Genomic DNA, 65,170 nt, shown 5'->3' on the forward strand with positions numbered 1-65,170 from the left:
GGAACAAGGAGACCAATAGTTCCTTTTGTCCCCCACGAAATTGAGCGCGCAAAACGCAGTGACCTAAGGTAGGTTGCCAAGTTAGCTTCCGTCCACTGTGCTTGCTTATGTAAAATTTGTTAAAGACCTCCAATAACCTGACCATATCTTCGGGCATATTGACGTCCATTAACGGGTAATTGGGCCAGTTCCCCATCGTTAGTATATTTACAGTCATATCAACAGGTACGTAGTTTTCAGAGTAATGAACTGTGGCAGTCACTAGGTGCTGTTTAAAGGCAACGTTAATATCTTTACTTAATTCCATATCCTTAAACATTCCCTCCAGTTTCGACGTGAATCCGCCGCCGCACTCCTGCTTCAGTTTACTTAACATACTCTTTTCGGCGTCCACACTGGCCGATTTACCGACCAACAATCTTTTCGCTAAATCTTTTTTGTAAAAAGCCTCAAAGACGTCTTTACCGTGGATGAAACGGAACAGGACCATTATTTTGTCCAAGAGCCGCTCCAGTTCTTCTTCAGTCGCTTCTTTATTTCCAGCCCTCAGTTTGGAATCCACGAATTTAGCTTAAAACATTAAAAAACTATTAGAAAAAGCACTCCACATGTTTTGCTACAACCATACGGTGTAGTATAAAGAACAGAAGTACAATAATCATATAACATTTTAATCGGTAAATATACTCTAACTTGGGTATTTGGTTTCTATTTACTTTCAGCGACACATGCCGATTTTGTCAACTATCCTTATTCATTATTATTTATTATTATTATTAGTCTTTGGGAAAGACAGGCACAATAATTTGAATATCCTTATTCAATTTATTGTTTTTTATGAAATGACAGTCAAGTCAAAGTTACTGACCAGTGGCGTGGAAAATTTACTCCGAGGGGGTAACTACTCTAGTGAAAACGTACACGTATTTCTAGAAATCTGGAAATCACTTGCGATTTTTAAGCGATTTCGTTGATTTCTCGAAAACCACTTGGGATTTCTGGTTGATTTCCACGATTTCCTGGAAATCACTTGCGATTTCCCTATATTATGCAATGATTTCTATAATTTCTTTAAAGTTACATAGGATTTGTGGCGTGTGGTGGTGTTGTAAGGTAAAAAAATGCAAGGCAAATACGAACCTATAGTGGTATCATATTTGTAGATACGTATTGCGTCGTCACTATGTACCTTTTTGGTCTGCAAATGAAATCACACCTAGATTGCGTTGCATTTTAAAGTTCAGTTTGCAGATAATGAATAGCTAATAACTAATAATAAAAGTATTTAATTAACCAGCCTTTTCTTAAGTGCTCACAAAATAATAAGAATAATATTAATATTATATTTAGTAAATTTGCACAATAATACCATTTGCTAAAATCTTTGAAAGCATAGTATAAATATCTACCATCATCTGTTTTGGAATCGAATGTTAATGTATCGCAATATTAGATCTGATAAGCACTCTATCGTGATCTTGACTTCACATCGACAAAACAAGTAAAGAAGCCCTTTCTAATGATGTTGGTTGTTCTCTATCCAATAATATTATTAAAACACAACAAGAGAAGATACAAAGATATAAAGATTCCGCTATAGAAATTAAACGAGTATCTTAACCAAGTTTTGATAATACCAATAGTAATATTAGCAACTGGTATAATATTTCTAAAAACCTCTATGGCTATGGCTCTATGGCTCTATGGCTATCTCAATTTACCTGACGGACTAATTGCAAAAAGCAGTTTACTTGAAACTTAATCTAGCCAGGAAATTCCTATCCTTGGGATAGAATGAAGTTTGATTTCATGAATAGAAATACCCCTAAAAATGCACGATAAATAAAATAAAAGTAAAATAATAATGACATTTTATTTAGCGTCCAAGGTATAACAAAAATATAGACATAAAACCTCGCATAAAACGTATTATTTATGTCTAGGACGTATGTGAAGTATTGCTAAATATTTACGGCGCTACTTTTAATTTTTTTAAATATTTTTTCTATTTTCTGTTTCTCATATCTTGTTAGGGTAAATGGACCACTACCTTTTAAGTCCACAGGTCCATAGAATATGTAGGATCTTTCTACATTTTGGATGTCCTCAACTTTGGGCCATATGTATGAGTCAAGATCGTGTTTTAGAAATTTCATCTTGTAGACCCGTTCACATGCGGTGTTTAATTTCCTGATTTCGATTACTCGACCTATGTACCATGTATCATGTATCAAGGACAATTTCCCAGTTTCAGTTTTGGTGTGGTAAGAACATGATACTAAGCCTCGTACTAAGCAGACCGATTTGATAATTTTTTTGAATTTGTGAGGAATATTTTTGTTTATGGAAACATCACCTTTTTTAAATGTCTATTCAACTTGTTGAATCCAGATCTGCACATAATTCTACATAAGATTTTTTGGTTTTGATAACACTTTTTGGTTTTGAGGAAACATTCGCTCGGCTCCGGCGAGTTTGCCGCCTCGCCTCACTCTGTTTCGTAACAATTCGTAGCTCGGCTTCGCCTCGCACTGTTCACTGTTCAGCAAATATAATTTTTCAGTTTCAGTTTTGGTGTGGTAAGAAAATGCTATTAAGCAGACTGAATGGATATTTTTTTGAATTTGTGAAGAATATTGTTTACGAAAACATCACCTATACAAAGTGATTTTTTTTAAAATGTCTATTCAATTTGTTGAATCCAGATCTGCACATAATTGCACATAAGATTTAAATTTCGTTATCACTTTTTGGTTTTGATGAGACATACGCTCGGCTGTCATGATAATAAATTTATAACTGTCTTAAGACGAATTAATTTATAACGATAATTATTATTTATCACTTACAATTTATAACAATAACTCAAAAATATCGAAGTTGGAAATGTCGTATAATGCAATCCAATTTGCTTATATAATAAAGTCGAGTGTTCGCGAGCGGTTACGAACATTCCAGAACAAAATACGTCATATTTCCGGGATTGTGTCACATCCGCCTCCGTTCTGTATCGCCGATTACTAATCTTTCATGGCGCTTCGATATCTATAGAAATTTTTGGAATGTTCGCTGCAATATGAATACATTTATTTCCATTGAAATTATCTGTCAAATAAGTTAACTGAAATCTGTAAGAAAGTCCCTAACTAATATTTGACCGCCAATTAACCAACTTCTAGACCTATAGGAATGTGAAAAAGTCTTCATTTTTCTGCACTACCTCTAAGTCTAACTTGAGAGTAACACATAGAAAAACCACAGGATCAAATCGCATCAAACATGTTGTCAAATAACTATTTCATGGAACGCATTCAGAATTTTGTTTCCATAATGTCACTTCTGTTGCCGTTAAGGCCGATAGGAAGGTTCAATCTAGATCAAAGTAACTGGAGAACCTTGAATTTGCGCGCGTTTTTCTCAGCTAACACAGACCTAAAAAATGGTTCAACACCAAATGAATTACGATTTACGACTGACGATTCCAGTAACTCTCGCAGTAACTCCATGAGTAACTTGAGCCACGACGAAAGTTGGCGAAGATTTCCGGCAGAGTATTTTTGAACTGATTTCCGATGATTTCCACAAGATTTCTTAGCAGATTTCTGCGATTTCATAACTGATTTCCACGATTCCTTAACTGATTTACACAATTTCGAAGTGATTTCTGCGATTTCTTACGCGATTTCGAAGTGATTTCCGCGATTTCAGAAGTGATTTCTGCGATTTCCACAGTAAAACGTACATGTATTTCCAGAGTGGTTACCCCCTCGATTTACTCGTTATAATAAATTGTACCTATGAAGAGGCATTGTTTATATATCTTCAATGGTGGAGGTAAAAAATGCATGAATGTATACGTCATATATATGAAACAAACAAATCGAAGCAAACGCTAAAACTCTAAAATTTTATGTTTGCTGAAGTTCACAGACAGATGGTCAGAAAGTCGAAAATCATAAATAAGCTGAGTCGCTGTTAATAAAAAAAAACTTGAACAAATATAGCGCTTTGGAGAATATGCTCTAACCCCCCCCCCCCTCACCTCACCAGATTTATGCGTCAAAAGCCAAATCAAACGTGTACTAAAAAATGTGGCACTTCTCCAAATCTTATTTATTATCCCCCACAATGCTTCCCCTGCAGAAGCTCTTAAGTTATTATACTACTCCTGTATTTACTTGACGAATTAGGAAAACTGCAGGAAAACCTAATTCTGAGTAGTCGACAGAATGCTCAAAACTAACCTAAGGACATTCTTATCTCAATCAGAGATGAAAAATTCTTACCGCAGCCCAGGTTCCAAAACCCAACCTCTGGCTATGTATCCCAACGCTCTACCACTGACTCTGCCTAATGCCTAATATGAATTACTTTGTTTTCGATATAATCTTAGTTGACAAATCGAGATGTGTCAATATCTGGAAGTACCTGTGAATAGGTACATGGGAATTTATCAATAAGGATACTCTAGAAACCTCGGCCACAACTTTCTACCCAAAAAAAAAAGGGTCAGAATGTCAGCAACCGTTTCTTTACGTATTATAAACTTACCGATTACTTCTGCAGGTTTGTTCGCTCTTTGATTAATAAAATGTTCGAAGGCCTCTTTTAAAGAGTTATTAAACTTTTCGTTTTTATTAAAACAGGTCGTGACGACGTTATCCATCATATCTTTGAAATCGAGTAACTCTTGCACCATTGTCTTATCTTTCTCGGGATCTATCACAATTGTACGGCCAAACTTTTTTATGTAAGCGTTAAACGCGACACAAAGCTCGGCGTGTCCGTGTTTTATACGTCCGAACAACGAATATAACAAGGTGAGATCGTGAAGGCGGTTCTCTTCCAACAAACCGTCCAAACCTTTTTGAAGTATGTTACTGACGTGCTCGGTTAGAAGCTGTTTCTCTACCGTATGGATTAGTCTTGGTTTTGTGCTGTTGTCTAAATAATGTAGGATACGTTCATTTTCTTCGATGAGGCGCTTTTCGACGTGGTTCAAGTATTGAGGTACCTCAACTTCTTGCATTAACCTCATACCTTCAGCTGCATATAAACGTTCAGTCGCAACCAAAAACTTTTCTTCAAAAGCTTTCAGGTAAATTTGAAGGTCGGTTAACATCCGCAACAGAGATTTCAACAAGGTACGATCGACAGCGTCACCTTGCCGCTCCTTTTCGATGAGCATCAACAAACCTTCCACTATTCTAGTTTGCACTAAAGTATTGGCCATTATATATTGACGAAATAAGTCCAAACCCATATCCCAGATTGACGGAATGTGAGGGTTCTGCAAAACATACGTGCGATCTAGATATAAAAATATACTGCGAATCATAATCATTTGACGACAATGCGCTTGCCACGTTTCGTTCATTTTCTTTAAAAACAAAAACCTATCCATATTCTCGGCGAGAAACTGCTCGATCGATCGGCGAACATGTCCCTCCGTAATTTTTCTGAGATTATTGTAGATCATGTATCCCATCTTATGATTGCACATATTTTCAACCGCCTGGTACAGGATTTCCAACGAGTACTCATTTCGGGTGGCATTTTGAATCGCTAGAACTGCTTCTTCTAACTTAAGCCAAGTTTGTTCTCGATAGTCGTCTGGAAGTTTGGGTTCGCTTTTTAAATTTTTTATAATGATTTTCTTGGCAGAGGTTGGTTTGAGATTAAGAATGAGGGAACTTCCATCGATAACGTTAGAGGAAATGTCGGAAAAGTTACTGGACTTTTTGTTTTTGTCGTTGGAATTGTCACTCATGTTTTCATCTACCTCTACAATATCTTTTTTACGTTTTGAAGGTGGTGAGTACTCTGAAGATCTTCTAACGTTTAAGGGACTGATGTCCTCCAAATTCCTATTGTGTTTGGACATATAGGCTCATCACACTACACGACTGTTGAAAGTAAATGTATTTCAAAACCGAAATTTAAACTAAACGGCACTTACACATTTTTTTTAAACCCGTAACAACGAATAATGGCTGTAGTTTCATTTGCTTTTGCGACGTCAATTGCAACTGTCAAATTGATGCATGCACTGCTGTGGCTCAGCTACAAACGTGAAGTACCAATAGGTGTCTAAAAACCTCACTGCATCGTACCAGGGGCGTCTCCATAGTAGTACTGCAGAAACCCAGAAGTACCAGAATAAATCTTCAATTTATCCATTGAGCGTTAATTGGATTAATTACAGAAGGGGGTTATTAAAGTTTTTGGATCACTATTATAAATTCAATCACTGATTTTTTGTTTTTCTAAAATATGTATATTTTTATAATTGAGTATTATCACTATTAGCCTTAAAGAGTTAAACGGCAGCCGCATTTTCAACTAACATAAAGTTATGATTGGTGAGCTCAGGCCACCCATATTTCAAAAGCCCTAGCTACAAATGGATTTGTAAGCACGGAATCCATCAGATAGTAGTAGCATCCATGCTGATGCAGTTGATGGTACTGAAATGGATGAGTTTTCTCTAGTTTCCTTGCAGCACCCTCCTGCGCCGCTTCTTCTTTTGGTCCTGTGCTCCAGCCGCTGGTGCGATGCTTTTTATATGCTCGTGGTCGGAGTTGTCCATTCTGTGGTTTCCATTTGCAGCTGCAAGAGCAATGCTGACGTTCTGACGGTGCCTCCAGCTACCCTGATACTATTGGTTGGTCTCGCTTGAGAATGGTGTAGTTGAGATGTTGTTTTGAAATAAGTTAACAGCAGTGTAATTTTTGTAATACGTCGAATTTTTCCTCGTCTCATTATGTTTACAGGATTCACAAGCCATCCTTTTGGTAGCCCCTCCATGCTTCAAAAATTACAAGTGTTTTTCAAAAATTTGCTGTTACACGATTCCTCTGTGAGGGCTGTCATTTTTAAAGTGTCATTTATGTCCTTGTTTGGTTTTGTTTATAGGATCCACATTTTAAAAATGCACATAAAAGTATTATAGTATAGTAAGTCGAGTTGAGTAGATTTACGTTTTATATATTGTAACGGAACCATTAACCATGGTTTCCATAGGGCACATGAACATGTTCTACATGTCTCTTACAATATCATAAAATTATATCTAAGAAAATAAATACATCTCTCAAGCAGAGCTGGGCAGTATTCGTTTTTGTAAATACTTTTTAGTATTCAAATCCTTTAAAGTATTCAAATACTTTGTAATTAAATACTTTTATGGAAGCAGTATTTGTATTTGTAACTCAAATACTTTCACAAATAATTAGTATTCGAATACTTCCGCATAGTATTTGATACTTAATTTTGGTGCGTAGAATCCAAAACAATTCGTACTTTTTCGATCAGACTTCTCAATCAAAAGTTATAGACTAGAAACCAATTTCGAAAGAAAATTCAAAGGGCTGTAACTTTTGAACTAGTAGCCCAATCTTGGAACTGTTTGAAATTATGGATTCTACAGGCCACATTCTATAAGAAAATTTTTTTTTCCGGGTCGATCTGAGACAATTTTTTTTCGGGGCTCAAAAAAAGGCAGTGTATAACCTTCCTTTTTTACCAAAAATCGACTGCACCAAAATTTCTCGGGAAAAAACTTTTTCTTATTAATTTTGGTGCGTAGAATCCAAAACAATTCGTATTTTTCCGATTAGAATTCTCCTCGGAATTCTCAATCAAAAGTTATGGACTAGAAACCAATTTGGAAAGAAAATTCAAAGGGCTGTAACTTTTGAACTAGTAACCCAATCTTGGAACTGTTTGAAATTATGGATTCTACAGGCCACATTCTATAAGAAAATTTTTTTTCCGGATCAATCTGTGACAATTTTTTTTTCGGGCCTCAAAAAAAGGCTGTGTATAACCTTCCTTTTTAACCAAAAATCGACTACACTAAAATTTCTCGGGAAAACACTTTTTCTTATTAATTTTGGTGCGTAGAATCCAAAACAATTCGTACTTTTTCGATTAGACTTCTCAAGCTGCCAGCACTGGTAGAAGGTCTCGAGCCTACTCCCGAAATGCGATCCATAAAGAGCTTCCAAATGAAGACTACCGTTCCAAATGCATCAACCCGCACATTTTACTAGTAAACGTGCGCAACCTGAACCATGATAAAATTAATCTTTTAAATGTAGAGAATTCACAACACCGTGATTTAAAATTCATGTGTTCAACCGAATCTGGAAATAACCCAGATTTACTAAATTTAGCTGATATCCATAATTTTAAATTAATTGCATTTTATTGTAGGTTGAGCGTCGAGCGTGGCGGCGTGGCGATGTGGGCAAAAAACAATCTAGATGCTAAACGTATAAATCTGGAGAAATTTTGTATAGACAAGCATTTTGAAATTTGCGGGGCTCGGTGGAAACCAGGTAAACGTAGTAGTATTATAGTATTAAATTGTTATAGATCACCCTCTGGTGACTACGATACATTTCTGATCCGGTTGCAGCAGGTTTTGCAGTTTGTCTTCACCCCTGGAGTTCAGATAATTCTATGTGGGGACTTTAACGCTAACAGTTTGCCTTCAATCCACGGAAACAGTAAATTTAATGACTTAAATGATCTTGTAACCAGCTTTAATTTGAAAGCGACGGTTAGTGACCCAACACGAGTAACACATTCCTCTACCTCAATTATTGATAATATTTTTACAAACGTCCCTAAATTTATTTGTAGAGTAGTAGAGAACAATATAGCAGACCACAATACGGTCCTTTTAGAAATTAAGGATATGATTAACACCACTCTCCGTGAATTTACATTCAAACGGCGATATGGAAGCGTTAGTATATCAAATTTTAAACAGAATCTAGCGGCTCAAAACTGGTCTCTCTTGTATGATTGCAGTGATATCAATGAAGCCTACCAACGATTTTACATCACTTTCAAACAACTATTCGATGAATATTTTCCCATCAAGAAATACTGTCGCCGTACCGACACAACCTCGTGGATAAACAGGGAAGTAAGAATATCTAGTGCTAGATCAAAAGATCTACACAAGTTATTTAAACCCTACCCAGAACTACATGCCTCATATAATAGGGCGAAAAAGAGACACGTCACTCTAGTCAGAGAAACCAAAAAATCATACTACCAACGAAAAATTTTTGAAAGATGACAACCCCACAAAAACGTGCTGGAATGTGATTTCAGAATTCAGACGAAAAGACAGCGGTCGGGCAGATATTAACATTCACATCGACGGATCCATATGCTATGGCCCTCTAAGAACTGCCAATTACCTTAATAGGCACTTCTTACTGGCTCCTGCCACAATAAAAAACCAAATAGGTAACCGTGCGAAACGCTGTAATACCCCACAACAACAAAGCGAAGTGTCGACACAATCGCACTCATTATTTCTTCATCCAGTAACAGAAGGCGAACTCCTCCCATTAATAAAGCGTTGTCTAAAAAGCAAACTCTCGAGCGGCTATGATGACATCCCCACATTTATTATAAAGGAAATTTTACCCGAGATAGCTAGCCCCTTGGCGTACTTGATCAACTTATCATTCTCATAAGGAGAATTTCCGAAAGCATTGAAGGTCGGTAAGGTACTACCCATTCACAAAAAAAATAGCACTACCGACCCGGATAACTATAGACCTATAACTATATCATCCGGGTTCTGCAAAATTTTTGAATATTGTTATTTAAATCGTCTAAATAACTATATAATCAAGCATAATATCCTGACACCTAATCAACATGGTTTTCGATCATGTAGATCAACAAATTCTGCAATCTGGAAGTTCTACGAGAATGTTATCTCAGATGTCGAAAAAGGAGAGTGTCCAGTTGCAATATTTTGTGACTTGAGTAAAGCCTTCGATTGTGTAAACATTGAGATCCTTTGCAACAAACTTGATACGTACGGTATACGAGGCGTGGCTTTGAGGTGGTTACGTTCTTTTCTTTCTGAAAGAATCCAATACGTCGCTTTGCAATATCACAAAGACGGGATAAAGTGTAACATAAACTCAAACCATGTCCGTATGAATATGGGAGTACCCCAGGGCTCAATTTTGGGTCCTGTCCTCTTTCTACTCTACATCAATGACATAGAGCGAGCCTACTCTACAGCTAAATTCACCCTATATGCTCATATGCTGACGATACGTCACTCCAACTCTCGGATAAGTCACAAACGGTCCTTGAAAATAAATGCTGCGAACTTCTGCAAAGCCTCTCCAATTGGTTTTCTCACAATGACTTGTACTTTAATGTAGCCAAGACCCAAGTCGTCAGATTTCATCATCCAAAAAAGCACGTACAACAGCTAAGCTTATCACTTAATAACTTGCCTCTCTTACAAACTAACAAGGTCAAGTTTTTAGGGGTAACAATTGACGAACACCTGAACTGGAAAGCACACTGTACCGAATTAGTAAATTGCATTCTACAATATTTCTAATTAAAAATCTGAAACATGTGCTAACGCTACCACAAATAATAAACCTCTATCACAGCGAAATATCCTCACGCTTGAGATACGGAATTTGTTATTGGGGTCATTCATCGTTCGCTAGTAAGGTATTAGTTGCCCAAAAAAAGATTGTAAGACAAATTGCTGGCGTTAGTTGTACAACGTCATGTAGAATAATTTTTAAAACTTTTCAAATATTAACATTACCAAGTATGCTAATATATGAACTTAGTACCTATGTCTTCGCAAACAAGAATGATCACACCTTAAAATCGGATATACACAACCACAACACCAGGACAAAAGACAACCTGTATCTCCCGAAAGCAACATTAAAAGTATCGCAACACTCTCCTGCGTTCCTGGGTCCACAAATATATAATACTCTACCGCAATATATAAAGAGTTCTTGTAACCTGCAGCAATTTAAATGTCAACTTAAAAGTTACTTAAATGAAAATTGTTTTTACTCCATCGCCGAATGTTTCAAATTTTGTAATGAAAAGTAGTATGTTGAATTGTCTGTTTTATGTATCTATTGTTTGTCATAGTTTATTGTCTCATTAATTGTTTGTCATATACCTATACTTGACGCTTCCTATACAATATCGATAATTGTCAAAAGGAATTATAAATAAATCTAATCTAATCTAATCAAAAGTTATGGAGTAGAAACCAATTTCGAAAGAAAATTCAAAGGGCTGTAACTTTTGAACTAGTAGCCCAATCTTGGAACTGTTTGAAATTATGGATTCTACAGGCCACAGTCTATAAGAAAATTTTTTTCCGGGTCGATCTGAGACAATTTTTTTTCCGCCCTCAAAAAAAGGCAGTGTTTAACCTTCTTTAAGACCATGTGTACCAATTCTCAACGCGATCGCACGTTTCTAAACCAACTATTATGCACACGGACAAACGGATGGTCAAAAATGGATCTGTTCCAAAATCGCTAGGATTAATTTCAGAAAGGCGTACGTATCATGTGCACGACGCTTTAAAAACTGGTACACGTATTCTTGAGGATATAACTGGTATAAGAAAGGTCCTGGTAGGTGCCTCCTATATAATAATATAATAATAATAATACGCTTTTACTCCCCTTAAATTTGTATATAACAATAGAAATATAAAAAAAGCTAACCCCATACAAAGTATAACTTGATTTTTTAAGTTGCATTAAGCCTTTTATCTAGTATACTATTTTAAATTTTTAATGTATTTGAATGACAAGTATTTGAATACTTTTTACTGTATTCGAATACTTTTCAAAGTAAGATAATGAAATACTTTTCAAAGTATTCGAATACATTCTAAAGTATTTGAATACTTTTCAATGTATCTGTATCTAGTATTCGCTTGTGCTGGACGTAAAAGTATTTAGTATTTAAATACCTTTGATTTGTGTAAAGTATTTACTATTTAGTATTCAAATACTTTTTGAAAGTATTCTGCCCAGCTCTGCTCTCAAGAAGAATAAGCGAGTTAATGCATGCATACCTAACTTATACAGCAGATACACAAGTATAGAAATCATTTAACAAAGTGATACTATACACAATATAAGTACTAATGTTCGTTTGCATCTTGTGGTGAATGGAATGTCAGTGCTGATTGTCTGCTACGCATTTATAAGCAAATTTAAACAGTTCCTTGTCTTATATGGCAGAATTCGCTTTTCAAGAGTTAGTATTTACCGTGGGACTTCTGGTATTGGTTTCACCATAATATTGTATTATACTATGGTTTCACTTTACCTTCAATTGCAATTCGAAATGTGACCCTAATAAGTGGCAGTAAGTGCGAAAGGAATTATAATTCATATTTCAATTACGTACCAAGACTCTCGATCTAATAATGTAATGCCAAGACCTAGTGTTACATCCCAAACCGTTTTTTTCTTAATATGTTTTCTCATCCGTCGGTCTGGCTATTGGGTGAGATGGAACTTATCGCTCTGGGCCAGCCGATCGGAAGGCAGGTGGTTCTCGACCGATGAGAAAGCATTAAGGAGAAAAGGGTTTGGGATCTAAAACTAGGACTTAGCACTACATTATCAGATCGAGAGTCTTGGTACGTAATTAAAATATACATTATAATTCCTTTCGCACTTATCTACATTTTTTAGGAATACATTTTGAATCGCAACTGAAAGTAAAGTCAAACCAGTACGAGAAGTTCCACAAAAAACTTGAGACAAATACTAACAGAAGATCCTTTCAGGTAGTTTTAGAAAAGCGGACACATTCTTCATTTCCCAAAACTGGACAGGAATCGCGGCAGACGCCATAAGAAGATTGCATGACACCACCCACGAATGTGTGTGGAGGCAATCAACAATCAAGGGATCGAAACCATTTCTATTCCAATCCTTAGAAGTGCTTTCCCAGGCTCGGAAGGCTCAACATGGATATCAGTTCAGGGGCACCAAAGATAACCAGACCAATCGTCAATAGGGTTATTCCCTGTATTTTATCGTCATGTAGCAATTTTGGTAAATAAATAATTAAATTATGGTTTATTTTATATTCTTCTGAAGTCCCATTCTTAAAACTGAAAAATTCTTAATATAGGAATAAAGGATAATAATTAGATTTTCATTATTTCTCCTATAGTGTCTCATAAACCTTATTTTGGATCCACCTACCATAAACTTTTAAAACATTTGTGCAACCTACGTACCTGCAGATTAGATTATTACAATACACAACTTTGTCAACTTTTCTAGTAGCTCATGAGTAGGTAACAAATTTGACCGTATAAACAAACCATTGAATAACTTATTCAATGCGGTAACATAGGAAAAGGTATGGTAGAGCTTTGTGCACCGCTCGCTCGTACTTAGCCGAACAACAGCACAAAATATACCATTTCTTCTCCTTTCTTTTTTTGCGAGTTGAATCCCTGACAATAGGTTTTAAAGTATTTGAAACATAGAAGGCGATTGTGATAGGGGAAGGCTAGTTGCTGTTTTGCTAACGAATAAATAAGTTATAAAAACGATCCGTATTATAAGTATTTTTTACTAATAATACGACACTTATAGGTAGTTATAGTTCTTTGCTTTTATTTCTGAAATCGTGTGTAACAGATCGCAAATAATGAAACACGACGATTATGTCGATCTTCAAGTTTCTATAATGAAATGGCGCCATACTAAGTGATAGAGGAAACCAAAAAGTTGGTGTAAATTTCCTTTATCGATATTGTTGCTTTGCAATATGTTTCAAAATTAGTCGCTTTTCCTAGTGTGGAGTAGTACATTAAATCTATTTACTCTGCAGGTGAAACTATTTTATATTTTCAAGCTAACTAAGGTTTAATAAGATAGGATCAATCACTATTGCCATATATAACATCTATAATATTGTAAGTCCGTATACACAATTAAAAAAAAAACAAAATTAATGTTGATGTTGATGTATGTGGACGAGGACGACAACTTAATTTGCTCTTTATGTTAAGGATGGACCAATTCCATTCCTTCTCCAAGTGTGTAGGCAAACTCTTAAGAATTAATCTGAGATTTGATGTAGGTACTTAATTGGAAACTGACGTGTTTCTTTTTCCAGCAGACGTCCATATTGTTGGAGCTCATTGGCGGTCCTTGATGTTCTTCCAGTGCAGAGCTGGGCAGAATATTTTCAAAAAGTATTTGAATACTTTCAAAGGTATTCGAATACTATAAAAAGTATTCGAATACTTTGAAAAGTATTTCATTAACTTACTTTGAAAAGTATTCGAATACAGTAAAAAGTATTCAAATACTTGTCACTCAAATACATTAAAAATTTAAAATAGTATACTAGATAAAAGGCTTAATACTACTTAAAAATCAAGTTATACTTTGTATGGGGTTAGCTTTTTTTATATTTCTATTGTTATATACAAATTTAAGGGGAGTAAAAGCGTATTATTATTATATTATTATATAGGAGGTACCTACCAGGACCTTTCTTATACCAGTTATATCCTTAAGAATACGTGTACCAGTTTTCAAAGCGATCGTACGTCGTGCACATTATACGTTCGCCTTTCTGAAATTATTCTAGCGCTTTTGGAACAGATCCATTTGTGACCATCCGTTTGTCCGTGTGCATAATAGTTTAGAAACGTGCGATCGCTTTGAAAATTGGTACACATGGTCTTAAGGATATAAGAAAGGTCCCTATTCTTTTTAAGTTACGTAGACTATCGAGTCAAAAAGTTTCACTCCAGGATCGTTCGGTATTCAGTTGTATCGGATTTTTATATTTCATTTTGTGACAATGGAAGAAACATTTCTAAATTGTTCTCAAATATTTGAATAACTTAAAAGTACTGCCGTTTTTTGAGGCCGGAAAAAACAATTGTCTCAGATTGGCCCGGAAAAAAAATTTCTTATAGAATGTGGCTTGTAGAATCCATAATGTCAAACAGTTCCAAGATTGGGCTACTAGTTCAAAAGTTACAGCCCTTTGAATTTTCTTTCGAAATTGGTTTTTAGTCCATAACTTTTGATTGAGAAGTCTAATCGAAAAAGTACGAATCGTTTTGGATTCTACGCACCAAAATTAATAAGAAAAAGTGTTTTCCCGAGAAATTTTGGTGTAGTCGATTTTTGGTTAAAAAGGAAGGTTATACACTGCCTTTTTTTGAGACCCGAAAAAACAATTGTCCCAGATCGACCCGGAAGAAAAATTTTCTTATAGAATGTGGTCTGTAGAATCCATAATTTCAAACAGTTCCAAGATTGGGCTACTAGTTCAAAAGTTACAGCCCTTTGAATTTTCTTTCGAAATTGGTTTCTAGTCTATAACTTTTGATTTAAATCTAATCGAAAAAGTACGAATTGTTTTGGATTCTACGCATCAAAATTAATAAGAAAAAGTGTTTTCCCGAGAAATTTTGGTGTAGTCTATTTTTGGTAAAAAAAAAGGAAGGTTAAGTATCCAAATACTTTGCGAAGTATTCGAATACTAAATATTTGTGAAAGTTACAAAAACTGCTTCCATAAAAGTATTTAATTGCAAAGTATTTGAATACTTTAAAGGATTTGAATACTAAAAAGTATTTACAAAATCGAATACTGCCCAGTTCTCTGTTCCAGTGCCATCTTATTCTGACTCTTTGTGACTTCTGTTGACGTCAACGTTGACTGCCCATTGTTACATGTTATTTGAAGATTAATAATGAAATGAAAATGATGTTATTTATTAATAGCATAACAATAACAGTAAGTCAGTGAGTAACAAATTAAATAAATAATCACCTAAAAACTAGTTTGTATAAAAATAGAAAATATACTTTTGAATACCAGAGCGGGCATGATTCTAATTTATGGTAACAATCACCAGTTAGTCACAGTATTAATGAACTTACAGTGCATGTCGCTTACTATGAAAGAAACATTGTTTGTGCATCAGTTGTATTTTATGTAGGTACCATTGACTTTCGACGAACAATAAGAAGTGATAGTGAGCGTAGGTACTTACATATGGCACTTTGAATATCAAATCCAAGGCACTTACGATCATCCAATATTAAATTATTAAACGACATACACCGCAGGACCATTCGGTAACAATTCAACAGTTCTCAACAAAATAATAAAATTGATTTAATGTCATAACAAACAAACCACATAATTTACATCATACTTTCGTATACTTAATTCTAAAGAACCCAGCGGTTTTTTAAAAATTAATTGTTAAAACCTCTTTGGAATGTACCCTTTCGTTACTGCGAACTTGATTCTATCCTTTTAATTAATCACTCTTGCGAACTTGATTCTATCCTTTTAATTAATCACTCTTGCGACGGACTGGAGGGACTAATACCCATACCTTCGTACGTTTTGGTCAATATAAATAGAACAGTATCCTCAGAGTTCCTAAAAAGTTGGTAAAATTATATATTTATTCAGTTAGGAATTAAATGTAATAAGAATTTAATTTTAGTGTTAGTACTTAATTTGTTTGAAAGATCAGAAAAATCGTGTGAACGCGTTCTTGGGGTGGTTATAGTGATGTGTTACATACCAATAACAAAGGTGACTCCCAACAGCAAAAATATATTCATTAATAACTTCCAAAGGCGATTCTTGCAGAGCATAGTCTATGCGGTTACCAGCATTTAAAATGCCAAAACTTAGATTTGGATCTTCCTTCCCCGGTGTGGAGGTACCAGATTCTCTGCCACTCTCAGGAGCCGAACTGTTCACAACTTCCTCTTCTGTAGCCTCCATGGAACCTTCTATGATTCCAGGATAAAATCGTCTAAACGCACTTACAACAGATCCCACAACCCGTTCCTTAATATTGGCGCCCATCTTCTGAAACGTCTCTCGTATTTCTACAACACATACGTATAAGCGTCTAAGGATTAAGTATATAATTCTTACCCAAATGCATCCGCTTTCTGCCCATATGATGTGGAACTGTGGCCGGTTTTAGACTAGTTAACTCTTGATTTATCAAGGGTTCTATTCTGTAGGCGACCGGATCGTAAGGATGGAAGACATTGTAGAAGTAACTGCATGTTGGAAGCGCAAAGTCAGGTCCAAATGTATCAAGTCCTCTGACTGTCATAAACACTCCTAAAATGCAGATTTCCGTAGTATTTATATTAAACCTTAATAATTGAATATAACACGTATTCTTACTACTGTCAAGTTAAAGGAGACGGCGGATGTGGGGGACGATAAAAACCGTTTTGCAGTTTTCCGTAAACACTTAAAAAATTAACGTCAGTTAGGGCGGAGAATGGTTCCAGAAATTACAGAAAACATTTTTTGGACGCGAAAGGACTACAATCCAGAAGTCACATTTTGGGTCCTAAACGCGAAGCATATTTTTCAAATCAACCCCGTCTGGGGTAGATTTTTATACACGAATGAGAACAACTTTCGTGCTTGTAGCCGCATGCTGTCGTCTTTGTCTCAAACAACCAAATTTTCTTCTAAAAACCCCAAGAACCGGGAAAAGTGTCAACGATATTCTGATATAAATAAACAAATTTACGGCAAATTTCGCATTTTTCAAAAATTTCCAGCGTTCAACTCGATCTGCATTGCTATAGAAGAAAGAGGAAAGGAGTGGTGATAAATAACACATCGTAAATCTTCAATTAACATAATGAGGGAATAACGGAGATGACATGCTCCATTTTCTATTTAGGATGCGAGGCGAGAAACTAAAAAATTGAACGTACGAATTTCTATCTTTGATCGGAGTGATGAATTTGTTAAGATGGAAGGTTTTATGAAAATTCGTCTCCTACATTGGGAATTATCGAGGAAAATCAAAATAACTAACGTTTCAAGGTTTTAAAATACCCCACTGCGTTATAGAATCGTATACCCTCGGGAAAACGTCATATTTGGAAAACAACGAAACGAAACTTTCGTATGGACTCTGTGCGCCGTCCGTCATTGCAATAATAATTGCTAAAGTTAGTACTCCCGCTCTTTTTATTTACCTATAGGTGAGCCTAGCGCATATAAGGCACTGGGATGGAAGTTTAAGTGTGGGTAAATTAGTTTCGCTGGTTGTGCACCTGCTTCCAAAAGCATATTGCTAATTCGCCTACTAAGCGTCTTCTTATTCATTGGTTTTAGTTCCGGTACCAAATCTTCCTCTTCTACAAAATAAGATTTAACAAAATTAGAGTGCCAAGGATAGTTTATACCTTCGTCGAGTATTCGTTCTACTACTTGTGGGGTCATGTCATCTTCACTATGAGCTATTTCATGACTTAGAATGTCAAATAGGATTAATGATCCTAAACTGTGACCGATTAGAGAAACGTCTCCCTTGAATGTGGGATTTCTTAATTGAAAAAGGTGGTAAAGCCTATTTAAATCTGTGGAAACTGAAGTGATGATCGCCTACGGAAAGAGTGTCTAAATTATGTACTCAATTATAACTTTTCTTTTACCTGTGAATATATATGGGTTGTGTAGAACAGTATATCTAATAAAGTATTATTGGTAAAATCTCTTAGACGAGGTATACTTTCAAGCGTAATGTTTCTTAGTAATTGGTCTACCCCCGTTTCCTCTGAGTGCACACTTTCGTGCCAACTGATGGGTAGTATTTCAACTCTATTGCAAGCCCTCGAGGAATGAAAATGAGATGACATCAGTTTTAAAGCAATACTTCTAAAATCGTCAACTGCAACAATGATGTAGAGTAAATGTCAAAAGATAGTTGAACGCAAACCGTACCTACTTCCTGTACCGACCGAAATTTAAAATCACACCATGGTCCAATACCGTGTACCACGAAAAACAAATGGTCAATTTCGGCTGGTTCTCCCTCGTCAATGTCAAATTCATCCATGGTCCTCTTCAGTACACCATAATGAGCAGGTGACGATGACGTACTGCCCCAGTTATCAGTGACAGGGCTAGGAGGAAGTCGTACTAATGTGTCAGGCCCTTGAAATAAAACTGTTTCGGAGTTAGGTATTGTTACAAATCTATTCCATTCATTTCTTTCAAACGCTATACGATATTCCTCTTCCAATAACGCCGCCACATTCTCTTCATATGGAATAAATTTAGAGTCAATGTTTGTTTTACTGAACCAAGAGCACCGCCTAACCTCGGACGGTGCCGCTTCCCAATATACAGCATACCTTTCCCTTCTGAGTACATTTACGTCGTATCGGTTTCCATCAGTTGCAACGATTGTTTCCGGAGAGAGATCGGCTACAAAAATTACACGCAGTCATAAGAATGATTTCAAATTTAAAAAAAAGCGTACTGGAAGTAAAAGCCTCCTCTAATGCAAGAGAATCTGGCATTGAAAAGGGCGTCCATGTGGATTCACCCGACACTGTGTGTTTGTAAAACCAATGGTGGTAAACTGGTCTGTATATTTGGGGAGTCATTCCCTGAAATAAAGCTTTAAGTACATTCTGACATCACGTCCTTACCTACACCAACTTCTTTTTGCACAGAAGGGCACGAATGTGTACTGCACTTTAATTAAAGTGCAAAAAGTTTGATAAATGTAGCAACTCACATCCTTCTGATACTGAGCATACCTGATAGCCGTCCCCGTCCGGTACATTATCGTGAAAATAAAAAAAGGAAACTTACATGACGAAATTTGAGGGTGTACATGCCAGATCTAAGTAAATTATTTTTGAACGCGCGCAGTAATACCTTCTCTTTTGAATTCTATCGGACTACCACAAACCTATTGGTTCTATTTATAAACAGACTAGTCACAAATAGCTACTTAGTTTAAATATTACATCAAATTCTCGTCAGCAAAACTGGTTTTCCAGTATTATTACATAAAAACTGACAGCGTTTTTACTCAACCCAATTAAATAGGTATATACCGTGAATGGAAGAAAATTAATAAGTTGAAAACGCTGCAGGTAGCTACATAGAAACACTAGGAGTTTGATTTATTTTATATTGCGCAAGTAAATTAGATGACCTCTTACCACAACGTGACTATCAAAATTCAACAAACCATTTACAATGCTAATTTAAATAAGTTTTGGTGTTTTTATTATGCGAAAATAAAGTGTATTCGCCATTTTTGGGTACTCCCCGTCGGATGTCGACGAGCAGTACCTACTACGCTTTGGCATTAGGGCCTTGTTTTAGTATTCACAGACAAATGCATTAATGATAGTGTACTTACCGTGGTATTCTGACTGGAGGGAATATCATTACCGTAAAAGGACGTTGTCGCCGAAAAATTGCTTAAACTCTGTCCGTACTGTCCACCTAGATCAGTAGAGATCGTGGGCATCAACTGCGCGCCTAAAGTTGGCAAAAAAGGATGAGTATTGAGTTCAGGTAAAGTCGCACTTGCGGTTTCCGAGATTAAAGGACCGGACGGCGTACTTAAATTTTCAGGCACTTTAGGTACCGTTTGAAAGTAGTTAATCAAAGACGGACTTTGTTCGATGTTTTGAGGCGGTTGTAATGGAAGGGTTTGATCGGAAATGTATGACTGTTGTTGGGAACTGACCAAACCCGGAATTTGGGCGTATGCCACTTTCTTTGTTGTAGAACGTCTGTATAAATTACTTGACTGACCTGAAAATAAGGCAGTGAAAGGGAATGGGCCCATTGTAAACTTTACCTGTTGGAGGAGGACCGACGATTTGGTCATTAGACACCAGCGTTGCGGGAACGCCTGCTGTGGAAGGCGGAGGAATTTGGTTGAAAATTGGAGTTGTCTGATACTGTTGGTGGTCAATTGGATTTTGAGCCTCCGCTACAATGCAAAATCAGCATTAGACCAAAGCCAATAATACCCTAACTTATCATTTTACTAAGGCTTATTCGAACAACAGTCGAATTACCAAAATACCATTCGGATTACTAGTGTTGTTCGTCAATTTTAAACAATTATCCAACTCGTATTTGATAAACGCGCTAAAATAGGACTTCTGTTGAAAAAATTGAAGAACTTTATTTGCAGTTCTAGAGTTGCCTGAATCCTGCAATCATAATCCATCAACGAAACAAGCTAAAATCGTGGTCGCTTGCGACCGACGAAAGCACTTTTTTTAAAAAATATGAATTAAAAACTTTGATGGATATTTTACATTAAATACAATCGGAAAACCAAAAGCTCTTTTTCATAATCGAACCAAATAAAGATTTAGTTCGATTTTTAACGATCTCTACTGTTCGTATATCGTGTCAATGATCCACCATACTTACCGGGTACTTTATAAGTAGGAAATAATAGAAATATTGGCACCCGGGCGAAATTTATAAATGCTAAATTGATTGTTGCCAAAAGGAATATGGAGATTGCCTCATTCATCTACTCTTTACAGTATAAATTGTAATATAGTTATATAGGCCCCAACCTTAAAGAATTTGCTATAGTGTACACGCTCGTATAATAAATTTAATATCAATTTAATACCCACAACATACACAAAAAACTACATACAATTACTGTATACTACACATAGGAAACAGGAAATGAATCTTCCCCCAAATTCCCAAAGTTTCCTGAAATACCTTACCTCTTAGTTTCAACATCAATGACGGACAATTTTCCGAGACTACTGTTTTCATTTGAGATCATCAATTCCAACGGTGAAGGAACGTATGTAATATTTGGTTACACTTACACAAAAATACACATTAACGTCGAAATTACCAATACTTAAACATATTTAATTAACGATAATTTTAAGGGCGTATTTACACACCTTAACCTTCTACTAGTTTACTATGATAAATTGTGCCTTTCAACATTTTGAAAATTTAAGCGATTATCTTAATGTCTAATTATAATTACATAAACATAGGGTTAGTAATTAATTATTCGATATGCTAATTCCAGTGTGTATGTGCACAATAATGGTACAAAAGGATTCAAAATCAAATCATCATATTTGGCATCAATGAATAAGTGAACAGATGTAGATGAAGCCAATGCCAATTAAACCAAGGTGACGCCTAAGCGTGCAATTAATAATGAGACCAAGATCGATATATACACGTATTTTACGTTACCTAGCCATTTGTCAAAATACTTAAAATGTTGTTTTCCGCAAAGAGATTAATGCACTTCGGTAACTGAACTAACCGCAACGTCCGATTTTAACACTAGGTACTTCGGAAAGCTTTTAAAAAGTAGGTTAAATGAATAATGCTTCTTAAATTCATAGAAGTTCAAAAATTCATCACAAGTAATAACACGTGCATAATTACCTAATAACTTCATTGATAAGTTTAAACAATATCCGCTCCAACCCATCGCGCGTCATCCCAATATACATAAACCACCAACCCGTCAAGAAATCTCAGTTTACTGCGGTTCTGTGCCACAAAGATGTCATCGTTTCAAATTTTTTTCGTTTTTGGAATACTGCTCGTTTCGGGAGCACAGAGACTGAAGTTCGTCGAAGAATTTGACGTGATGCCCAAAATTCTAAGACCAGAACTGGCACCTGGTTTGGATACCAGTGCGATGATCAACGTGATAGATGAAATCAAAAACGTTCTGGAAAGATATTGGTTTCGTTCCGTTGTTATTTTGATCGAGGATAATCTGGCAGTTCTAAAACAGGCGGAAACTTATTTGCGGAAGATTATCGCTTCGTCAAACTCGCTCCCAGTGTTATCATTAATGAAATTCAATAGTTCAGGTTAGTAATCTTTTGGATTAAACGCTCAAAACCCCACTACTGTTGAGGGTGCATCATACAGCGAATTAAAATGGATGAAATTACTACTGTGGGTCCCCGAAAACGTGAAAAAGGTACAGTTATCTCACGTAGAAATGTTGTATTGAACTGCTGCAATACTATGATCGGCTAGTGATAAATACTAATAGGTCACACTTAAGACGGGGTAGTTTTGTGCACCGGGTACCTATGTAATATGTTGCATTGCTCTCCATATTTCAAGCATTAAATAAATTTGTTTTTTGCGCTAATGCTACTAGTGATCATAATTTTTTACAGGCATATCTACTATTTTGGCGAACGTTTCCAGCTCACACGATGTTTTTAATCGCTTTCAAACCAATACAAATCTATATCCCGTACAAGTGTTAGAACCGGAAGGACGAAATGCATTGTTCTACTCCATTTTAAAGGTTGTAAGGTTATTTTCGGGAAGTAGTGCCGTTTTAGTGTTCACCAGTCGCGGAACGCAAGATGAGGATTTGGCGCAATTAACCTGGAAAGAATTATTGGAGAATCAAATTAAGGTAATTCTTTGGTTGCTATAGTTGTTTTACGTTCAGTCAGCCAGTCAGCTACAATTCAATCCCCCGTCATTTAAAAGTATAGCACAAATACCACCAGCCCACCTGCGCATATGTGATTCTGCCCAAAATATATGCAGCAAATTTGATCCAATCGGTTCGGCTGTTTAGCGGAAATGAGAGTAGGTACAGATTTTGTTTGATTCCGATTCCTGGAGCTCTAAAATGTGTATTGCTCTAAAAAAAAAGTGGGGGGTCATTTTTACCCCAATGCAATACCTCCCGTACCAATGTGCGTTCCTAATAAAGTTAAGCGTTTTTTTACAAAATATCGCATTTAATCATTCAAATCACATGAAACAATAATATAACAAACACGTAGTCCTACTTCGAATCTTTTTCATTTTTTGCATATTGTGTAGCATACCCAAAAATGTATTGATTCGTTAATCCTTCTGTATTACTTGCTGGGAAAAGAACAAAGAAATACGACGTTTTGGAACTAGCCTCAAAATGAGTTATTTTGGATTTATTTGCCATTTATTTTTTTTGCCATTTAATCTAATCTTAATTTTTTATTCAATGTCTAATCTCAATCTTCATTAATAACAATTACCCATGCAATTCCACTGGATCTGTGACATCGTAGACACTAAATTCACACACATCAACCCTTAAATAGCGCCAATAAAGTTTAAACACATAGACGCTTCAGTTGATGAATAAAGGTTTGCCGTTACTTAAGCGTGGACTTAATATCAATCAAATATTTGATATAATTAATGTCCAAACGCCCCTAAATAATTTTTGTCTTCGTGCAGTGCCAACCACGAACAGATATTTTTAATTTTCCAGTCATTTTAAGTATATAACATTTCTCCCAAATAAGCAAACGGTCCGAAATGATTCTTTTGTAGCTAGGTCACTAAAGTCACAAAATTTATGTTTCTGGTTAATAGAACTAATCACTTTTTGAGATTTTTGAACTATAATTGCAAACTATAAATGTGTCTTGCTAAGGTTTAAACACGATAATTCCAAAAGCACCCTTAAAGTTTTCACATTCGTCACGTCATTCAGACGTCTCTCTACAGGAAGATATACACCCTTCTGAGTCTTCTATTTTTCCAAGCTAACACCAAGAAAGTCTTAATTGAAAATGGATCAAGTTCTGAACGTTTTATATTATGCACACACTTAATGTGTTCCTTTTATTACAAAAACTGATTGAATTTGATTTTTGCTGTAAGCTGTACGTGGTATGGAGTGGAATTTATCCCACAATAAAGAACGAAGAGAAACTACTAAAGCAAACCGCCCATTTGTCAGGAGGGAAGTTTTTCATCAGTAATCCAGCTGAGAACCTGTCAAAACTCTATAACAGTGCGTATGTAAGAAATTCAGAAGGGGACTCGCCAAAAGTATGTTCGCCCTTCTGAATAACCTAAAACTAACTTTAGTGCGTTTTAGATACTTATAGCCCGAAGAGTAAACATCACTTCAAAAGATACTTTATCTTTTCCAATAGATTCAAGCGTGCAAAGCATACATATAAGTGTCACATCGCCTGTGGAAACCTTGGAATTAATCACGCCTCACGGTGAAAGACAAAAAAAGGCCTCGGGTGTTATAGGGCAATTTTTGAAACTTTTAGGTGTCGTAATAAATTTATTAAACAGTACAGAAGTGGAGCGATTCTCAAATGCATCCTATGTTATATTGCAATTGGAACAATATGACGTACAGCTTAACACAGAAGGGCACCTGCAGACGTCTATTTCTGGAATATGGCGTCTTGGCATTCGCCCTGGTGGCCTAAATCCTCAAGGTTGCAATGTCACAGTTTCCGTACAAACACACTTAAACGTTACAGTGGTTCTAGCGACACAATTCGGTAAAGATAATTAATACTAACTCGTTAGGGCACCTGCACAACACTAAACAAACTTCATCATCCCGCGATCACGTCAGACGCGATAAAATAAACTTTGGAGTTGGACCACATGTTATTTTCATTTCACCAAGTTGACTACTTACGATTACAAACCAATTTTCAATGTTTAAAATTCATACTTTTGAATTATTTTAAGTCATTTCGAGCACAATAAATTCTATCCATAAACTGCAAAAAAATTCCTATAATTGGCAGTTTTTCTCAAGGTTTGTTTGTTAGTATTTTCAAAATTGGCCAATTTTTTATTAATTTTACTAACACAAAAGGCGAACACTTTGCCAAGGAGGAAAGTTACTAGGCGTACTCTTCCACCACAAAAGAAGAAAAATTTGCACCATTCAGCTGTAGACTGTAGGTACTACATTCATTGCAAATTGTGCATGTGAGCAGCACCTGCGTGTGCATTTAGTCAGTCATGTAGTTATCAAAAAATGAACGAAATCATTTGTAATTAATCTAAAGCAAATTTTAAGTAACTAGCATCACTAGATTTTGGAATCGTCGACGTCCCTTGCATAAGACCATTACAAGTTCATTGAAGTATATCAAACGAAACGCTACAGATGTTTCTAATTTGGCGTGCACAGTCATGTAATCGGTCCGGAAAAAAACTACGACTGTGATCCCAAAACCATTGGTTCATGGCCATACAACAGAATTAAAAAACGTTACATATGCATTATTTATTTTGGATTTAGTCTACAAACTTGTAATTTTTGAATTCGCTCTTTGCGGCTTTATTTCGCAGATAAGTTGCAAGATAAAACTGGCAAAGTGGTGCGTCTAAAAATCCCAAGTGAATTCACAGACATCCACCAAATCTCTCTGGAAGACAAATGGGGCTCGCCCATAGCCAGGAATGTTTCGTTCAAAGTTGATTTGGAGAGCGAGGAGCGGGAGACCAATCCAAATTTCGACGTAGAATTTGTAGAAATCCCAAATGAGTCGTTCTATGTTACGGTTCGTGGGAAGCAGCGAGATGGTGAGCGGAATGGTTCCCGTAGTTACGCGTAACAGCACGTTTTAGGTCTCCCATTTTCCAGAATGTCGTACTTAGAAAGAGAGAAAGTCCCTTGTTTAATGCAGCCGCTTGTAATCGACGTTGGGCCCAATTCAGAGCTGATTGCGCGTCCTGGTCAACAGGCGAAGGTGTATTTTGAAGTGACAAATAATCAAGACCAAGTAGTACTCGTGTCATTTAGGTGTGAAGACGAAAAAACTTTATTGGTGGACATGCAACCAAGATCGTAAGTGTGTACCTAACTCATGGACACTCTCTCCTTCGTATTTTAGAGCGTGGTTAAACCCAATGCAAACCGCGACTGTTACGGTGGTCACCCGGGCTCCGAGTATGGTAACGGCAGATTATCGAGATCTGATCACCTTTACGGCCACGTCCAGTGGACGAAAGCGTATTAAGAAAACCGCGCAAATGTACGTCACAAACTCTATTACAGCAGATAACGAAGAGCCTCGCCTAACATATCGTTATACAAGTGACTGCACCAACGTCTTACTAGGCGACTGTCGTGATCGCACTTGGACAATAGAAGTTACTGCGCAGGACGTCGATTCTGGCCTGCTCCAGCTAACGTCGATTCCCAAAGGATTATACTTTCCTAACGATTATAGAACCGGTACCAAGGAACCAGTGGTTGCAGTTTACGGCGCTTCTTGCTGTCAGCCCAAAATTCAAATAACTGCCGTTGATCTGATGAACAACAGAAAAACATTTACAACTGATGCCTATTGTAAGTAACTTCATAGGACCCATTTCAATAGTATAGGTTTGTCAGAGTATGCTCCAATGCAGTGTCCTTTAGGATATGCCCCTACCAGTCTATTTCAATATCATTGTCTGATCTTGGAACAAGTTAACAGAATCTCTTGGGAAGTAATTCAATCGCCTATTGCAGTTTGCTGCGGTAGCCTAGATGGTGATGTTCATGGTTTTTCAGGGTCTATGACAGCCCCGATCATAAGGTAACCCAAGCATTATCCACTTGACCACACCGTGAAAAAGAGTGCATCCTGTGGGTCACTTGTTCCACCTCGTATCAAGTTTCATTTGCTACGTAATTATATTCAATAGCTCCAGTAGCAACTACCGTTGCATACATTCGTCTGGTTGACACCAACGTTCTCGGTGGATCGTTAGTATTTACAAAGCTATCACGAGTTGCCTTCGACGCCCTCAGTATAGCTATAGGCTCTCCCTTTCCGTATTCTTAGACCCCCGACAGCTGGCATCGCTTCCGAGCAGGTCATTAAAAAAAACCACCCATCGTCCACTAGCCAGCACAACGAATAGGGTAGTTGCGACTCTTCCTTTCAAGCGAACTTCTGGTCTAGTTAGTTGTCGCACCTTGAGGATATTACTCCCCTTAAGAACGACTTAACTATCAAGATCCAGTCGTTCACGATAGTAGGACGACTAGCAAGGGCCGAGCGATGGTTTTGCTATACACACTATGACGTCCGCAAAAGGGGTTACCTTTTCTGACGCCATGGCTACTAGCAGATTGGCAATATACAGCACCGGTTTCGCTTACGAGTCAGTCATTCGCAAACGACCTTTCTTCCACTAGCCGGTCTGTTCCCATCAGCCCTTTCTATTCGTCTGACTCAAAGCAACTATTTGGACTAGTCGCAACACCCAGTGAAATTCTGGTTGCCCCTAAGGGCAACTCAAATATTCGGGTCATCCACCATAATGGATCAAACACGGGGGTTATACGTACGGTTGCCTTAAGGATTAAGGGTCCTAGGCATCCCATCACGTTACACACCCCCCAGTTTGCGTGATATAGCAAAAAAAAATGTGACAAAAATAAACAAAAAACTTAGAAGTACCATGCAAGTACATTACATATTAATTGTTTCAGATGCAGCTTTGAGTGCCGGTTCAATATCAGCAATCGTCCTAGGCGCGTTGTTATTTATCATTTTGGTGATAGTAGTAATAATACTCTCAATGAAGATGTGTTGTAAAAAGAAAAATTCAATTGACCTTCCTGTGTACCGAAGTCCTCACGGTAACACTAGAGAAAGATAACATAATCTACAACTACTGTCCGTAATATAAACATAATAAGCACACGTAATTAGTCATAATATAGAATAAAGTACATGTATAATTAATAATAATAAATTACTATAATTAGGAACTTTCAAATGGCCTTACCATTCGGATTAACGTTGGTGATGGGACTTGGGTCCTGAACAGGAAATAATAAAGCATTTTTAGAAAAATCATCTATCGTCGCACCGATTACCGAAGCATTAAATAATTGATTTGACACTGAACGTTTGAATGAATTATTTGGGTCCGTCATTTTACTATTCTACTCTACAACTATTGAAAGAGACACAATGAAACAGCTGTTCACCTCATCACTTCATTACAACTCTGAAAAGGTTTACTGTTGTCGGCACTCTGCTGGATTTACAGAAAACTGTAACCGATACAATTTTCCAATGGCAGATGACACCACCATTTGGTATATTTACAAATTTCAAATTGAAGGTGAAAGCGCGCAATTTCAGAATTGAGGATCTACGGCGTCACGTCTGCCTATAAATAAACAGTTCTTAAAGCTTTAATAATATTGTTTACTTAGAAAATCGTCATTCGCACAACGTTTATTAAATAATATCTTCGTACTGTTGTCCTTTGTACCTTAACAACAGGCAAATATAATTTAACAATACAAACAAAGAACATGTTTTGTTTTTACTGAGTTTACAGAGCTCGATTTGGAAATTTTTATTCAGAAGGCGTAATATTTTCCGTGTTATTTAAGAGGCTAATTCCTATTTATCGGAAAGTTTGTGAGCGAAAACAATAGTGGGAATTTAGATGAGCAATTTGAACTTCAGATATTGGTCACTAAAATGATAATGGATCATGGTGTCGAAAAATTAACTTTTGTCTTTCGTCCAACAAAATTTAAGGATTTTGGGCATCATTTGGCCTCATGTAAGACGTGGTCTTGTTCCGTCTGGTAATTATGGGTAATGGTTCCTTTACAAAATACGAAAATCGTATATCGAACTACGTACAAATTATAATTAGACTCTGTACACAAAATCAAACAAGGCAACAAAAATATTTAATGTATCACAAAAATGACGAGTTAGTTCACTTTTACTTAAAGGGTAGCTTCTGGGCCTTGCAAACAAAGTCAAACAAGGAAATAAATATAGGTATTTGAAGTGCAAAACAATTACAGTTTTCGTTGAAAAGTCAAACAAAGAAGCAAAAATATTTGTATTTTACCACAAAAGATTACACCACACACAATGGGATTGACAAAACGGAGACTTGGTATGCTTCTTCAATATGTCACCAGAGGAGCCATCCCGAGTGCAGTGGCCCGAACTCAGCGGAATAAAAAAAATAGCACGTTTGCGACTTTTGCGTAGGAAGACTAATGTTAATTACTTGATGCGTATACCTAATGTGCTAATAAACCTGTTTATTGAAAATTTTATTGTTCGCCATCTTACCCGCAATGGAGGGTAAGATGACGAGATGAACATGTGTTGAAGTAAAATTCATATTTCAAAACACTGTTAACGGTGATGCTACATGCTAAATTTGGAGATATTTGTATGAATATCTTCCGTTAACCGTTACCATCGCAATCTTACCCTTCTTTTCCCTACTGCAAAAATGACAGCACTCACAATAGACGAACGGCATGTAAAAGGCAATTTTTAGCTTCCTAGCATGTTCTAGGTAGCTATTGCGATAGCCGTTTTTTGAACATTTCAAAATTTCATCAAATGTCGACGTTTTAGACCATTTTAAGCAACTTTTAAAGAATAAAATTTTTTTCCGTCTGTATGTACGTATGTTGGCAATTTTCTGAGAAAACGGCTCGACGGATTTTGTTGAAATTTTGTATATATGTTTTAGGCATACCGAACAGAAAAATAACGGGCCGGATTTTTGAAAAGAAATTTTGGAGCGCCGTAACGGCATCGAACTTTTTTTTTCAAATAGCAACCTAAAATTTTTATTCTATTATTTGGAAGACCTTATTTTCCTGTGTACAACCTACAAAAAATTGGGCCGAGTTATATTATCAAAAAACGGAGAAAAAAATTGTCAAAGTCAAAAAATTGTGTTGCATATGTGCAAAACGCATCGATCTTGTTTCTGAAGCAATTTAAACGAAATTTCTATGGTAAGTCCCTTTAATAAAAGCAAACAAAATTCATGCGCAAAAATCGTGTTGCGCATGCGCAGAAATGCAATTTTCTTATTTATGGAACATTAGCTTCCTAGCATGTGCTAGGTAGCTATTGCGATAGCCGTTTTTTGAACATTTCAAAATTTCTTCAAATGTTGACGTTTTAGATCATTTTAAGCAACTTTTAAAGAATAAATTTTTCCCGTCTGTAAGTGCGTACATATGTTGGCAATTTTTGGTTTCAGCTAGGAAGCTATTCTGTCAAGAATTTGACACCTGGTTATCAAATAATATTATACTTTCTGAAACGTAGAGTAAATATACTTACCTATATGTACAGTTAAGGGGTGGTTTGTGATTTCTGTGAACAAAATCCAGCAAGGAAACAAAATTATTCGATGTACTACAAAAATGGCACCACTCACAATAGACCAATCGACATGTAAACGTGACTTTTTATAAAACATATATCATTTTTTAAACGACGGAGGCTACACTTTTATGTGCGTAAATATTTAAAATAGTCCACAGCCTTCACAATAGTCGAATCGTTATGCAAAAGTGTTATGTGTTTCGTTTTCTGATCGTATTATACAATAACCAAACATCTTCAAAAGTATTTGACTCTTCCTTAAGCCCCGTTTATAAAAACCCTGAATATTGAAGGAGTTTTCATTGCCACATTAAATAGTTTCGAAACCCCCATGCTTTATTTCATTTGGATAAATCGCAACATAGAGATATATACTTTGATATATCCATACGCATCTCAACTACATAGAAATACATCCAAATCGTTTATTATTTGGGCTAATGGTACACCAGAGACCTAAATGTATCTGAAGTTGGTAAGGAAATATATATAGCAACCAGTAACTATAATTGGATACGCGCGATAATCTTTATTAGATTGTCAAAAGCCTGATTTAGATAAAATAGATTGTTGTAACCGAAAGATAACTGATACTGATATAGCCCGTAAGTAATCCTAAAGGTCCTTTACCTAAAATAGGTAACTATCCTGGTTGTAAGATTAAGGCCTGCTATTTTTACTGTTCATTTAAGGTAATCTTAATTTGTTTCCATGGAAATTAAATGCCAGATAGACTTACGGTGACCGACACTAAGAGGGCCAATGGTTGTAGTCAAACTGCAGTACGATAACAATTAAACAGAAAGTTCGCTGCAAAACTAATGTTTTTGCTGATGTGGTCATTCCAGTGCACACAGAGGGATTGGGAGCGGACATCAAAAATCATGAAAATATGAGAAGTTTACGGTACAATTACTATACCCCCGCAATGCACGAATGCTTTGCATGTAAGTGTGTACTTTCGAAAAAATTATGTAAGTTTAAAAGGAAAATGAAATTTATTCTTAGGGGGCAGTTTTGGGGTTGCTTATAGATCATTTAAACATAATCGATCAAACAAACAAAAACATTTGAACCACTACAAAAGTTACAACCCCTGCAGTGTCTTAATCAACGATTGTTATGCATGTAAGTGTACCATTTCTACAAAAATAAATAAATTTAAAACGAGAATGAAATTTATATTTAGCAGTTTCGGGGCTCCTTATAGATCATTTAATCATAATCGGTTAAAGAAACAAAAATACTCGGCGCGCTACCAAAGTTACAACCCCTGCAGTCGAGGATTGCTATGCGTGTGAGTGTAAAATTTCTAAAAAATTACGTAAGTTTAAATATAGACTGAAGTTCATTTCTAGAAGGAAGTTTCCAGGTTGCTTATAGATCATTTAAACATAATCGATCAATGAAATAAAAACATTTCGACCACTGCAAAATTTACAACACCTGCAGTCAAGGATTGCTATGCTTGCAAGTGAGAAATTACTATTAAACTATATAAGTTTAACACAAGAATGAAAGTTATCTATAGAGGGCAGTTTCGGGGTTGCTTATAGATCATTTAGTCATAATCGATCGAAGAAACAAAACTATTTGATGCGCTGCAAAAGTTACAACCCCTGCAGTCGAGGATTGCTATGCTTGGAAGTGAAAAATTACTATTAAATTACGTAAAACTAAAATAAGAATGAAAATTAGTTTTAGAGGGCAGTTTCGGGGATGCTTATAAATCATTTAAAAATAATCGATCAAAGAAACAAAAATATTCGGTGGGCTGCAAAAGTTACAACTCCTGCAGTCGAGGATTGCTATATGCTTGGAAGTGAAAAATTACTATTAGATTACGTAAGTTTAACACAATAATGAAAGTCATTTTTAGAGGGCAGTTTCGGGATTGCTTATAGATCATTTAATCATAATCGATCAAAGAAACAAAAATATTCGGTGCGCTGCAAAAGTTACTACCCCTTCAGTCGAGGATTGCTATGCTTGAAAGTGAAAAATTACTATTAAATTACGTAAGTTTAACACAAGAATGAAAGTTATTTTTAGAGGGCAGTTTTGGGGTTGCTTATAAACCATTTAAACATAATCTATCAAAGAAACAAAAATATTCGGTGCACTGCAAAAGTTATAACCCCCGCAGTGCAGGATTGCTATACGAGTATGATATTTATAGAAATTCCCTAAGTTTAAAATGAGAATGAAATTTATTTTTAGAGGGCAGTTTCGGGGTTGCTTATAAACCATTTAAACATAATCTATCAAAGAAACAAAAATATTCGGTGCACTGCAAAAGTTATAACCCCCGCAGTGCAGGATTGCTATACGAGTATGATATTTATAGAAATTCCCTAAGTTTAAAATGAGAATGAAATTTATTTTTAGAGGGCAGTTTCGGGGTTGCTTATAAACCATTTAAACATAATCTATCAAAGAAACAAAAATATTCGGTGCACTGCAAAAGTTACTCCCCTTCAGTCGAGGGATTGCTTTGCTTGGAAGTGAAAAATTTACATTAAATTACATATGCCACCAAAATTTCTCTGGAAAACACCTGAATTAATTTTTGTAACTTTTTAACTAGTAGCCCAGTCTTGGAACTGTTTGAAATTATGGATTCTACAGGCCACATTCTATAAGAATGAAGGGGCAGTTTTGGGGTTGCTGATAGATCATTTAATTATAATCGATCAAACGACTAAAAATATTCGATGCACTGCAATAGTTAATTAAATTATGTAAAACTAAAATAAGAATGAAAGTTATTTTTAGAGGGCAGTTTCGGGGTTGTTTATAAATCATTTAAACATAATCTATCAAAGAAACAAAAATATTCGATGCGCTGCAAAAGTTACAACCCCTGCAGTCGAGGATTGCTATGCTTGGAAGTGAAAAATTACTATTAAATTACATACTGCAACAAAATTTCTCGGGAAAACACTTTTTTTTATTAATTTTGGTGCGTTGAATCCAAAACAATTCTTACTTTTTCGATCAGACCTCTCAATAAAAAGTTATAGACTAGAAACCAATTTCGAAAGAAAATTCAAAGGGCTGTAACTATTGAACTAGCAGCTGGATTCTACTGGCCACATTCTATAAGAAAAATTTTTTTCCGGGTCGATCTGAGACAATTTTTTTAGGGCCTCCTTTTTTACCAAAAACCGACTGCACCAAAATTTCTCGGGAAAACACTTTTTCTTATTAATTTTGGTGCGTAGAATCCAAAACAATTCTTACTTTTTCGATCAGACTTCTCAATCAAAAGTTATAGACTAGAAAAGAAACCAATTTCGAAACAAAATTCAAATGGCTGTAACTTTTAAACTAGTAGCCCAGTCTTGGAACTGTTTGAAAGTATGGATTCTACAGGCCACATTCTATAAGAATGAGGGGGCAGTTTTGGGGTTGCTTATAGATCATTTAATCATAATCGATCAAAGAACTAAAAATATTCGGTGCACTGCAAAAGTTAATTAAAGTATGTAAAACTAAAATAAGAATGAAAGTTAGTTTTAGAGGGCAGTTTCGGGGTTGCGTATAGAACATTTAATCATAATCCATCAAAGAAACAAAAATATTCGGTGCGCTGCAAAAGTTACTACCCCTTCAGTCGAGGATTGCTATGCTTGAAAGTGAAAAATTACTATTAAATTACTTAAGTTTAACACAAGAATGAAAGTTATTTTTAGAGGGCAGTTTCGGGGTTGCGTATAGAACATTTAATCATAATCGATCAAAGAAACAAAAATATTCGGTGCGCTGCAAAAGTTACTACCCCTTCAGTCGAGGATTGCTATATGAGTAAGTATGAAATTTATAGAAAGTTACCTAACTTTAAAAAAAGAATGAAATTTATTTTTAGAGGGCAGTTTCGGGGTTGCTTATAAATCATTTAATCATAATCGATCAAAGAAACAAAAATATTCGGTGCACTGCAAAAGTTACAACCCCTGCAATCGAGGATGGCTGTGCTTGGAAGTGAGCAATTACTATTAAATTACGTAAGTTTAACACAAGAATGAAAGTTATCTTTAGAGGGCAGTTTCGGGGTTGCTTATAGATCATTTAATCATAATCGATCAAAGAAACAAAAATTTCTGTGCGCTGCAAAAGTTACAACCCCTGTAGTTCAGGATTGCTATGCTTGGCAGTGAGAAATTACTATTAAATTACGTAAGTTTAACACAAGAATGAAATTTATTTTTAGAGGGCAGTTTCGGGGTTGCTTATAAATCATTTGAACATAATCGATCAAAGAAACAAAAATATTCGGTGCGCTGCAAAAGTTACAACCCCTGCAGTGGAGGATTGCTATGCTTTGTGGTAACAGTGTACTGTGTAGTGCAAACCCTTGCAATGGCTCTTTTGTTCAAAGCATTTAAAAGCAACTCTTCACCCACACAATAAATAGAATCTAGTGTCGTCGCTCACGCTATGGTTTATATTTCTTTTTTTTTATTTTTTATTTTTTTTTTATTTAATTTGTGTGCCTCGACTACTAGAGGCCATTGGCACGTCTACAAGTACCTTTACTTACAATGCACGTATTATAATAATATTTCGCTTATTAGACATTATATAAAATTGTACAAGTTTGTATCTCTTAGAAAGTTTAGTACGTTTTTAATACTTTTCGGTAATGAGAGGTCTTTTTTAAGGTCCATTCCAATATGGTATTTGCGTCGGATTTCCAATTGCATTGGACACTGTGAGAGGAAGTGGTTCACGGACAAAGGCTCGTTGCATTCACAATATGGAGGGTTTTGATTTTCAAAAAGATATCCATGGGTTTTCCTTGCCATTGAGGGTAGATTAGTGGTCATTATTGTAGGCTGAGTTTCGGATAACTTGGTGTTGGAAAAGCTCCAAGCATTTTGCCACTTACTGATGATTGACTCTCTTTGGCAGTTCTGCAGGTCAGTATGTAGCTGCATTTGCTCAGTAGTCAGGTCCATGTTTAGGGATTCTTTTGCAGCCCGATCAGCTCTTTCTCGTTTCCACTTATACCAACGTGGGAGGGTGACCAGACAATATTTACAAAAACGTTTCTGGCAGCGAGCTGATGATAGCGGTCGTATACTTTTTGTGCTAAGAAATTTTTAGTATATATGTTTTCTATGGAGCGAATTGCAGAAAGAGAATCAGTACATACAGTGACGATTTTACTGTCTCCCGTAATTGTTTCAAGCGCCATTAATATTCCATACAGTTCCCCAGTATGAACGCTGCTCAAGCTTGGTAATAAGTATCTTGCTATTATTGAGTCGGTTGTGGTGACTGAACAGCTAACCCCTTTGTCGTCCTTGAAGGCATCAGTGTATAATATGTCGTCTGAGTGTCTATACTCTTCTATCAGCTCGTAAAAAGATTGCTTCAGCAAAAAGCTCGATGTTTCTGACTTTTGGTATTTATGTAAAAGTGTGTTAAACTTCGGCAGTTGTTTAGTCCATGGTGGGTAGACCGATTGAGGATGTGGAGTTGTTTTGGTCAAGTCATACGGTCTTTATAAGGTCATTCAACATTTTGGTGACTGGATAAGGGTGTTTGGGAATGTTGTTTGATTGAGCTGGGTTAATAGAGTTATAAACGGGATTTTTTGGATTAGCAGATACTCTCGCAAAATAGGTTAGAATAAGTTGATCACGACGAAGGTAAAGAGGAAGTTCGTGAGCTTCGCAATAGAGCGATTCTGCCTGGCTGGACCGAAAAGCTCCTAAGCAGATACGTAGGCCGGTATTATGAACTGTGTTAAGCTTTTTAAGAACAGATTTACTTGCAGATGAATATAAGATGCTACCATAGTCTAGCTTTGAACGTATTAAGGACCTATATACTCTTAGCAGCACTTTTTCTTGAGCTTCCCAATGGTGATGTGCAAGTGTTTTTAAGATGTTCATTCTCTTCATACAATTGGTTTTAGTTTCTTCGATATGCTTCCTCCAGGTAAGCTTACTATCAAAGGTTAGGCCTAGAATTTTGTGATCTTCTATAACTTGTAGTGGGACACCATTTAAATTTACTTGTGGGATGTGATTCGTTTTTCTTCTACTAAATTTAATTATCTTAGATTTTGAGGTAGAGAAGTTGAATCCTGTAGTTCTAGACCAGTGGTAGGCTTCATCTATCGCATTTTGGAGTAAAATGCAGGAGGTAGTGGTTACCTTCCCCGTACAATACACTATTAAGTGGTCGGCGTAGAGGGCACTTTTGACGGGTTAATNAAACAAAAATATTCGGTGCGCTGCAAAAGTTACAACCCCTGCAGTGGAGGATTGCTATGCTTTGTGGTAACAGTGTACTGTGTAGTGCAAACCCTTGCAATGGCTCTTTTGTTCAAAGCATTTAAAAGCAACTCTTCACCCACACAATAAATAGAATCTAGTGTCGTCGCTCACGCTATGGTTTATATTTCTTTTTTTTTATTTTTTATTTTTTTTAAATTTAATTTGTGTGCCTCGACTACTAGTGGCCATTGGCACGTCTACAAGTACCTTTACTTACAATGCACGTATTCTAATAATATTTCGCTTATTAGACTATTATATAAAATTGTACAAGTTTGTATCTCTTAGAAAGTTTAGTACGTTTTTAATACTTTTCGGTAATGAGCGGTCTTTTTTAAGGTCCATTCCAATATGGTATTTGCTTCGGATTTCCAATTGCAGTGGACACTGTGAGAGGAAGTGGTTCACGGACAAAGGCTCCTTGCATTCACAATATGGAGGGTCTTGATTTTCAAAAAGGTATCCATGGGTTTTCCTTGTGTGACCAATCCTCAACCTTCGAATTATGACTGTATTCTTCCTATGCATTGAGGGTAGATTAGTGGTCATTATTGTAGGCTGAATTTCGGATAACTTGGTGTTGGAAAAGCTCCAAGCATTTTGCCACTTACTGATGATTGACTCTCTTAGGCAGCTCTGCAGGTCAGTATGTAGCTGCATTTGCTCAGTAGTCAGGTCCATGTTTAGGGATTCTTTTGCAGCCCGATCAGCACTTTCGTTTCCACTTATGCCAACGTGGGAGGGTGACCAGACAATATTTACTAAAACGTTTCTGGCAGCAAGCTGATGATAGCGGTCGTGTACTTTTTGTGCTAAGAAATTTTTAGTATATATGTTTCCTATGGAGCGAATTGCAGAAAGAGAATCAGTACATACAGTGACAATTTTACTGTCTCCCGTAATTGTTTCAAGCGCCTTTAATATTCCATACAGTTCCCCAGTATGAACGCTGCACAAGCTTGGTAATAAGTATCTTGCTATTATTGAGTCTGTTGTGGTGACTGAGCAGCTAACCCCTTTGTCGTCCTTGGAGGCATCAGTGTATAATATATCGTCTGAGTGTCTATACTCTTCTACCAGCTCGTAAAAAGATTGCTTCAGCAAAAAGCTCGATGTTTCTGACTTTTGGTGTTTATGTAAAAGTGTGTTAAACTTCGGCAGTTGTTTAGTCCATGGTGGGTAGACCGATTGAGGATGTGGGGTTGTTTTCGTCAAGTCATACGGTCTTATAAGGTCATTTAACATTTTGGTGACTGGATAAGGGTGTTTGGGAATGTTGTTTGATTGAGCTGGGTTAATAGAGTTATAAACGGGATTTTTGGATTAGCAGATACTCTCGCAAAATAGGTTAGAATAAGTTGATCACGACGAAGGTAAAGAGGAAGTTCGTGAGCTTCGCAATAGAGCGATTCTGTCGGGCTGGACCGAAAAGCTCCTAAGCCGATACGTAGGTCGGTGTTATGAACTGTGTTAAGCTTTTTAAGAACAGATTTACTTGCAGATGAATATAAGATGCTACCATAGTCTAGTTATGAACGTATTAAGGACCTATATACTCTTAGCAGCACCTTTTCTTGAGCTCCCCAATGGTGATGTGCAAGTGTTTTAAAGATGTTCATTCTCTTCATACAATTGGCTTTAGTTTCTTCGATATGCTTCCTCCACGTGAGCTTACTATCAAAGGTTAGGCCTAGAATTTTGTGATCTTCTATAACTTGTAGTGGGACACCATTTAAATTTACTTGTGGTATGTGATTCGTTTTTCTTCTACTAAATTTAATTATCTTAGATTTTGAGGTAGAGAAGCTAAATCATGTAGTTCTAGACCAGTGGTAGGCTTGATCTATCGCATTTTGGAGTAAAATGCAGGACGTAGTGGTTACCTTCCCCGTACAATACACTATTAAGTCGTCGGCGTAGAGGGCACCTTTGACGGGTTTGAATGCATATTATGTATCAAACTCGTGACGATTTCGTCCTTGTCACTATTGACAAAGTATGTTTGCGTTTATTTCTCAAATATTGATTTTCACTGAGTTACAGGTGACACATAATTTTTAACACGTTTATTATTTATTCATTTTCTTCCTTAATACGAACTGTTACAAATTACGACGTTTACTGCCCGGTTTATGGAGATGATCATATCTGCGGTAATTTTTGTTCAACTTTCCCAAAATGATTTGATATTTTGCCTTAACAATTAAAAAATCAGGTAAACGTTTGGTATTAGGTGATCCGATGTGCTACGATCTTCTGACTGGCAATGCTTGCCAGATCTTCAAAAATTGAATAGTGACACTATACTGAGCGCGAAAAAATTTTGCAAAAACCTATGAAGCTGTTTCTTTTTTTTTAAGGATCAAATGGCAAGGTTGCCAGTGTATAGGTGTAGTCGGTCTGATCCAGGGGACCTGATTCTGCGGTATGCGCGACATGCGAACCAACAAATTAAAGTATCTCCTCTTTGAAGAAACCGATGGAGCCCGTCGTGATCAGTGACAGGCATATGCTGCAAAGATCATTACTTTTGTCAATGACCGTACAATACTATCGCTACTGTTTCGATGGAAGATTTTTGGATCTCACTTTACGTTTTGATGTTGTTGTTACTCAGCACATAGTATCATATGCAGTTGACATATTCTCTACGTGAAATCGATGGATGCAAGCCAAGTGACTTAAACTAAACATTGTAACAATTTATAATTATTCATATCAATAATTTACATTGCGCGTGCAATTACTCATTTGAATTAAGTAGACGGATATAGTTTTATTTTTAAATGTTCTACAATTCAATGGTGCTACTTGCGCATGGGATTATGTCTAGTCCTATTGTACCTATTCTGTTTTAATTTAGGTAGTAGGTTCAGGCTCAGTAACTTTTTAACGGCTATTTATACATCAAATTTCTCATAATCACGCGTGAAAACAAGGAGTACTCACCTTTACAAAGGTAAACTCTGACATCACCTAATCAATAATGTTAAAAATCCTTGAGAGGTTCTTGACATTAGCAAACAACATGAAAACAAATTTGCTCAGATTTTTTTCGCTAAACAAAAACTATGATCTGTATTATAGTAGTTATAAAGTATTATACCTTTATTTATATTTTATTTAAGCACTTAATTACTACATTTTCTTTTATACATATCGCGAAATTAAGAATAAACGAGAGTCAAATTTAAATTTAATGGGAATGGCATAATGAAGGTTACATTAGCTTAGAGTTCGTGGATCTAATTTTTGGCGGATTCGAATATGTTCCCATAGTAACATCATTACCTACTATCAATATTTACCTAACTGCTTGGTGATAACAAGGAACTGCTCTTTTTTATTTCAGCACTTTTTTTGATCCATTGTGTATTTGAATAATGTTTTCAGTTATACGTAATCGAACTGGCCCAAATCTGAATACCATAGTTAGTCACTATACCGCGCGCACCACTCCAGATTAATGACTGCAAAACTAATAAAGGTAATTTTACTTATAAACCTGTACAATAATGACTTTTGTACACATTTCAATGTTAAACTGTAATTATGATTTAAACTTTGAACATTAACATAACGTGTGTGGAGCATCTCTTTATATGGAGATCTTCATATAACTAAACCTCAAAATGTCAATAAATTTTCAAATAATAATTTATCCCAAGAAAACATTTAGTTTTTTGGCTCACACAATTCGTATTTCATAAAATTCCCTGCCCCCGGAATATTCGCTTACAGAAGATTCATCCCCGTCAGGTTCGCTCCTGGAAAGTGGGCCACGAACAAGATTTGGCTTCAAGAACACCCGCCTCCGTGTTCTCGTCTTCAAGAAAAATCACCCCCACTTGCGTACTTCGGTCCCAATAGCTTGACCCTATCGTCTTACACTTCCGAAAGCGTTCCTACCTACGGTGCCACGTAAGACAAACCCACTTATGTATAATGTACTAGTCCATTTTCTCAAAAATGTGTGATGAATCTAAAAGTTATTGGAGTACTAAAACATGCACTGTTCCAGTACGACAGTAGGCACATACAATATATGTACATATTTATAGTGCATATGCATCCATCTAAAAATGCATTTAATTTTATTCCTCGTTGTCTTATTTTGATACGCCGCACACCATTGGACTCCTTCTGCGATGCATATTATATTCCACTACGACAATCGCAAAATAATAAGGATGACATCAGGTGAAATTTAATTAATTGCGTTTGGTTATGGATCTCATTACGAGAATGAACTCAACAATATGACACAGAATATGCAAAAGCAATCAATACGTTAGGCTTCAACTTTCCTCAACGTGAATTTGCCTTGGAGCGAGTTCCTGGTACGAGTACTCTGAGGCCAAATATTTCGACGCGACGGCGAATAATTCAGAGGGTGAATTTTTAGGCGAATCTTTCCGGTAACCAATTTCCGTAGGCGAGCACAATATAGTGAAACTACCCAGTGGAGTAGCGAGGGGGACAGAGGGGTCCCTGGCACCGGGCGGACCATGCAGGTACCTAGTAAGTAAACGTAAGGCTGATGAGCTCGGCATTATGAACTGTAAAGGGTCAAGTTTGAGATCATGCTGCCACGATGGCCGGATGCAACCTAGGTGTGCCTCAGCGGATAAAGAATATCAATCCCAATCTCGAATTTATCATTTCACTTTCACTAAACCTGGTTTGCCTACATGCAACTTCAGTGGGGGTGTAGATTCGGGGCCTTTCTTTGGTGCGCTAGAACGCTGGGACGCATTCTATTCTACGTCGGCGCACCGGTGGAAAATTCCTCTTGCAAAGAAACTTTTACTGCACCGAAAAACGGAAAACGAATGAAAGATTGAACACACGGACAAATACAGGATTCGTTTTTATATTACTCAGTCTTCTGCGTGACGTCAATGATGCGCTTAAAATTATCTGCAAACAGGACTTCAATGTGCTCCGAAAATATGTGCTTTACAGACTGAGAGGATGACGCTTAAAATATGTTAAAAGTTAGCAACAGATGCAGAATCTGTGCAGTGATATTGACCGTGGACGAACTGAACCAGACTGTAACAACAGGTCATTATGTCCGGTTCTCTGGGTTTATTAAAATATCCAAACTCACCAAAGATTGTTATATGATTAGAATTTTTGTTACATGTACCATTAGCAATGCCAGCTGTTGAGAGACGCTTCTCTGAACTAAAGTTAATCAAAAATAATCAGCGAATATGTCCATGTTGAGACTATGAGCGTGCCATACTATGTTTAATTGATAATGACAATTGTATAAAAGGCTTTGCTGTGAAAAAGAAACGGCACAGGTCAGCTCGGCGATGGAAAACTCTGCGAAGAAAACACGCACATAATTATTATGCTATCGTGTACCTACATTCGTATAATACGCGACAGAAGGATAATATAAGGTGCTATTCTGTAGATTAGGTAATTAAAACTCTAAATGCATTTCTCCATCATGTTTACATTACGTATTAGAAACTTACTCTTGCGGAAAGCTTTTTCTTGGTTTATGGCTTTGGAATATGGAATGAAATTATAAAGTATCAGTGAAATAGGTCTTTGCTAATTTATAGAGTTGCAACCTTTAGTTCCTTTTTTATTTTTAAACGTTGAAAATACTTAAGGAATTGTAATCTTCCCGATCGGTTTATTAAATAATAGTAATCTTTGTGCATTAAAATGAAACTTTACTAAATTAATATCTTCCCGGTTAATAATTTGCCGGAAATATTCACCCCCAAAACTTTACTTTTACTTGAACCGTAACGAAGAATTAATTTTCTTCTGAAAAAATCAATGGAGCAATTAAAAAAATTACTGTATCAGGTTTTTTTACTTATTTATAATTTGTCAGGTTGGCATCGCCGAGTTTACCATCGGCGAGTTGTCGCTTACCAATAAAAAATGCCAAGGGTACATTTTTAATTAATAAATTTAAAGCTGCTTTGACTTTTATTAATTTGCTTTATTATTAATTAACATAGAGGGGGCGGCGATTTTCCACTCGAAAGCCACTGCAGCTACCACATCAACAACCCAGATGTTTATTTGGTGTGGGGTTGATGGAACCCCCACATAACAGTCGAAGATTGTTAATTGTGATCATTTACTGTGATCATAGACCTCTTCACGTTGTACCGATGGTTTTGGTCAATACGTGGGACCATCATGTAGAAGCGGGGTTTGGATCCGAGTGGTATCGGTTTCTTCAACACAAATCAAAGGGGTTTCTGGCGCAGTGTTGGCCGTCGTATCCAGACGCAGCCGCAATACGCATTACCACCCTGTTTCCCGTTTCACTGATGTAATCACCCGTGTTTCGGTACATTCTTGGGTAGTACTTGTAATTGTTGCTGTAACAATAATAAATACACCACCACAACGGCAGCCGTTAGCACCTCGACTTAAATTTTAACTTGTTGATGGCCACTTATTGATCTGAACCGAAACAAACTGAAAATTTCCAACTTGTGGAAAACTTCACAAATTTCTGGGCCAATACGTGCCACATCATTGACCAACGTGAAGATTAGACTATGCATTGGCTGCTGTAATTACGATTGCTGTTATGACTGATCACTCTGGACTTTAAAAATGCAAGCTTCCGTATACATTACATTCTTACAACAAACACAAAAAGCACCTGCGGAATGTGAAATCTTTGTTTTCATTCCAATAAAGGTTAAAGGCAATATTATTAAATTCACGCAAGCGAGACCGTTAAGGATTATGGTCACAAAACGTCGAAATTATGTAATTTATAGGAAACACGCAATAGGTTTTATCTGTTTACGTAAAAACAATAAATTGGGGGTTTCCTACGCGCTGAATAAACAACTAAAAGATTCGGTGAACATTGCCTTATCAACGTTATTCGGGTTAGCGGAATATTTAAAAATGATTCATCGTATTTAAAATGATGTAGGTACATAAACGTAACCCAACAAAGCTTTTAATTAAACGATAAACCTTTTTGCGCAATTGAACTGAAATGTGTCCATCTTTAATTAGATGAGGAGGGTAACACATTAGGTATCCCTCTAATAAATGAGATTAATATCTGTAATTTTTTGGCGGAATATTTAAATGTAATCCATTACGTAATTCGTTTGTTTGTTTCTTTGTCCGTCATTTTTAATCCGCATCCTTCAAAAAAATGTTGAAATATTTGCAATATCCCCATTACGGAAAGTTATTAACGAAACATTTGGGTTACGAATCAATTACACAATTATGTTGTAAAAAATGGTTGGCGCGAAATTATATTAATATTAAATAATGTACTTATGCGGATGTTCCCTGTTACCGAATTCGGCGAACAAACACAAACAGTACATTAACCTATGTGATTAACCGCGCAGTGGCGACTTTTTAGCTCTCGTAAACAAGTTACGTACGTAGCAAAATCAAAATATTTTCGTATTTATCCCAAAGATGAATCGCAATTTGTAATTGTAAATACCCATGACGCACTACTACTTTGGTAACAATTTTCACAAATCCACAATTTAATCGCGGCGCAATATTGTGCATGGTCATGGTGTAATCATACGGCAATGAAAACAGAGAATTAATAAAAAAACGATGCAAAGATTTATTCCTTACAGAATAGGATACATGTGGGGGTAATACGAAAATATAACAAATATTTTCTTTTACCTACAATTAACAAAGCTGCGTAGAACCAAAGCGTCAAAAAATAAAAACATCGTCAATACAAATGAAAACATTTTATAAGGTTCACGTGGTTTTGTAAAACATACACACTTTAATTTGAAGTATTTTAATGGACGATTTTTCTCATTTAGATATTATTGCATAAACAGATAATCTGCCCATAACAAAAGTAAATATAATTTATTATAAATAATGTAAATTATTAACTCTAAGATAAATAATTACAAAATCACACATTTCCAACTAAAAATAAATAGGTACATTAATAATAATTATAATAATAAGATGAGGTGAAATGATTCGATTTGGTGATGCAATGATGATGCTTACAACGAATACATTGGCGAAAAATGTAAAGTTATAAGCGAAACAATAATACACTTTATAATTAGGTTATATCTGAAATAAGAACAACGATAATGATAGGAATATATCCGCAACAACAAAGTCGATCGATAAAAAAACAGTATTTAATGCGTAAAGTGAAAATGCCTCGAAAGTTGCCCCAAATTGTTAATCAGCATCGTCACCTCCTCACAATAAATACTTAGCACTAAAAATGGAACTTTGACAAGCGGTATTTAATATCCATAAACTAAAATAACACGCTGATATTGGGCGGGTGGCCCTTTGGTAATCACAACAATTAATTTTAGTGTAACAACACCTAGTGTTTTCCGTTCGAATCCTTGCGGATCATTATTGATTTGAGATGCGCGACTTCGGACGATAAACGTACGATTTCTGAATGCAGTCTGTTTTTGGTTTGGGGATCTCGTTCCGCATCCTGTAGGGTGGCTTGAGATTGTTTTTGAAGGCTTTGTAAGGTGGCCGCCGCTTGGGAGGCCGACCATTCGCCCCCTAAGGATATGCCGGAATCGCGCTCGTCACTTGAACCCTCGGCGTCCCACGAGGGGCTGGCTCGAAGGTTTGGTTCTTGTTTAATGTGTTGGAGGGATAGCAAGGCTGTCGCCGCGTCTTTGTCGCCTAGATGCGATTTGTGGCGAAGCTTTAGAGGGAGGCTGTTGTTCACTTCTGTCGTTAAAGCCATCGGTGCACCTTCGTCTCCGGAATTACTGGAGATTTCGTAGGGCGACTGGGGTCTTGATCGAGATCTTGAAAGGTTAAGGGCACTGTTGGAATCACAGATTGGAGTTGGATGGAAGGCGGGGAAGTAGGGATTGTAATCGGGGTGTTCTCTGTAGGGTGATTCGTGGTGGGAGGCGGGGTGGTGCATCATGTTGTGGTGCGGGTGAGGTATAGGCGGTGGGGATGGGGCGAGAACGGGTTGGTGAATCACAGATGTGGGGATGGGGCTGGGACTGGGGTGACCGAACATAGCGGATGGGTTGATTAGTTTTGGACGTTTTGTTAGGGTTAATACTTGTTCACTGGTTGGCATGTTTGCCATTACTTTTTCCACGCAAACGACGTTATCACCGCAGATCCCGAACTCTTCCCTGATGGCATCCAGTTGTGCTTTGAGGATGGCGTTTTCTTTGGTTAGTTCAACAACCCTTTGTTCTAGGACCATATCGTTGAACCTGCGTTTTTCTCTTGAACGTTTTGCGGCTTCGTTGTTTCTTCTGCGCCGATCCCAGTAGCTGTCGTCTTTTTTGCTATCTGGTATGAATTCGCGCTGTTTTCTTTGTGAGAATAATTCTTTGTGTTTCATTTGTTGTGATAAATTATATGCCTGATAGCTGTCTGCATCTGGAGAGGGAGCGGGGCTGGTTAATAACCCCTCGTGTCCGTGACTGGCTGGCATACTGGAATTCACGTGGGGTATTTCACCATTCACTGGAGACCCACTTTGACCTCGGCCCATTAGTTCGGCAACCATTATCCTTTGATTTAGAACATCTGAAACAATTAAGAATTTATTAGTTTCGACCGTAAAAGGACGAACTGGTTTTTGCAAGTGCACTCAAGGACGTCTTTGCTGCAGTTAATTTTTAACATTTTTTCCAAAGGATACCTGTTGAAGCACGCTATTAGAGATGTTTATACTTTAATCGTAATATCCTTGGAGAGGTCATTGCCTAAGCCCCTCTACAATTATGATGATACACGGGCTTAAGCAACCGCCAAGAATTCGAGAACGGATATGAATCACTTAGGGCACATCCACAAGTTCGAGAAAATCGATTACGTAGTGGTAAGACTTAACAACGTGATTGGTTTCACGTGCATCTTTCCACGTTTTCAGCCGCACGTTTTATTGATAGAACAAGTCGTTAGGCGATTTACATAATGTTGTGTAATACACAAAAATTCTTGGAAAGCGCTGACCTATACGTATAGTTAATTTCCAAAAGTATTTTTAGCGTTGGAAAGGAAATTGGGAAAACTACGCAGTATATCAAAATAAAGAGTGGGATTTTTGGAGGTAAAAAGTCGTGTATTACGGTTGCTATCGGATTGAGTTAAATTAGCAACAAACAATGTAATTGCGAACAAAGGTGTTTAATAATAATTTAAAGGACAGAAAAAAGAATTCTAGGAATAAAAGTGGTCACATTAAAATTTCTAATGAGACTAACGCACGTGAGTCATTGTTGTCGGACAACAATTTCTCTTTATTCACGCTTAAGAATTATAATTAAAATAAAATAAATTTCTAATTCGTCTCTAACTATAGAATGACGTAGGACGTCTAGTTGAAAACAAAGCGTTACAAAACTGATCTAAAAATATTCCTCGAAGTTTCGGCCCACTCTCGTTTGTTCTATTTTCCCAATAACATTTCTAATTAACCTGTTCAAATTACGCAATGCGATAAGAAGTTTTCCAATGAATCGCTCCCGTTTACTAAGGACTTTCCCCGGTAAAAATCTGACTCACGCATACAAGGAATCCCACTAACTTGTAGGCGAGTTTTTCGAATCATGAAACGCAAATTTGCAGACGAGCGACCGAGAATCGACAAGGAAAAGTAGGCTAGTGGAACTCTAGTTCATGCAGCAAGAAATCAACTGCACGGTTGCTATTATCTATTTCATCGACAAAATTATGAACGAACCAAATCGAGACCAATACTACAAATATCTCGATTCAGTTGCGATAAGGATAACTGATATTACATCACACTTACAAGGAGCTTAAAACAAAGGACTTTTCTCAATGCAATATCCGAATATGAATAAAACACTCGAGCATGACTTCATGTTATGATTAAATCATATTAGTTAGTCACTAACGGTAAAGTTTGATGGTTCAGGGCAACGCAACAGTTACTAGAAAATAATTAACCACTTTTAAACGATATTGCGTCACTGTGTTACTCAATTTTAATAAATAGTTGCGTTAATCTTAGGAATTCCCTCGCGGAATAACAAAGAGTCGACCCACGTTTTCTATCACAGCCGGTAAACTCACCCTCCTTTTAAAATTCGCGCGAATATAAAAAGAGCGCGTAAATTCATTCAAAAATAAAACTCACCAACTACGTCCTCGGACGTTTGAAAATCTGCTACTCCTTGTCAGTCGCGAAGAAATCTTCCAAGTCTTTATTCAAAACAATTGTCACAGCACAAGATAAATCGTAACTTTTTCGTAGAGCGATTGAAACTTAACTAACGCAATAACGTGCAGCTTTCCTGACTTAACAGTCGCATTTGCTATCTGTGGACGCGTGAGTCGAGTCGCGACGCTCAGAGAGGAGGGGAAAATCACAATGAACGGTGGGGGAGACGAGGACAACACCCTCAATGAGTCACCAATCAGAGATCTGACAGGTCACCTTCTTAGGTTACGTAATGTGCTCGTGTTATGTCGTGTGCCTTCTTTAATATTTAGGACCGCCGTCTTCGCTTGGAATTTAACTATTACATAATATCACGCTGATAGTGTGTTCTACATAATACGCTTTTCTTTGGGAAATTTATAACACGCGCTACGACTAAATGCGACTCAAATAAATAAAAGCCCTAACATGTTTCCATTTTTAATGCCTCAACAGCGTTTTGCTTGTTGGCACTCCAAATTTCTTAGCCTCCCGCAAGCAACGTAAGGCAAACACCCTGTTAATAATAAAATGCAGCACCTTGTCTAGCTTCCAAAAATACTTGGAACCCCAACTTAATACACAAATTCATAACACGTGTAACGAATATTGCGTAATTAATTTCTGATTTTGGATCTGATGGTTCGCAGTTTAGACTTCACAAAGAAATATACAAGTGCAAAATACTTGCCATTCTTACCCTTCGACTAAGGGCTATAATTTACTAACCGACTGACTACCGCTGATTGCTAATTTGGACAAACTCCCAAAATTGTAAGCTAAACCAGCATCTGAACATCAAGAACAGAAAATTCAGTTCGATTTGAAAAGAAAGTTGAATAAATGACCAGTTTGCACACGAATGAGTCTTACGAAGCTAACAATGCTCAAAGGAGCGCATTTTTAATCGGGCAACCTTTACTTTTCTATAATGTACTAATGTATTGATATTTGCTCCCGAGAAAATTGTAGGGTCTTTTGATCCCTTGCGCTTTGTACCTGTGCTGATCTGAATTGAAGGATCGGTAACCCAAAATTCGTGACGCAAAAGATAAATCAAATCCTATTACAACCAAACAAATTCCTATACAATATAAGTTTTAGCATTTGGGTTTTCTTCTGACGAATCGTTTGGGCTTAAGCATTAGTTAAAAAATTGAGTATTTCAGCTGGAAAAACAGACACCAATTTTAAGGGGCCGGCGAGAGCGGACGGCCCTATTATTTACTGAGCTATTTTGGGGTTTAGATATGTACAAGAGTTGTGCACAGCTTACTTGTTATTTAATACTAGTTTCGAATGAGCGTTTTAGCAGAAACCGCAAAAAAGCTTTAATTCAAACAACAGAAGGAAATAGACTTGAAACGCAATATTCGAAAATCTTTAGAGACTTCGGAAACTTTAATCAAATTCTCGCAAACTTAAGTCATTTCATTGAGCTGAACTCCTTAAAAACTCTGAACCTTCTTCGCAGTTTAAACATGGTCCGGGAAAATCACTCCCGAAAACAGAACATACGGGAGAAAAGGCGAATATTTTAGCACTTCAACAGCACTAAACACTTTGGGTTTAGAGGCATTTCCACGGGACTCCTTGAAAGCTTTCCAACGGCATATCTGCCACTTCGTTACCCAACAATGGGATTCACTTTGTCGTGGTGGTGGGGCTCAGTAGTCACTATTTTCAGTGGTGGGGTGACTGCTTCACTCTATGGCTTTTACCCATAATAATAATAATAATAATAAAAAACACATACATAAAGACAAAACAGTGACAACCGATTCTTGTCGACTCTGTTCACAAACATCAGAAACAATCCAACATATAATATCGGCATGCACACGACTTGCACAAACTGAATACAAACATCGACACGATCCGGGTAGCTAAAATCATACATCAAAAATTAGCACTTAAACACAATCTCATAACAGATAAGACACCATACTACAAATACACGCCACAGATCATACTTGAAAACAACACACACAAATTATATTGGGACAGGACACTACTCACAGACAAAACTATCCACAATAATAGACCAGATATTACACTTATAGATAAAACGCAAAAATCCATTTGTATTATAGACATTGCCATACCCAACACTAACAACTTAACTAAAACACATGCAGAAAAACACCGCAAATACACCGATATAGCTATCGAGCTTAAGACGCAATGGAGAATGAAATCTACTGTTATAGTTCCCATTATTCTTAGTGCTACCGGAGTTATACCAAAGACAATACACCACAATTTACAACTATTAGGTTTGGACAAAAACACATACAAACATTTACAAAAAGCAGTCATTATCAACACATGCCATATTGTTCGTAAATTTCTAAACATAACACAAGATACTACATACAGAAATGATCCACAACGTATACATGTAAACAACAGCACTCCCTCACAACACGGTACACAACATACTGTAATATCTCCACCTCTAACCCAAACAAGCACACAAATACAACTTACCGAACAAACAAGTACAACAAATGATACAACATATACTACAATCAGAGATGCACCTCTGAAGCAAACCACATTATCACAACCCATTAGTATTCAACCCAAACGCAAAAGCCTAAACAGCACTTTAGACTCACAACATGACACACAACATACTGTAATATCTCCACTCTTAACTCAACCAACCACACAAACACAACTTCCTGAACAAACAAACGCAATAAATACAAGTAACGCAACATGCACTACAAAGACGCCCTCACCCAATAAAGTTACACGGCCTAGCACAGCTAAAAAACACAATACTCTTTCTTCTCAGAAACACACCACGTTATCACAACCCACTCGTACTCAACCCAAACGCAGCAACCTTAACAGCACTAGAGGCTCACAAAATACCGTAATGTCTCCACCAATAATCCAAGCAACAACACAAATACAACATCTAGAACAAAGAAACACCATAAATACAAGTAACGCAACATGCACTACAAAGACAGATCCACCCAATAAAGTTACTAGCACAGTTAAAAAACGCAATACTCCTTCTTCTCAGAAACAACCCACTCGTATACAACCGAAGCGCAAAAACCTTAACAGCACCACAGGCTCACAAAATACTGTAATATCTCCATCAATAACCCAAGCAACAACACAAATACAACCTCTACAACAAAGAAACACCATAAATACAAGTAACGCAACTTGCACTACAAAGACAGGTCCACCCAATAAAGTTACACGTCCTAGCACAGTTAAAAAACACAAAACTCCTTCTTCACATAAACACACCACGTTATCACAACCCACTCGTATACAACCCAAACGCAAAGCCAAAGAAACACTTACACAATAAACTCTATTTAATAAAAGTACAGGAATTATTATAATGATATTTTTGTTTTGTTTTCTTCTTTCCTGATAGCGTTGACTATTGTGGCCATTAATAGCTATGTTGGTAAGTATGAATTACATACTATCTCTAGATTTCCAATGTGAGTGTGTGAATTTTTATTTTTATTATATTTATTTTATTTTTTTTAGGACCCTACATAACTTCACCAGACACAGACACAGACACTAATCGTTACTTGATTTTAATCCGTGCGATTAGTTAACCAGGCTAGACCTGAGTTCTCACAAGAAACACCGACAATAATAATAATAATAATAATTTATTGTCCAAACAGACTATCTAGTCTAAATACAGGACAAACTTTAATATTGTTCAATAAAAGCCGCACAGTAATATAGAAAAATTAACAAAAATGTAACAAAAATAATAATGATAGATTTATAACTAAAGCGAAAGAAAATTGTTAACAGAGTTATACAATAAACAAAATAAAGTCATAAATCAAAATACAATATTGGTAAATAAGAGAAATTGTATTAGTGCAATGGCAAAAGCAAAAAAGAAAAAGACAAAAATTATTGGATCATACTTATAAGGAATTTTAAATTAGTGTTAAATATATCAACAGTATCGCATACCGAGTTATAATTATGACACATTCGATAAATTGGGGAATTTTGTAAGAGATTTGTTCTGCAATAGGGTAATTTAAAAGTTAGGAAATGCCTGGAGGAAGAACGAGGCACAGAGAAATTTAAATAATTGTGTAATGTGACACAATCAATTTCATTCCATAATAATTTGTACAAGAACGACACACTTATTCTTTTACGTCTGCTACTTTAAGGGTAAAAGATTGAATCTTTCTAGCAGTAGATTTTGTGGGTAACCTCTTGTAGGGTAGTATCCATCACAACGAAATGCTACATATTTTAAAAGACGACGTTGTATACGTTCTAGGCATTCTTCGTGTTTTTTAAATGCTGGATTCCATACTAGTACACCATATTCAAGCTTGCTTCGTACAAATGTAGAAAAAAGTAGTATAAGAGTTGACAAATTTGCAAAATCTGAACCAATGCGTATAATAAAACCTAAGGTTTTAAAAGATTGCCTAACAATTGTATCAATGTGTAAGCTAAATGTTAGCATGTTATCGAACAGAACCCCTAAATCCTTTGTTTGAGTGTCTCTTTTTAAGGGTGTATTTTGAATTTGATAATTGTATCGAACCTGTTTGCGTTACACCAATTATAAACACTTTCTAAATCGCTTTGAAGGCTCTCGCATTCCTTGTGGCTTGTGACCCTAGTGAAAATTTTTAAGTCATCTGCAAACAATAATCTCTGAGATGAAATTACGGAGGGTAAATCGTTAATGAATATTAAAAAGAGAAAGGGACCAAGAGTTGACCCTTGCGGCACTCCAGATGTAGGAATAAATGATTGTGAGTCATGCCCGTTATAGGAAACAAATTGACGTCGGTTAGTTAGATATGACTTCATTAAATGAACAATAGGGCAACTGAAACCATATTCGACAAGCTTGTTTAAAATAATGTTATGATCAATTTTATCGAAGGCTTTGCTGAAATCTGTGTAAATAACATCAACTTGCTGTCTATTATCAAGTGCTTCAGAACAATATTGCACAAAGCAAGTCAAATTTGTAACAGTTGATCTATTGGGAACGAAACCATGCTGGTAACTAGACAACTGCGTGTTAAATTGTTGATAAAGTTTTTTGTATAGTACTGCTTCAAAAACTTTGGAGAAGTTGCATAAAATAGATATGGGGCGATAATTTTCAACAACATAAGCATTTGGTGCGTGAGCTACCCAATTCCAGTAAATCTGGTAAAACGGGTCCCGTATCATTCAAATGCTTCATGGAGTAGAGTATTAACGATAGTATATTCGACGGTAACTCATCAACATCCTTTGTTGCATTCTCCCGTACGTTGGACTCCTGAGGCCTACGTGGTCAACTGCTAATTCCAGGCTTTTCTGGTGAAAGCTCGATTGCCATTTGTCGATACAGAAGTAGAGTTTCGAATAATCGAACTCGTTAAAGGTGATAAGGGAAACTGAGGCTAGTATGGGACCCTAAAAACCGGTCCGGATGGGTAGATGACAAACAATAGTACATATTTCACTTGGTGGCTTTATTGATGTGGAATCTTTCTTGTTAAAAGAGCGTTTGGGGAACTAAAGACGTTATAAATAATGGATTGGTTGGTTCTAGAAGATTTTTATGTAAGTGACGGCTATTTTGTTAAAAAATATTTAACTTTTCGATAAGGTATTGGTTATTAAAGATAAAAAGGTCACACCGACGCCGACCTCTACCTGCTATCGCTTTACTTAACAATGTGCGCGTAGTAGTGGCAAGCGTTTAAAGCGATGCGATGTAGAGTAGGTACCTATGTAGCGTCGCTCCAATGGTAAATGGGGTTTATTCTTTGGAGAGTTTGAACTAATAAATGTAAAGGTGGGTTTCTAATTTTGTTTAATTAAGATGCATGTAAGATACCTAAACTCCAAAAATTTCTTTTACTGAAAACGAAAAACTAAAGCTCAACATACTACTCAATCGGTAATAAAAAGAATTAGTTTGAGATGATGTGTGTTAAACTAACCGATTGTACTTATTTTATTTCTAATTTTAATGTTATTTTCCAGTTGCACGTTCTATACCATGGCTGCTATGCTTACAAAAAACGAACGGAATTTAGTAGCCCAATTTTGGAATATCCTGCAATACATGGTAACCCGAAAAATACCTTCGGATCTGCATATATTGCAGATGCGTGGTAGATTTTATAAGAAGGTCATGACATTTTCTTCAGAGGATTCACCGTGAGATGTAATATAGAACCATCATTACGCTACATCGTAAGTTTTCTTCTAACGAAATTACGTTACTACGTCGCTTTGCATGACCTCTTGTCTTACTGATAGCTCCTAATAACAAATTTGTGACCTATGCTATCTTTGATCAAAATTATAGCAATTTTGTTGTGTAACACTTATAAACATCGTTTTGGTACTTCCGGTTTTGCGTGTAAAACAGATTTCTTTATTATGATAACAGAGCTTTCAAACTTGCCTTGGCTAATAGTGATAGTTTTAAATTAGGCAAACGACTATGTTTTCTTCAGTTCAAGCGCCAAGCCCAGATGCTTTGAGGATGAGCTTATATCGCTGAATAATTAGATCAGAAGTTTTTATTGGAAATGGTGGCCAATTTCGTGTAATTCGCGAAAACCCATCAGTCTAATTAAAAACATCAATCACACACGCTTTTACCTTTGTTCTGTTACCAGTTAAGCGCAGATAACGAACGACCACACGATACGTTTGATTTTGCATTTACTGATAACAAACACACGTGTTGCTGAATCTAACAATTTCTCCACATGGTAAACAAACGAATTACGATCTAATACAAATAAATTAACGGAATAGTGACTAAACAAACTGCACTGATTACAAGTATATTGCGATCTTATGATCGAAAAAATCAAGCAGTTATCCGGGAAGTGATGGACAATTTTAAAGCAAATATTGAACATGACTTTGGAAAAATTGCACCATGATAAAAGTATACCTTATGTGATTAATTATAAGCACTTCGTAGAACTCCAATTATATAGTTAGATCAATAACAATTAAACTTTAAGTGGAAATTATATTGATGGAAATATGTCCAAAGAATTATTAGAGATCGTATAGGAGGAGTAAGTTATATTTTTGAGTAGCACATTCGTCACTGTCTTCCACATATCTTCTTAATATTTCGAAAAAAAAACGGGACAGCCTGTATAGAGACAATTGACAGTTTTGACAAATTTTATTTTAGTGTGTTGTGCACGTTGTCCGCATTTATAAGGCCACATTACAAAATTGATTTTATAATACGTTTGTATAACATAATTGTGTTTTCAAGGTTTTGGCCATTGAACTACAAAAGCTCAATAACTCCGTCGTATAGATCTCAACGCGACACATTGTGATGATTGCAAAATCAATTTTATATAATAAACGATTATTTAGGTTCATATGGAAAAGTTTATAAGTTCATTGTCCATTATCGATATATTATAAATAATATTTTGCAAAATATTATTGTGGATAAACCTTGGTAACAACAGGTGATTAGAATAGAAACTTCTAGTCAACGTTGGATGGACATGAGAAGTTAAATCTGAACGTTTTGAGCTTTTTACTCAAACGCCAGCTCAAAAGTTTATTTAGGAAGGTTAACGACACATTTTCCGCCGACTTGAACAACACGCTCAAACTACGTGGTGGATATTTTATTTTATTATTTAAATCTCGCTACACTTATCGCAAATTTCCAGCTTTAATGAGAGTGGAAAAACCTGAACATTATTAACATTTAGTTATTATGATAGTGTTAAAGTATCTCTCATTCTTTCTATTTCAGTGTATAAGATAAAGACGGTCTTTTGTCACTAACAAATAAATAACGTAATCTTTTTATTAAACTCACTGAGAGTTACGTATTATTTAAACAGATAACAGCGTGATTATGTAGTTACAATGACCGCGAAATATAATTAAAAAAACGTTCAAACAAACACATTAATAACTTCGATATGTACAGGATGTTCGAAAATTTTGGATAATTTTTAAGCTAGTTGTCGTAATATGCGCTGCGGATATTATAATTAAGTAACTTCCACCACGTGAATGATGAAACCGAGCAATGGTATTCCATAAACACTTACATACGTAATTGATTTACTTCAGCAAATATGACGACGCGTGTATACATGTTTCATAATTACTTCCACGATAGGTACACGTCTACCAAGTCTACACCTACGTCGTGGAGATGTCCTCTAAATGTAATACGTTATCACGTTATTAAAACTCAACTTTTTCACAGATATTACCAAAATAGATGAACCAATATGTGACGTTTTGATTGTATTGATAATTTCGATCATAAAAAGTGTAGGACACAACAATTTGTTTTGGATCTCGCAGAAAAAATAGGAGCCGGAGGTTTCTGCTTTTGGCTGGAAATTTTTTAAAAGAGAGCATAGACGACGCACCGATAAACGAACAAAGCGACCACGATAGCATATTTTTCAGTTTGAAAGTACGCCAAATTATAAAACTTATAGGCCAATTTTGGCGCATTTCTGTCTAATTTAAACAAAATTCGCCAAAATTTCCAAATATCCTTCGAATGTCCAAAGGTCCAACTGGAAATAGCAATTTCATTGACGAAATGGAATAATCAGTTCTTCGAAGTGAACTATTATGACTAGTAGGTACCTTTTAGGGCACTTTCTATCGAAGTAGGGTCCGTGTTTGTGCCTACGTAAGTTTACCACTTTCATATTTGGTAAAGATGGGTCAAATTCTATCTGAATATTAGGATTTTGGACTAACATAGAAAGCCATCATCAGGATTTCTTCAATTACAACTCCGATTGCGAGTAATTTCGGTATGGTGATTGGCGTAGTTTCGACAGATACCCCCTCGGATCAAATAAAATTTTAATACAGATACTTTTAATAAAAATAAAATTAGTGTAATAGGTAAATAATCGGTTTTGCGCATGCGCTGGCGAACTTCATTTTCATTGTTTATTATCATACATGCGAAATTTCAGCTACACATTTTTTCTACTAAAACTAAAAATGACGTTTTGTTTAATATTGCCAAGATAACATGTACAGTTAAAAAAGCTTTTTAACATTTAGATAACAACCTTTTATCAACCGCGCCTTATTTCTTGACCTGTGATCATTTCGAGTAAATGAACTTTTTCACGAACCACGATATGGAGATGTAGACCTTTTCATTGGGAACTATTATGATTGTTATGTGTTTTGTTGTTGTGGTTTTTCAAAAACAAAATTATATTATGTAGGTATCCTTTGCGTCGATAATCAGATAATTCAGGAAAAATAAAATCTGCCCCGTTCCGCCCCATTCAGGACAATTTGACAGGCCTAGTGACAGGCACTAACGTGCTGAATTTTCTTCAAATTTTTCCTTTTTTTGATAATGCTTGTTTATTTTTGAGCTAATGCTAGGTACTAAACGTGTGGACATTTAGTCTCCTCACTGTATTCCTTACTTACATATAACAATTGGTCTATTTCCAACAAAATAAAAGATCAAAGAATTTAAACTAGCCAGTAGAAAGTTAAAAAGACGCGAACAGTCACGGTTTTCGAGATTAGGAACCATCCAACCCCTTTTGCTTTACGCATGGTATATGATTTTTTACTCATTGGTTTCAGCGCATTTAATTCGAGACTTTTCTTCACTTCCCAATCGGTGTCATTTTAACTTCATTAATGGGAAGTTGTGTTTATTTTCGCGAATAATTGTATTACTGACGTATAAATGTTAAGTAACGTTTGTTAATAAAAATGAAATAGAGCCTCTGACGCCACAACTACTGAATTGGTCGTATATAAGGTATGTTGTTAATTTAAATATTTTTTATTTTCAAAGACGCAATTTAGATTAGTGATTATATTCGTTTGCGTCATTTGTGGATAAAAAACAGTTGCATCACTAAAATGGACGGTGAAAGGGTTTTCCTCCCCTGCTTTTGTTTTAATTTTGTAAAACTGACAAAAAACCATTACGAAAAGGAGCAAATTAAATTTTTTCACAATGCATGTGTAACCGGGTGTAGCTAATGAAATCGATCATAAATAAATGTAATTACTGAACGTTAATGACTAAGTGTAATAACGTTATATTGTACTTGAATATAAATGTAATAAACATTTCGAAGGTTTTCGACATATAAGAAATAAGCAGGTCAGAACGTATTAGCAACAAATAAAGGTCAGACAACTAAGTAGGCCTATAAAGACGAAGGTCGAGATACAGGAAATGGTAAAGTAAGTGAATTATGTTTTTCATGTAATTAAAGGATTCGATAATGATCTAATGTAAACGATTTGTAAAAGAAATTTTTCTCCGCCATACTGAATAATCTTATCGGTTGGATACCTACTCGAGTAAAGGAAGTAGCAATTATTACGTGCATATGGGTATGGCACATATCAGTTTTTCACTATCTCTCGACAAAAATAAAGGGAAAATGGGGCTAGGGTACATTGTGATGGAATTCATATTCATTACTTATCTGGATTTGTATAGTTCTACGGACAAAAATAAATAGAAGGCAGACAAGTAGTTATTGCATAATAAGGAATAGGTTATAAAATACGTGATTCGTTTAACCAAAAATTTCTAACAGCCTTATGTATAGTAAAAGGTTGACTTGATAGTATTATGACAAGGTCGGTTAAGCGACCTCTTAGCTTACCCGTTTCCAGGTTTGTTTTGTACCCACACCTTTCCCATTTCGATTCGTTGCATTTATCGTGAAAAATATGCAATGGCGCACATGTACTTTTAGCAATAGTTGATAAAACGCGGTAGTTACTAAATAGAACAATTTTATCATATGGATTATCTTAAAAAAACTCGATTAAACGCTTCATATTATTGTTGTTCTTGTTTAATCACTATTACACAAAGTTCAATTAATGTACTTAGCGTTACATTTCAAACGCCGGGATTAAGTAACCTTTATCTTCGTTTTGACATATTTCTCAGAATCGAAACGATGCGAACAATGCAAGACTTCTTCCACTCCCAGTTTCAAAATCTATTGAGTACTCTCTTCGCTAAAGGTCAAAGCCATGAAAAACTGAAATGAAGGTCTAGATCCTTTAAACTAGACCGTTCACATATTCACGGTTAAACGGAAGTACGAATTCTTGGTACAACAGTCACCTTTATCCTAGCCTAGCACCCTGCTTGAGAAGTTAGTTGGCTAATACTAGATGTTATGCCCCTTCAAGTTATCGTGTCATCATTTTTAAAATAATTTAAATGCGTAATTTGTTTATTTAAATCAAGGATATATTTGGTGCTACACGAGTGTCCCAAATTTTCATCGAGCCAAAATGTGGGGTTGCGCGTTACTTGAAAATGTGTGGAGAAAATTCTTTTGGAAACTGAAATGTACACGTACGGCTCAATCACGTTACAAATTTAGCGAATTTAAAATTTTTTTAACGCGTTAGATCACGATTTGGCACGTCAAATTTAACGTACGTTGAACTATATGAGTTGCACACAAAGCCAAATTTATTGGCGATGTGATCCAACCATTTAAAACGTCCCATTACAGTATTGTTAATAAATGCAAATAAGTGAAAAATGAATGACAGAACAGTTCTAAAAGTAGCGGACCATTAACTAAGTAATATAAAAAAAGTGTTTGACCTCGATTTTGGTAAATCAAAAACAGACAATTTGCCAATAATCGAAGCATTGCAAGTTCACCCATTCAACAGGAAGGTCAGTGGGAAATCGTAACGATCGTGACGACATTTATCAATTTCTAACATAACCAGGTTACATCTTTAGATATCGACAAAAGTAAATAATCTTATTATGTATAGATATAGCTTACACCATATTTGTCTTTTCGTTACGAAACCGTATGAAACGGTGGTAAAAAGGCATCTTACGACGCCCCGAGATTATTTTAAAAATAAAATTCGCGTGCAATGTGCAAAGACCGCTTTGTCATTAACCCCAATACCCTTCTCCTCTCGTCTTCCTCAAGGCCCAAGATGCACTTTTCCCCGAAAATTGCGTTGCAGTTTTAAAAATAACATTAGTTTGCAGCCAGTTACCATTGGCGTATGTAACACATACATTTAAAAATTTATTTTTAATCTAAAAAATGCACCGCGAAATTGGGGTCGATGATACTTGAAAAATTCTGATTTGAAAACAATGGAGGAGAACTTTCCATGGCCAAATTTAAGTTCCCATTTTTCGTGTGGTGGGCGCTCTTTTAATGAAATAAGGGAGGATTTACTTACTGGGTGCCGTTGAGAAAATAACTCCATTGTCGGGATGCATGGTAAGCATTGGTACAAATGTCAAAAACGGGAACTTTATCGAAAGTGAAGTTCAGATGAAAGGGTTGCACGTTCACGACACTGCACTTCATGCACATCACTACACACGTCTTCTCTCACCAAGAGTTCGTATTACTTTGCTTCATGTGCATGCAAGCTCCCACTCGATGGGATGTAAAAGTATGCGATAGTGACCTAGTTGCAACCTGGTCCGCGAAGTAGTGGCAAACCGATGAAAGCGGAGAAAGGGACACTAAAACGAAATGCGGCCATTACAAGTAACATATAGTTACGTGAGATTACCACTACATAATATGTTTGTGTCCTCGATTTGGACCTGACTTTCGGATTGAGCTATATTCTCAAATAAAAATGAAATCGCAATGTTAGAAAATAAGGTTATAGGAGAGAGTAATATCTGATTTTTAGTTTGGACCACACGATTACGTTCCGTTTTAAAACGGAAACGCACATTATCCTCATTTATGCACCAATTATTTTCAGCTCGATGTCAATTCTGTTTTGCTAACGATCTTTTATCATAATTTTACGTAACGATTCCTCTTTAATTAAAACTGATGTAATAGATAATAAAAATTTTTCACCCGTTAAAAATTGTGCAAGAAAAGTTCTAAAACCCATCAAGGAAATACTACAACTTGTCGTTCAACTTCACCTTGAATTTCTTTCCAACTTATTTCCGTTGATCTTGACAGTGCTTTGCACTAAAAGTTGATATCCTTAAACATTTTCGTTTACCTTTTTAGTGAATACGTTACAATGACACTTACCCGACCAAACTGGTTAAATTCTGATGAAATCTTAAATAATCATAAAGCGCAACTGATTTTTAAGCGTGCTTGAGTGCGATTCTAGGAATCAGGAAAAGCTCTCCATTTCTATTCCTGAGTCCTACCTCACACTCGAAAAAATGACGTTGCCCGTTCGAAGATTTCGAAGAGTAGTTTTTTTTGTTACAGTTTAACTTGAAATGAAATTAAGCAAATAGGTATAGATAGCAAACGAGCTCCTGGGCTATGAATTTTACGTAATTCGATTCATAATTAAGGGAGGGCCTTTCTTATTTTTTACCTACATTGCACAAACTCCGATCTACACATTTGATTTCATCGTAATCAGTCCATTGGTTTTCGAAATATCGTGCTACCGGACCAACATTGCAGAATTATGAACTCGCTGGAAGCTCAAGCAATTTCGTGAAGGAATACTGATGGCAAGACTGGACCGTTTACGTTATATTTCACGAAACGCAGAAAAACATATATTTTGCTTTGTTTCTATATTTAACATATAATTTGTGCAAGTCAACCTAAAGTAACGGTAAATTACACCTCGCCTTTTCAGCACATATTATGACCACAAGTTATATACTTACTATAGTAACTTCGACAAGAGGGTAAATATCACGACAGAGGCGTTCTAGTTATATTTCTTTCAACTCTAATTTTAATCATTGGAATGGAAAGAAATAAGGACAGAACTCCTCTGTGGTGATATTCACCCTCTTGTTGGAGTTAAAAAAGTTACATTTTCCTATGCTTTGTAGCAGGTCCTTACGTACACTACATGCTAAGTTCAAACATTTCGTAGTATTTATTGGCGCTTTTGTACATAATCTTTGACAACGGTGCCGTCTTATGTATATGGGCATACAGTTAATACTGAAGTCTGAAAATCAATTAGAAATGTCCCTTACGCGGCCACTGGTTACTTATTTTAGACCTTCAAAAAGCGACATACTACCACTTTCACTGTAACAGACTACAACAATAAAGGTTACTTCTCTGTTACTTTTTAAAAGTACTGAATGAGCGTCGCCAGTATGTTCCTCCACTTGCTCATGTCTTGTTGAGAAGTCTTTCTAGTATTCATTGCGAACTTTTCGTAACCAGTTGTTTGAATTGCAGCAACGTCATACGCCGAGTAATAAATTTTATTTGGTATTTTACGCGAATACGATCGTGTGTTCTCTGACGGACTGATTTAAATGCCGAATCTACTTACTCCTTATACCCCATATCAATAATCCGTTTCAGAATATTCGAAAAATCACTGTTAACGAGAGCACATGAAGAAATACCCAAAGTATTAAAGCACATTTTGAAAAATTTAAAATACCTCATTGTACCTTACCATTTTTCGAAAGTTCGGTACTGCCATTCGATCACTTACTGTCTATAGAATCCAAACATGTAAAAATATACATGGTTGGTTAAGGAAAATACTATATTTAGAGTTCTCAATTCTGACCAGGTACGTAGATGAGGGTGGGCCCACCTTGATTAATTTATGCCTTTCTAATCTAATGACCCTCGCTGAGTATGAACATAATAGCTTTTGGTTTAGTGGACACGAATCGATATACTAGCTATACGGGTTCTAGAAATTAAATTACCTTGTATCAGAGTCGCACTATATATAGTACCCCTCAAGCGTTGAAATCATAAACGAGGGTTGAACAGTTAATAAATGAAAAGAAAATTAATTTCTGTGTACTGTACTTCTGTACCTACTGAATACATTTTTTACGAGAGAATTTAGACCTAAATGGAACGGTTAATAAATTATTTAATTTTTCTTTTAAATAATGGATACCACACTAAAAAATAAGGACTGCTTAATTACATCCTTATATAGTTTTGTAGGAGACAAAACGAAAATTTATGCAATCGTTGTAAAATGTTAATTACATGAAAAATCTTTCGGTTTACACATCAAATTTAGTCCAAATTTTACGCGAATTAAAAAAAAGGTAATCATATAATCTAAAGTCGTATCAGATTTTTTTATCAGTATTTCAGCCGAAACAGGTTCATTGAATAAGTTTATACACAAATTTTCCGAAATTGACTCACATTTGTTTTCTAGACAGTAATCGACTCAGCACGTTGAACACCCAAGAGCAAGTATAGTATATTACTAGAATCATTGAAAAATGGATTTTTAATAATTAAGTCCTCATGGCCATCATCGGGAAAAACTCATCCTGAAAAGTTATTATGTACCTAAATCTTAATATATAAAACAAAACCATTTATAAGTTAAGAACGGCTGGACCGATTTTCATGATTTGTGTGGGATTTGTCTGTGCCCCGACTAGCAGAATAACTATTAAAATATTTTAATAAAACCGACATTATGTCCCATCCAAGAATAAATGTTCTTCTTTAGTTTATTAAGGTATCGAAAATGTGTTTACATGACCTTTTTTTGGGAATGGCTTTGAAATGTCTACAGAAAATGCATGTTATTAACTTTCAGCACAAAGTTGTATTTTTTAGCGTAACACAACGAAATTGAGGTAACGCTTATGTGCTCGATTTTCCGTCGTCTGTCTGTTCCATCGAGATCTCGGCCCCTGGGTCACCTAGAGACTTCGGGTTTTCGCTAATTGATAGCTAGCTCTATATTTGCCGGTTACTCATCATTTACAGTTGTGTTACGCGGCAACACCCACGAGTGGGTTTTGAAACATTTTTTTAAATATAAACTGTAGCGAACGATCCCTTTATTAGAAAAAGCATTGGTTTCTCTTTTCAAATAGTACGTAGCGGCGTCAATTCTTCTCTTTTATCCTATATTTTAAAGATAATCTACTATTCATGGTGTAAAATATTAATTATCGCAATCATCGTACTTGCAAATGTTAAACTGCGACGTTTCTAATTTTCGTGATCCTTTTGATTTTTTTAAACATGTATACTTTTAAGCGCGCTCGTTTACTTGAAAAAGTGTTTTATGTCTCGATGCTAATTCTGAGTGACTAATTTCGGTATCTAAACTCAATTTTTGGAATTTTTTTGGGGCCATCTTGTACAGTTGACGTATTTTATCTACTTATTTAGATTCATTTGGTGTTAAGTGTACCTCGGTATCAGTAAACTTTATGCTTTTTCGAAAGTCACATAAGCAATGCATGACCACTTCAAGTAAGCCGTTTCAAATTAACAATTTAGGGATGAATGATTAGTGAACACGTCACTGGGTAACGAAATTGTTTAATTGTATACTGTACATTACGAATCAAGTCATCCACTAGAAGATGGTAAACGGTAACAAGGGAAACTACTGCCATTTACGAAACTGAGAAGATATATTTTACAAAATCATTCCGGAGGCTGTTCAAAAATGTTTCCTTCTCTCAATTATTTACATTGACCAGCCGCATTATAAATAATAGGCGCATTAATCACTTTTACCGTAAAAGATATAAAAATTAGCGATATATCGACTGATAAAGTTTTAGCTACGCTTCTTTAAAACAAAAAAAAGTGCATTAAAAAAAATTAAACTCAGGCAAATAAGGGCGTTATTATAGTCGATGGCCCAGTTTTGGATAATCCGCCCCCGTCTGGTACCTGAGCGCAGCAAAATTTGGTCACATGAATTTAGATTATTTATGGTATTTCGGTGGGAAAATAAGTAAATGTTATACACTTTTGATGACTATGCTTTTTATCAATTTTATTTTATATATTTTTGTGAAAATATTTGTCTTGTTTGTTGGCTCTGGAGCTTTACTGAACCACCCATGACCAAGTTTATAAATTCTAATACTCTTCAGATGAATTATCGTATTGATTTTTGACGTGTGTTTGCATGGAGCCTGAATCATTTTTCTCAGGAATAGTTTGGCAAAAAAAGTTTGTATAACAATTAAAATTATGGTTGAAAAATCATGGAATCAAACAATATACGCGTGTACGATAAGTTTGTCCAGGAAAACTCGCTCCAGAAATATTCGCCTTCAAAAACCGACAGTATATT

The 65,170-nt window shown here is 36.1% G+C and overlaps 5 protein-coding genes across 11 annotated transcripts in view; 2 read left to right on the plus strand and 3 right to left on the minus strand.

Annotated features, from left to right (window-relative positions):
• The window catches only part of LOC116165530 (cullin-4A), a 7,069-nt gene extending 1,016 nt beyond the window's left edge, over positions 1-6,053 (minus strand). The window contains exons 1-3 of one of the 3 annotated variants that reach the window (XM_031480059.1): positions 5,960-6,053; positions 4,552-5,906; positions 1-570 (exon numbers count right to left, since the gene is read on the minus strand). The exon at positions 1-570 is cut by the window's left edge and continues 248 nt beyond it. In XM_031480059.1, coding sequence (XP_031335919.1) covers positions 1-570; positions 4,552-5,884 — 1,903 coding nt within the window. In that variant the 5' untranslated portion in view covers positions 5,885-5,906; positions 5,960-6,053. Of the gene's footprint in view, positions 571-4,551 lie in introns of all 3 variants that reach the window. The other 2 variants (XR_004144162.1, XM_031480058.1) reach the window with 2 other exon arrangements.
• Positions 6,054-15,976: 9,923 nt separating this feature from the next.
• LOC116165343 (phospholipase DDHD2) lies at positions 15,977-28,460 on the minus strand. 3 transcript variants are annotated; one of them, XM_031479691.1, is made up of 11 exons: positions 28,227-28,460; positions 20,494-20,628; positions 20,047-20,447; positions 19,150-19,279; positions 18,609-19,094; positions 18,320-18,555; positions 18,071-18,269; positions 17,861-18,022; positions 16,785-16,979; positions 16,423-16,735; positions 15,977-16,274 (listed from the first exon to the last, which is right to left on the minus strand). In XM_031479691.1, the coding sequence occupies exons 1-11, from the start codon at positions 28,375-28,377 to the stop codon at positions 16,190-16,192; spliced, it is 2,493 nt and encodes an 830-aa protein (XP_031335551.1). In that variant the 5' UTR covers positions 28,378-28,460; the 3' UTR covers positions 15,977-16,189. The 3 variants fall into 3 exon arrangements, with proteins under 3 accessions (XP_031335551.1, XP_031335552.1, XP_031335553.1); XM_031479692.1 differs by lacking the exon at positions 28,227-28,460 and adding an exon at positions 24,833-24,980; XM_031479693.1 differs by lacking the exon at positions 28,227-28,460 and adding an exon at positions 20,725-20,729.
• On the plus strand, positions 22,196-24,275 carry LOC116165345. Its single transcript, XM_031479695.1, has 2 exons — positions 22,196-22,525; positions 22,844-24,275. The coding sequence occupies exons 1-2, from the start codon at positions 22,210-22,212 to the stop codon at positions 23,110-23,112; spliced, it is 585 nt and encodes a 194-aa protein (XP_031335555.1). The 5' UTR covers positions 22,196-22,209; the 3' UTR covers positions 23,113-24,275.
• Positions 26,086-28,181, plus strand: LOC116165344. Its single transcript, XM_031479694.1, has 3 exons — positions 26,086-26,289; positions 26,336-26,793; positions 27,928-28,181. The coding sequence occupies exons 1-3, from the start codon at positions 26,087-26,089 to the stop codon at positions 28,095-28,097; spliced, it is 831 nt and encodes a 276-aa protein (XP_031335554.1). The 5' UTR covers position 26,086; the 3' UTR covers positions 28,098-28,181.
• Positions 28,461-44,679: 16,219 nt separating the features above from the next.
• Positions 44,680-60,488, minus strand: LOC116165272. Of its 3 annotated transcripts, none has more exons than XM_031479560.1 (2): positions 60,344-60,488; positions 44,680-46,452 (listed from the first exon to the last, which is right to left on the minus strand). In XM_031479560.1, exons 1-2 carry the CDS (start codon positions 60,390-60,392, stop codon positions 45,257-45,259), a joined length of 1,245 nt encoding a protein of 414 aa, XP_031335420.1. In that variant the 5' UTR covers positions 60,393-60,488; the 3' UTR covers positions 44,680-45,256. The 3 variants fall into 3 exon arrangements, with proteins under 3 accessions (XP_031335420.1, XP_031335422.1, XP_031335423.1); XM_031479562.1 differs by lacking the exon at positions 60,344-60,488 and adding an exon at positions 48,032-48,217; XM_031479563.1 differs by lacking the exon at positions 60,344-60,488 and adding an exon at positions 46,568-47,145.
• Positions 60,489-65,170: the final 4,682 nt, after the last annotated feature.

Source organism: Photinus pyralis, unplaced genomic scaffold, assembly GCF_008802855.1.
Source record: "Photinus pyralis isolate 1611_PpyrPB1 unplaced genomic scaffold, Ppyr1.3 Ppyr1.4_LG3a, whole genome shotgun sequence".
Classification (NCBI taxonomy): Eukaryota; Metazoa; Arthropoda; class Insecta; order Coleoptera; family Lampyridae; genus Photinus; species Photinus pyralis.

Excerpts from the sequence above, each read along its gene's own strand:
- LOC116165345 (XM_031479695.1), top strand. The coding sequence starts at position 22,210 with ATGTCATCGTTTCAAATTTTTTTCGTTTTTGGAATACTGCTCGTTTCG. Across the intron at positions 22,526-22,843 it reads AATGAAATTCAATAGTTCAG|GCATATCTACTATTTTGGCG; the intron begins GTTAGTAATCTT and ends AATTTTTTACAG.
- LOC116165344 (XM_031479694.1), top strand. The coding sequence starts at position 26,087 with ATGTCGTACTTAGAAAGAGAGAAAGTCCCTTGTTTAATGCAGCCGCTT. Across the intron at positions 26,290-26,335 it reads GTGGACATGCAACCAAGATC|AGCGTGGTTAAACCCAATGC; the intron begins GTAAGTGTGTAC and ends TTCGTATTTTAG. Across the intron at positions 26,794-27,927 it reads ATTTACAACTGATGCCTATT|ATGCAGCTTTGAGTGCCGGT; the intron begins GTAAGTAACTTC and ends TAATTGTTTCAG.
- LOC116165343 (XM_031479691.1), bottom strand. The coding sequence starts at position 28,377 with ATGACGGACCCAAATAATTCATTCAAACGTTCAGTGTCAAATCAATTA. Across the intron at positions 16,980-17,860 it reads TGCGCTAGGCTCACCTATAG|GAGTGTTTATGACAGTCAGA; the intron begins GTAAATAAAAAG and ends TCTGCATTTTAG. Across the intron at positions 16,275-16,422 it reads GGGAGTCACCTTTGTTATTG|GAACTCTGAGGATACTGTTC; the intron begins GTATGTAACACA and ends CCAACTTTTTAG.
- LOC116165272 (XM_031479560.1), bottom strand. The coding sequence starts at position 60,392 with ATGCTTACCATGCATCCCGACAATGGAGTTATTTTCTCAACGGCACCC. Across the intron at positions 46,453-60,343 it reads TATTTTCTCAACGGCACCCA|ATGTTCTAAATCAAAGGATA; the intron begins GTAAGTAAATCC and ends TAATTGTTTCAG.